Raw genomic sequence first — 72,089 nt, forward strand, 5'->3', positions numbered from 1 at the left:
CAATAAAACACTTGAAGAACTGCAATAATAAAAGGTTTAAAGAGCTGCAATAATAGGTTTTGCACACTGTAGTGGCTACTGATACTGAGAACATTTTAGAAGTTCATCTCTATCATCTAAACACTACACACCTCCACAATCTATTTATTACGTCTTAATAGGAATTCTATGCTAATATTTTATCCCTTTGCATCTGCTCTGTTTTACTATTTGGGTCATATCTCTTGTTAGAAACAATGTTTGACCCGTCTATTCTCAATATAAATAAAAAGCTTTTACCACATAAAAAAGGTCAATTTGTTCTGTTTGAAAGATGGAGTAATGGAACTAACTGTAAGATATGCAATGTAAAATTTATTCCCATTTCACCTTTATATGAGTAGAAATGAGAGGTACTCAACCAAAATATGCATAACAATTACGCTTTCTGTACTAGCCTTCAAATAAATACATATGTATTTATACAAATAATAGTGTAAATGTATGCTTTCTATAGAATGCAGAGAAAATATTTGATGTTTTTCTTCATGGCTTATTTTCATTATTAAGTATTTTACCATTTGATACACGAATTTGTACTTTGTTTTCAGGTAATTGCATATATCTAGTCTGCCAATGACAGCAATTTATCATTGCACAGAGTCAAAAATGAGATGTAATTTTATTGCTGCTAGTAGCTCAAAACAAGTACTTTGGTCTAATTTATTTATTTATTTATTTTTCTGAGACGGAGTCTCGCTTTGTCAACCAGCTGGAGTGTAGTGGAGTGATCTAGGCTCGCTGCAACCTCCGCCTCTCGGGTTCAAGCAATTCTCCTGCCTCAGACTCCCGAGGAGCTGGAATTACAGGGATGCACCACCACACCCAGCTAATTTTTGTGTTTTAGTAGAGACGGAGTTTCACCATGTTGGCCAGGCGGGTCTCGAATTACTGACCTCAAGTGATCTGCCCGCCTCAGCCTCCCAAAGTGTTGGGATTACAGGCGAGCGCCACCCTGCCCAGCCTGATAGATAATATTAAGGGAATATTTCTCAAGTTTAATTTCAGCTACACTACAGAAAATAGTCCCTTGGTTTTCTGGAACAGAATTGCATGTAATCCCTTTCCATACAGGATATTATCCATATCCTAATTTATATCCATATAAATTTAGGATTGGACTGGGTCACAAAATGAGAAGTAAAAAAAAAAAAACTTTTGAAATACTGGCAATTTATCTGCAGAAAAGGACACAAATACATGCGTTTTTTTTCTTTTGTATCCTGAATGCACTAAATCATAAAGTGTAGCTGCAACATTACCTGAAAATAAATTCTTGTGAATGATATTGTTATTTTTTATATTTTCCAGCTTGCATTACTAAAATTATCTATTTTTTAAACATTTAGACCTCAGATTATTGGTGTTAAACATGAAATGTCAGACTGAATATCTTATGAATGTATACTGTGTGAACATGAATTCCCTCTACAAATTAGTTTTTAATTCTTTTTTAAAGATCTAATATTTAATAATACACTAATTTACTTTCCTTAGCACTTAATTATAGAAGTACATGACTACTTATTTCCAAAAATTCTAAATACCCTGAGCAGCTTAAGATTGTGTCCTAAGTAAAGAATTTCCTCAAGTCTTCTTTATGTGCCTCAGCCAGATTGGGAAAGACTGAGAAGTAAATACACAGAAAGAATTATCTTCTTTTGCTTGTATTTCCTGATTTGAGTCATCCAGGGGTGAAAGAGACTGCCTTTTCTGCAACAGAAAATAACTCAGTAATGGCAAGTTGTGTAAAATAACTAGTATGAAGCATTGAACCAGTTTAACATACTGCCTAAAAATTTATTAAGTTAATAAAATCAAATTCAAATGCCAAACATTATCGGTGAAAGAAAATACATACAAATGACACATTATATTTGAGACTCTATGTGTCCCCAGTTCAATGACTGGTACCTTAGGAAACTGTTCCTTAAAACATACAGTAAGATTTTCAGTACTTGAGAATTTTAAATATCATTTCTTTATATTTAATAAATAGCTTAAAATTATAGCAAACTGGAATTCAGATTCTCATTTCTTCTTTATCAAATTGGCCTCAATTTTTTAAAAATATAGTTGCTGCTCACCAGCTCTAAACAATCAACAAAAAATGTAGAACAAAAAGAGGTGGAAGGGACTGACAAATTACAATTCGGTGGGAAAAGAGGAAGAGAATGAGAAAGCATTCGATATTCTTTGCCCCAAAACAATGGAGAACTGTACACAGGCACCATGGTAATTACGTACATCTTCCCTATGTCCCACTAGTACATACTAATAATTTAGTTTCTATTACTAGCCACTTACCTACACGAAGAAATTGATACATTTTGGAATTTATATGACTTAGCTACATGGCTTTTAAGAAGTATCCTACTATGGTTTGACAGTCCCCTCCAGAACTCATGTTGCAATTTAGCTGCCACTGTAACAGTATTAAGGAAAGGGACCTTTAACAGGTGAGTAGACCATGAGGGCTCCACCCTTACTGGGGACTTGTATTATAAGGGTGAGTTCAGCCACTCTTGTCCTCTCTTACCCTCTTGCCTTCACCATGTGATGACACAGCAAGAAGGCCCTCACAAGATGCCATGCCTTGATATTGGACTTCCCAGACTCCAGAACTGTGAGCCAATAAATTTCTGTTCATTATACATTACCCAGTCTGTGATATTCTGTTATAACAGCACAAAACAGAACATGTCCTTTGGTAAGTCCTGAAACTGCACTCTATTCCAGGTTTCCCCTAGCCAGTCTGTAACAGTCTATTTTATATTGCTATAAAGAAATGCCTGAAGCTGAGTACTTCATTAAGAAAAGAGGTTTATTTAGCTCACAGTTCTACAGATTGTAAAAGAAACAAGACACCAACATCTGCTTCTGGTTAGAGCCTCAGGAAGCTTTCAATCACAGGGAAGTTGAACTGGCAGCACTTATGTCACATGGTGAGTGTGAGCAAGAGAGGTGCCATGCTCTTTTAAACAGCAGCTCTTGTGTGAACTAATAGAGTGAGAACTCACACATTACCATGGGGACAGCACCAAACCATTCATGAGGGTTCCATCCCATGACTGAAACACCTCCACCAGGATCACATTTCAACACAAGATTTGGAGGGGACAAAGGTCCAAACTATATCACAGTCTCAACCCAGTTATTTCAATTGTCTATTTCTAATAAGTAAACAAGTCATCCAGTTTCCATGGTGTGATCACAGCTCATTGGAGCCTCAACTTCCTGGGTTCAAGTGATCTTTCTGCCTCAGTCACTTGAGTAGTTGAAACTACAGGCATGTGGAACCATGCCTGGCTAATTTTTGTATTTTTTGTAGATGAGGTTTCACCATGTTGCCCAAGTTGGTGGTCTTGAACTCCTGGGCTCTAGCAATCTTCCTGCCTCAGCATCCCAAAGTGTTGGGATTACAAGTGTGAGCCATCCTACCCAGCCTACAGCTACTCACCTTAATAAAACAAATATATTAGCTTAGGCAATGATTTTAATTTAATTCTGTATTTGCAACTGTAGACATGCAAAGGGGTTACCCATACACAATCATGTGAATGTCAGCCTACCTTATTATATAGTAAAAGGTTAATACAAAGAATTCTCCATAGAAAGTGAGAAACTGTGAGTAGAACATCTTAAGTCTTTGCATTTACATCAGTTTAAAGATCTAGGGACACAATTTTAAAGATGCGCTGTAAGATTAAGGTGAGGATGACGACAACTGCATTATTTCTCTCTTCCAAATGAGAGACAGTTGGTGACTTAGTCCTTTTGTGCTGCTATAACAAAATACCACAGGCTGAGGAATTTATAAAAACAACAGAAATTTATGCTGGGCATGGTGGCTTGTACCTGTAATCTCAGCTACTCAAAAGGCTGAGACAAAGGGATTGCTTGAGGCCAGGTGTTCGAGACCAGCTAAGACAACATAGCAAGACCCTGTCTCTAAAATAAATAAATAAGTATGCCTTACAGTTCTGGATGCTGGGGAAGTAAAGATGAAGGCATTAGTAGGTTTGGTGTCTGGTGAGGGTTGCTCTCTGCTTACAAGACGGCACCCTGTTGCCACATTCTCCGGAGGGAGGAATACTGAGTCTTCTTCACATGGTGGATGAGACTGGGGAGCAAAATGGATCTAAGCCGGTTCCTTCCAGCCCTTTTTATAAGGCACAAATCCATACATTAGTGCCTAAGTGCCTTTTATAAGGCACTAATCCATACATAAGTGCAAAGCCCTCATGACTTAATCATTTCCCAATACTTTAAACAATTTCTCTAGATTATTTTATAATGCCTAATACAATGTAAAAACTTTATATAAATAGTTATACTCTATTGTTTAGGGAATAATCACAAGAAAAAAAAGTCTACCATGTTCAGTACAGTTGCAACCATACATTTTATTTCTATATATTTGTGATTCACAATTGGTTGAACCCACAGATGCAGAACCCACAGACAGAGAGGGCCGATTTGTATAGAGAGGAAGGCAATTGGACCTAAGTGGTTAAGATATCAACTTAATTTAAAGCAAAGATCAAATGGTACAATTCAGATGTTTCTGTAGATAGTAAATATCCACTGTCAGATAATACTATAGGCACACACTGTTTTATTGTACTTCATTGTACTATACTTCATATACATTGCACTTTTTACAAATCGAAGGTTTGTAGCAATCCCACACCTAGCAAGTATATCAACTCCATTTTTCCCAACAGCCTATGCTCACTTCATGTATACTGTCACATTCTGGTAATTCTCCCAATATTCTGAACTTTTTCATAATTGTTATTTGTGTTATAGTGATCTCAATCAGTGATCTTTGATGTTACTATTGTTTTGGAGGCACCACGAACTATGCCCATATAATATAGCGAACTTAATGGATACATGTGTATGTTCTGACTGCTCCACACATCTGCTGTTTCCTTTTCTCTCTCCTCAGGCCTTCCTATTTCGTGAAACAACAACACTGGAATAAAACCAATTACTGGCCATAAAATGACCTCTAAGTGTTCAAGTGAAAGGAAGAGTTGTACGTCTCTCACTTTACAACAAAAGTTAGAAATGATTAAGCTTCCTGAGGACAGCATGTTGAAAGCTGAGGCAAACTAAAAGCTAGGCCTCTTGTGCCAAACAGCCAAATTGTGAATGCGAAGAAAAAGTTCTTAAAAGAAACTAAAAGTACTACTCCAGTGAACACAGGAGTAAGAAAGCAAAACAGCTTTACAGGAGATACGCAATAAGTTTAAGTGGTCTGGATAAAAGATCAAACCAGTTACAACATTCCCTTAAGCCAAAGCCTAATCCAGAGCGGGCCCTAACTCTCTTCAATTCTATGAAGGCTGAGAAAAACTGCAGTTTCTCTCCCAGTGGGAAGCTAGCAGAGGCTGGCTCATGAGGTTTAAGGAAATAAGCCATCTCCATAACATAAAAGTACAAAATGAAGCTGCAAGTTATCCAGAAGATCTAGATAAGGTGGATACACTAAACACCAAACAACAGATTTTTCAGTGTACACAAAATAGCCTTATATTCAAAGAAGATGCCATCTAGGATTTTCATAGCTGCAGAGCAGGAATCAATGCCTGGCTTCTAAACTTCAAAGGACAAGCTATCTTGTCAGGGGTACTGCAGCTGGTAATTTTAAGTTGAAGCCAATGCTCATTTACAATTCCAAAAATCCTAGGGTCCTTAAGAATTTTGCTACATCTACTCTGCCTGTGCTCTACAGATACAAAAACTATGCCTGGATGACAGCACATCTTTTAATATCATGGTTTACTAAAGATTTTAAGTTCACCGTTCAGTAAAAGATTTCTTTCGAAATGTTGCTGATCATTAACAATGCACCTGGTCACCCAAGAACTCCAATGGAGATGTACAAGGAGTTGAATTTTTTTAATGCCTGCTAACACATCTATTCCATAGCCCATGGATCAAGGAATAGTTTTGACTTTCAAGTCTTACTATATAAGCATATTTTTTGTAAGGCTATAGCTGTCATAGTGATTCCTGATGGATTTGGGCAAAGTAAACTGGAAATCTTCTGGAAAGGATTCACCATTTAAGATGTCATTAACTACACTGATGATTCATGAGAGGGGGTCAAAATATCAATATTAACAGGAGTGTGGGAGAAGTTGATTCCAACCCTCATGAATAATTTTGAGGTGTTTAAGACTTCATGGGAGGAAGTAACTGAAGATGTGGTAGAAATAGGAAGAGAACTAGAATTAGAAGTGGAACCTAAAGACGTGACTGAATTGCTGCAATCTCATGAAAAAACTTGAACAGATGAGGAGTTACTTCTTATGCATGAGTAAAAATGAGGTTTCTCAAGTAAAAGCTACTCATGGTGAAGATGCTATGAACACTGTTGAAATGATAACAAAGGACTTAGAATGTTACATAACCTTCTTAGTTGATAAGGCAGTAGCAGAGTTTGAGAGGACTTGATCCCAAATTTCAAAGTTTTACGGAGAATAAAATGCTATCAAGTAGCATCACATGCTACACAGAAATCTTTGGTGAAAGGAAGAGCTAATTAACACAGCAAACTTCACTGCTGTCTATTAGGAGAAACTGCCACCTTTAGCAACCACTACCCTGATCAGTCAGCGGCCAACAACACTTGAGGCCAGACCCTCCACCAGCTAAAAGATTATGACTCACTGCAGGCTCAGAGGGTCATTATTTTTTTTTGAGCAGTAAAGTACTCTTAAATTGAGATATGCACATTGGTTTTTTTAGGCACAATGCTATTGTATACTTATTAAACTACAGTAGCGTGTAAACATAACTTTTATATGCATTTGGAAACCAAAAACTTTGTGTGACTTATTTGACCGCAGTGGTCTGGATCTGAGGCCACAGTATCTGTGAGATATACCTGTACCTGAGGTAAAGAAATGGATAGAGTTTTACTTTGAGATGGAGTCTTGCTCTGCCACCCAGGCTGGAGTGCAATGGTGTGATCTCGGCTTACTGCAACCTCTGCCTCCCAGGTTCAAACAATTCTCCTGTCTCAGCCTCCCGAGTGCTGGGATTACAGGCACGTGCCACCAAGCCCGGCTGATTTTTGTATTTTTAGTAGAGGCGTGGTTTCACCATGTTGGCCAGGCTGGTCTCGAACTTCTGACCTCAGGTGATCCGCCCACCTCGGCCTCCCGAAGTGCTGGGATTACAGGCATGAGCCACTGCACCCAGCCGAAATGGACAGGTTGTTAAATGCCATGATGATCAGAACAGCTTGATGACTAAAAATAACATGTTACTGTTCCCATTCTTGTGGAAAAGGATTTGGGTTTTTCTTTTAGTGCTTTTAGATGTAATCTCATAAACTCTCAACAATATTCTAACAATCATAAAAAGACTGTGCTATAACCTGTAAAGGTAACTCCTGAAGTTGCAAAAATATTTTAAAAAATAATGAAGAAAGTATTCACATGACAAAGTTAATGTATACCAAGGCAGAGCCTCTCAACTTGTGTACAAGGAATGCTGAAAGAGTCCCCTCAGCTCATGAGAAAGAAAAGTGGGGCCTCAGTGCAACCAGAGTGCATAGGCTTGTGTTAAGTGGTTTCCAGATTACTCCAATGTGCCATATAAACACTGTTTCCTAAGTGTGTAAAGGAATGTAAGATTGGGAAACATCTAATTAGTGGAAATTGCTAATCAGAAAACCAGAAGAACTAGGTTCAACTCCTTGTCAACTCACTAGCTGAGTGATCTTAAATTACTTTAACCTCTTTGGGACACTTAGACTCCTCATTTACTAAATGAAAACTAGAGTATTTCAATGGTCTCTTCTAGTTCTAAAACCCGTAATTTCCCTTACGTTGACACTTCATAATATAAAGCAGTAGTCATTACTCATTTAATTAAAAACTCTAAATTCAGATATTCAATAAATACTTGTTATTTACTGAACCTAGTCTGCATGTGAGGATCTGGAAAACAAATATGGAAGACAAAATCCCTAAACAGATCTTATTGTGAATAATCTTTACATCCCTTTTAGGAGGTTAAATAGTAAAGTCTTCTGAATAGTGCCCAAATAAAGGAAATATTTTGCACAGATAATGGAAGCTTGCCTACGCATAATAAATATTTTTTACTTTAGCTATAATCAGAGCTTCTACCAATATATAAGAATTTTCTCCTCTATACCCTTCAACTGTTTTAAAAAGAAAAATTATGGTCATTTAAATTTACTCACAAATTACATTTGTAATTAAAATTGATTTCCAAAGTATAAATTTATAAAAATAGTTTAAAGACTCTCAAAAGGACTTCAACATCTTATATTCATATTACAGCAAGAAAATCAATGTGCTCCATATATTTTACCCATGATGAAACTTGTCCCATATCCATTACTATATACATAGTTTAATTGGGTGGGGTTGGGAGGGAGAGGCATGAATTCAAAATTTTAATTAAATATTACATAATTTAATGTTCCCCCAAGAATCTGAGCTGACATTTTCATATGAATACAATTTCACAAAGGGTACAAATATATATCAACTTACAATAGAAGGAATCATTTAGTATTTTACAGTTTTTCTAAAAATCTAGCTCCATAATCACTCTTTAAAAAAAACAAAAAAATCCTTACCACATAATATGAAAAGTCCACATTTCTCTGGAAATGCATCGTCACCTAATAGTAAGGTCCAAAATGAGAATTACTATCTCCAGAGGAGGGTGGAGGAGGCAGCGGTGGAGGGGGAGGGGGTGGGGGTAGGGAATATGGTAAGTTAAGTAATGGATGAGCTGCCATGTTTGGTGTAGCCCAACTCATGTGTGGGGGGGGGGGGGGGGGGGGGGGTGGAGAGCGGAGTGGAAAATTATGCACATCAAACATTGGAAGAGGAAAGGAGTATTGTGGCATAATGGGATTATCTTGTCTCTGAGAAGGAAATCCTGAAGTCTCCTGAGATACCATATGTTCTGAATTATAGAAATGCTGAGGTGGAGGCCTGCCATGGCAAGATCGAGGGTATCTGCCCCTGGAAAATCCTCGTGTGAATTCTCTGTTACGATATCCTTTTGCATGCTCTGAAGTAGAGTGAGCATTCCAATTCTGATGTACTTCAGCAAAATCTTCACCTTTGAGTGAGGGGAGGGAAAACAAAACAACAAAAGTAAGTTTAATATATCAAAAAGCACTGTTTGAAATTTCAATTATGAATTTTCTTTATTATTCGGTATATCTTATGGCAGTTAAAAAAGTGTAAAACATAAAATGGTAAATTTTAAATGAATTTGAAAAGGCAAAACCTAATGCCAAAGAAAGATAATCAAGCAAGTCAGAAAACACTTAAGACGATAACCATTCTACTCCAGCCAAACACCACAGAAGAAAATGTGTCACCATCTCTACACACTCTCAAAGGCTGAGTATGGATCCTAGACTTCTATCCTTGACAGGCAGTAATGAGGTACTCCAACCCTTCCACCACAGTAGCATCAGGAACAGGCTGAACAGGGTGCCAGTAACAAGCCTCCCCGCAGTGACAAGGAACATCACATGGGGAACCTGAACTTCCACCTCCACTGGCAGCAACACAGTGTTCTTCCCTCTTTTACACTGTGACAATGTCAGAGAAGACTGAGTAGAGTTAGGATTTTTGTCCCCATCCAGTGATAACGAGGCCATCCTCCACTGGTGTCAGTGCATGCCATATGGGGAGGAATGACAAAGTACTCCTGTCCCTACCAGGCATAAGAAAATACCTCGTGGGGTGTCAGAACTTCTACCCTCATCCAGCAGTAACAAGGCACCCCTTGGCCAAAGGTGTCAACAGAGGCTAAGAGGAATACCTAGACTTCAATCTACTCCATTCTTTTTGCTGCCAGAGAAGCATTTTTAAAAAGACAAAGAAACAATTACAACAAACCCAGCTAAATCAGAAGATTTACATAAGATCCATGGTCTTGTAATATAATACTCAATATCCCAAGTTTCAATAAAAGAAAATTGCTCATCACAAAAAGAACCAGGAAGATTTAAAATTCAATGAAACAAAAAATTAACCAAGGGTGTCACAAAGATGTTAGAATTATGAAAGGTATTAAAGCAGTCATAAAAATGCTTCAACAAGGTATTATGAACATTCTAAAAAATTAAAATTACAAAGTTTTAGCAAAAAATGGATATAAAATAAAGAATAAATTGAAATTTTAGAACTGAACATTACAATAACCAAAATAAAAAACTCAATGGAACAATATTGAAGGAGAAGAACAAAGGACGGAAACTACCCAACTTCAAGACGTATTATAAAATTTAAGTAATCACAGCAGTGTGGTACTGGTGAAACAACGGACAAATAAATCAATGGGACAAAACAGAAGGTACAAAAATAGATCCCCATAAACATAATAAACTGATATTTAACAAAGGAGCAAAGGCAATACAACAGAGCAAAAGTAGTGTTTTTAACAAATGGGGCTGGAAAACCTGGACATCCATAGGCAAAATAAATAAATAAATAAATCTAGACAATAATCTTACACCGTTCACAAGAATTAATTCAAAATGGATCACAGACCTCAATGTAAAATGCGGAATTATAAAATTCCTAAAAGATAACATAGAAGAAAATTTAGATGACCTTGGGTTGATAATGACTTTTCTTTAGAGATGGAGTCTCACTCTGCAGGCCTGGCTGGAGTGCAGTGGCACAATCTCAGCTCACTGCAACCTCCACCGCCCGGGTCCCGGCTCAAGCAATTATCCAGACTCAGCTTCCCAAGTAGGAATGCGCCACCATGCCCAGCTAATTTTTGTATTTTTAGTAGAGACGGGGTTTCACTATGTTGGCCAGGCTGGTCTTGAACTCCTGACCTCCTGATCTGCCCACCTTGGCCTCCCCACGTGCTGGGATTACAGGTATGAGCCACTGTGCTCGGCCAATGATGACTTTTTAGATAGGACATCAAAGGCATGATCCATGAAAGAAATGATCAATATGCTGAATTTCATTAACTTAAAAATTTCTGCTCCATGAAAGATACTGTCAGGAGAATGAAAGAAAAAAAGCTCAGAAGTTCAAGGTTACAGTGAGCTACGATTGTACCACTGCATTCTAGCCTGGGCAACAGAGTAAGAAGATCTCAAAAAACAGACAAAAAAAAAAAAAAAGAAAAAGAAAAAGAAAAAAAAAACCCCTCAGCAAGACATTTGTTGATGTAGATAAGATTCTAAAATTTACACTGAAAGGTAAAGGACCTAGAATACTGATTATAATTTTGAAAAAGAAAAATAAAGTAGGAGTTATCATTCTACGCAATTTCAAGACTAACCTCACATTCCATACAAAAATTAATTCAAAATGAATCACAAGTGTACAATTTAAACCAGAAGACTACAAAACTTTTAGGGAAAAAAACAGAAGAAAATCATTAGGATCTAAAGCCAAGCAGGAAGTTATCAGATTCCATAAACAAAATTGACAGTTTTCCTCAAAACTAAAAAACTTTGGTCTTGCAAAAGGCCCTCTTAAAAGAGGGAAAAGACTATAGACTAGACAAATCATGAACAAACCACATATCTGACAGAAAGCGAGCATCTAAAATACACATTTTTAAATTCTCGTAACTCAACAGTAAAAATTCAGAAATACAATTTAAAAGTGGCAAAAGATAATGAACTGACATATCACTGAAGATAGAGACAGTAAATGAGCACATGGAAAGATGTTCAATGCCATTAGCCATTAGGAAAATGCAAATTAAAACCACAATTATATTTGCACTACAAACCTAGCAAAATGGCCAAAATTAAAAAGAGTGATAACACCAAATGCGGGAGAAAATGCAAAGAAATTGTCACTCATCCATTGCTGATAAAAATGTAAAATGGGGGCCGGGCGCGGTGGCTCACACCTGTAATCCCAGCACTTTGGGAGGCCGAGGCGGGCAGATCACGAGGTCAGGAGATCAAGACCATCCTGGCGAACACGGTGAAACCCCGTCTCTACTAAAAATACAAAAAAAATTAGCCGGGCGTGGTGGCGGGCACCTGTAGTCCCAGCTTCTAGGGAGGCTGAGGCAGGAGAATGGCATGAACCCGGGAGGCAGCGGGGCTTGCAGTGAGCCAAGATCGCGCCACTGCACTCCAGCCTGGGCAACAGAGCGAGACTCTGTCTCAAAAAAAAAAAAAAAAAAAAAAAGTAAAATGGTACAACCATGCTGAAAAACAGTATGGCAATTTCTTAGGAAACTAAACATACAATGCAACTATTATACAACCAAGCTATTGTACTCTTGGACATTTCTTCCAGAAAAATAAAAATCTGTTTTCACAAAAAAACTGTACATAAATATTTATAGCTGCTTTATTCCTAATAACCCCAAAATGGAAACAACCTAGATGTCCTTCAGTGGATGAATGGTTAGGTAATCTGCTAAATTCATGCCATGAAACGTTACTCTGTAATGAAGAGGAACAAACTATTATTGATACATGCAGTAATGTGGGTGGATGCACAGATTTTTTTTTTTAATTTTTTTTATTATTATACTTTAAGTTCTAGGGTACACATGCACAACGTGCAGGTTTGTTACATATGTATACATGTGCCATGTTGGTGTGCTGTACCCATTAACTCCTCATTTACATTAGGTATATCTCCTAATGCTATCCCTCCCCTGGTCCCCTCCCCACAATAGGCCCCGGTGTGTGATGTTCCCCTTCCTGTGTCCAAGTGATCTCATTGTTCCATTCCCACTCATTGTTCTCACTATGAGTGAGAACATGCGGTGTTCGGTTTTCTGTTCTTGTGATAGTTTGCTGAGAATGATGGTTTCCAGCAGACGCACAGATATTATGCTCAGTGGCAAAAGCCTTTCCCTAAGCATACTATATTGTATAACTTCACTTATATAATTTTCTGGATATGACAAAATATATGAAAATGGAGAACAGATTAATGGTTGCCATGAGTGAACAAGGGGCTGAGAGGTAAGGACGTGGCTGTGACTATAAAAAGGCAACTGGGTAGCTCTCTGGTGATGGAAATGTTGTATAGCTTCATTGTATCCTGTCGATATCCTGGCTGGGATAGTGTTCCATATATAGTTATGCAAGATGTTGCAACTGGGGGAAATTGAATAAAGGGCATACAACACCTCTCCTATTATTTTTACAACTCTATGTGAATCTACGGTTATCTCAGAAAGTTTAACTTTTTAAAAAAGGTAAAGGGAATGCATGTTTATAAATAAGATACTGTGATTTAGGGGTTCATCAAGTACTTGATCATGGAAGCAAACAGGTATCTTAAGAAAAAAGTGCTGACAAGCACAAGTAACAAGGTTTAGTCTGTCTGTTACCCCAGGAAGCCATTTTTACTGCTTAAGTTCATAAAACTACCACACCTCCTGCTATGTAACGGCTCTAAATGTTAGCAGGATGCTAGGAGGTACACAGAGAAAACCCAGATGTTTCCCTTGGTTTTATTATTGATAAACTTATATAGATGCAAATGAAGATAAAAAAACGACTATATATAACGTATTCACTCACCTGGCTCATTAAATTCAGATTTGAGTTTTTTCCGGCCTTGAATCTGAGATTTTTTCCTCTGTTTGGCTTCTTTTTCTTTTTCATCATCACTGAAATCTAAGGCCTTGCAGAGAAAAGTATATAATAGGTTTATGTTACATGGATTTGCCAATTCAATAGTACATACTTGGAGGTGAAGAAAACAAGCCTATTATTAATCATTGACTAAAAAAAGTTGCCTTTTTGATACTTAATATTTTCTATATCTGAATTAGACATGGTAGAAAAATAAAGTATTTTTTGATAAATGCTTAATGACTCTTTAATTAACACAGGTCAGTAATCAACCTTCAGATATGAGTCTGACTTCCAATTTAGACTTAAGATTCATCATAGTATCAGATGCAAAAGGGTGCCAAAGGTAAGAGTATCAAGGACTAAGTAAATTATATACATTATCAGAGCCAATAAAAAATGGAAGACAATGTTCCATAATTCATTCATTCAAAATACACATCCAAGCACTGTTCTAAACATTTCACAGGTTCATTCTTTACAGGTTTACCATCTTATTTTTTAAATATAATTTTAAGTATATAGCAAGAGCTATAAATAAATGAGGGAAAATAAGGGTACACAAATCATGAGGAAGCTATTTAGATAGGACTATAGGCAAAGGCTTTTTTTTTTTTTTTTCCTGGCGCAGTGGCACGATCTCAGCTCACTGCAACCTCTGACTCCCAAGTTCAAGCGATTCTCCTGCCTCAGTCTCCTGAGTAGCTGGGGTTACAGACGCACGCCAACCTGACCAACATGGCAAAGGCTTTTATAAGCAGATACATGAATGATCCAACTCCTAAGAGGAAATTATTTAAAAATTAAAGGTGGTAAAACTCATATGCAACTAAGAATTAGGATTCATTCTTATAATCCACCGAGGAAACCAAGATTTATGAGCTATTTATCTTATGACTGCCATGGTATCTACAGTTCAGGCATTTTATTATTCTATTAACACCAGAAAACTTTTATTATGTTTCATACAAAAAATATATGAAAGCAGGCCCACTATGTATGGATGGATACACATTTAAAAAGAAGAAATAAAATGTATATGAAAGTCTTTGTATGTAATTTTCAGTATGGCTTCACTGGAATACATTCTAGATCAAATCCTCCATCAACAGGAATCCATACACTTCAGATTCTGAAATCTAATTTGAAAACATGAAATAATTGTATGCCTTCTAATGCACTATTTCTTATTACTGATCTTAAAGGGATAAGATTTTAAACTCAGGTTAAATCTGGTATCTGACAAACACTAGAAAGTATGGAGATCAGATAGAAGACTCCTTTTTCTGAGAAAACAGATTAAATGTACAATGAACGAGTGCTACGACTTAATGCTATGTTATTATAGTGCTGGAAAAAGAGAAAAAAGGACAAGGAAGACTTCTTGACATGGATAACCCAATAGAAATACCTGAATGAGTTAGCTATGAAAATAAAGAATTTTCAGGGAATGGAAACAACACACACAGACGCATGATAGAACATAGTATATACAAAAAAGAAAAATGGTTCTGAAAGGTAAAGTGAAAGCTGCTGCTTCTTACACAGCAAAACCAGAAAAGATAAAATTGGAGACGCTAATAAGGAACCTTATTGTGCCATTTTAAATAATTGAACATCATCTTAAGAGCAGGAGGGAGGAATTAAGGATTTTAATTGGGAATAGTTTATTTCACAGAGATTACTTTGGTAGTATTTTGCTATCACTCCTAAAATCAGAGAAATATTCACGTCTCTTATATGCAAATTAATTCATATTTCCATTCATTAAATACATTTATTCAACCATAAAGTATATGGTGGCATATTAAAAATGGCTATGAAGATGAATATGATACAACCCTAGGTAATTTTTAGTTTATTTACACAGTCCAACATTTCATAACACATAATTTCTCTTATTTTCCTTTATGCAAGCTTTCTATTTTCACATCACATGATGTTTCTCTTTTCTATTTTTAAGTTTAAACTTCACAAATTTCTAATTTTAATCTATGATCAACACCAGGCAATAATTCTATACTACAAAGTTTCATCAACAAATATTACATAATTAAATCCCAACATACTTAATGATCCAGTTCTAGCTACTTGGAAAAAAAGAACACCATGAACTAGGTGAGATGTAATTTGGCAATTAACCTAGTCAAACCAATTTTACGAATAACTCACATTGCTGTAATTGGTAACTTCAATGGTTAGGTCAGAAACAACAGGGATTCATTAGAATATCTGGATTCCGGTCGGGTGCGGTGGCTCATGCCTATAATCTCAGCACTTTGGGAGGCAGAGTGGGGTGGATTACTGGAGGTCAGGAGTTCAAGACTAGCCTGGACCAACATTGTGAAACCCCGTCTCTAATAAAAATACAAAATTAGCTGGGCGTGGTGGCATGTGCCTGTAATCCCAGCTACTCAGGAGGCTGAGGCAGGAGAATCGCTTAAACCCAGAGGCAGAGGTTACAGTGAGCCGAGATTGTGCCACTGCACTCCAGTCTGGGCAAAAAGAACAAAACTCCATCCCATACCCAAAAAAAGAAAAAAAGAAAATCTGGATTTTACAAGAAATATGTTTTGAGATATTTATGAATCTCTAAACATTTTAAAACATGTAATTCCAGTAATAAGATGCTCTAGATGCTCTAAACTTAATTCAGAACATTAAGTGAATATTCAGAGCCTTAATTGAAATCACATAAATACACAGACTTAGAAAACATAATTCCATTTTAATTCAGATACTAAGCAAGGATCATTCACTGGTTAAGCGATTAATACCTGTACAAAACCCTCTAAGTGGGTATAAACCTGATTCATACCTCAGTAAAATTAGAAACTAACAGAGATCATGATTTAGCATTGCTTTAAACATCTAAAATGACCAAGGTTAAATCTGTAAATATCAAAAATCTGTAATACTGGCTGGGCAAGGTGGCTCATTCCTGTAATCCCAGCACTCTGGGGGGCTGAGGCAGGAAGATCGCTTGAGGGCAGGAGGATCACTTGAGGCCAAGAGCTTGAGAGCAGCCTGGGCAACATAGTGAGACCCCCAAGTCTATATTCATTTAAAAAAAACAAACAAACTGTAATATTGAGAAAACTTCATAAGAACTGCCAAGAAAGTTTTAAAAACTCTCCTGTATGATTTTTACTTATAAAAATATTTATATACATTTTTATTTTATACTATATAAATACATGCTATTTTTAAGAAATGAATATATTCATTGTTGTAATTCAAAAAAAAAAAAAACCCTCAAGATAATCTGCTTAAACACTTTCATGGAATGTTAACCAAGTAATCCTATTAAATCATTAACTCATTTATATATTATTCCTAAATTTACTACACATTTCTAGGAAGACTAGATTATCAAGTCACCTTGGGGCATAAAACTATTGTTTTGCTGACGTAGATACAAAAAGAAAATCAAGGTCCCTTTTTAGAAAGGTAGTTATATCGTTAAAAAGTAGAGAGTTAGGTAGCTTCCAATGATCTGGTGCTTCCAATGATTTTGTACTTCCAAAAGAAGGGCAGCTTACTACTACTAAAAGCACCACGTCTTCATGTCCCATACGGTGGGTGTATTTACTAAACTGAATTAAATTTTTTAAAACTAACGACAGCCTGCCTTTATCACACATCAACAAAGTTAACAAAAATAGCAAATTACATTGTAAATAAGGTGATAATTATTAAAATACAACTAAATGTAACTGAAAAAAGTTTTTTTCCTAAATGACCAATCAAAACCTTTCATTGAAAGGTATAAAATAGTCATCTAGGAGGGTGAGAGAATACATGGGCTAGAACAGGAGAATGCAGTATGGCTGCTAGCCAGTATTAATGACTTCCCTAACAGCAAGAATGATAAAATTTATAAGACTAAGTCCTGCCCTACTTTATAAAATGTTGCATAAAAAAACTTATACTTACCTCTGGTGGTGGTTCCTGATCATTCTTCCACGATGCATCTGATCCCTTATCCCTGGGTGGGGTGGGGATGGGAGTCAAAAAAGTATTTATCACAATTCTGTTACGTGCTTATAACTTAAAACTACAGAAAATAATAAAGGACATGAGTTTAACCTTTAATTTTGCAATACACTTATGTGTCTTTTACCTTATTTCAAAAGATGTGGGAAGTTCCTAAGAAAAACACAAAAGTTGGGCAAATATAAATATTAGGATTAGGGAATTGGAATGAGAAGCCAAGGCTATGGTGTGCAGTGGAAAGCAGATGGACAGCGCTTTTGATTTTTGTTTTCATGATATTTGCAGTTTTCACAAAACTGAGTTTTAAAAAAACCCTTATTTCACGCCAACCGTAGATCGGAAGTTGTTCCACGTGCGAACTACACAAAACTGACTGAGCCATTCCCTTTTCAAAGATTTTACAGGTTTAATGGCAGAGATATCAATATGAATTATTTTCTCCTCAGTTTACCTGAGGAATGTCAGTAATCCTCTATGAGTAACCAAGGCTTATTCCAACACTGATTCTCAAAGCAGAGAGGGTCAAATAAAGGCTAACTACAAATAGTTTGAGGAAGAGGAAGAGGAGCTGCTTTAAAGATTCTGAAGGACAATATAACAACTGGCATGTGTGAAATGTGTAATTGCAGCTGAAAATCAACAACTTTTGGTGGAGAGTTTTATACTTTACAACCAACAGAAGTACAGAAATCTATTATGAGCAGTATAATTTGTGAAAGCTCATTTTTAATCTTTTAAATTTTGTTAATTTCATAGTTTCAAGTACTATTTTGTTATTCCATTATGTTAAAATATCACAAAGTAAAATATTACAAAGTATTAGGACTAGATGTCCTTATTGTTTTAAACTAGATCTCAAAAATAAGATTCCCAGGAATTAAGGCCATTAAAATCAATGTACAGATGTCAGTTTGCTGGCACAACATGAAAGTTGTTAAGTTTGCTTTAAATTTTTGATACAGAACTTTGACATTATATATGAGTATCAATGACTTTTCCATCACTTAAAAGAAAAAAAGCATTTCCTCAATTGTCATTTCACACATGCGCCTTAAATACAGCTCTGGTATTCCTTTCTGCATACGTGACATCTCATGATCTGGACTGCTGTTAGCCTGGAATCACAGGCATAAATGGGAAAAATTCCCCAACTACTGCATCTATTACAAAATATCAAAATCTACTAATGGAAAGATCAAGCAACATTTCAAAAAGCACTTTTAACAAGACAGTAAGTACATGAGAAACTAAGATCAAAATAACCTCATCAGAGAACAGTAAGCTTGAAAGGAGCTGAACTTCTCTACCTCAAAGACAAAGTCCTCTACCGAGTTCCCATGACAGACGCCAAAATGCAGTCTAGAATACAACAGTTTTCCTGGGGGAGGGAGGTTTCTGAAATATAGGTCTAATTTCCCAATTCATTGATTTACTACTACTTCTTAATAGAAGAACTGCAAATCAAAACCAAAGACTGAATCTATTATTTAAAATCTATTTAAAAACCATCTTCAGAAAACCTCTTCAAGTTTATCTGTTTTAAGCTAAAATACTCTATTTGTTAAAAAGCTGCATATGTGGCATATCCACAGCAGTATCTTTATATTCAAAACAGGATGAAATGCTAAATATTTAAAGCATTTTAGAACATATTAATATCTTGAAGGCTTTGTGTCTATTTAATTCCTCTTTCTTGTCAGTGTTATTTAGGAAAATAACCTTATGCAATCTGAAGAATAACTTAGGCAAAATATTCCTCCAGATCTTTATGTAGATTCTTAAACATGAGTTAAATCAATTATCAGGACTAAAATTTTCATCTCTCAAATAAATGAAATTTGGTGACTTGAGACTTTATTTAATATGTAAGTGGCATAAGTAATCTTATGCCATGCAACTGGGGCTGGTACCTTTGACATAATATCAAAGTTACTCAGTGACCAAAGCTCCTTTGTTTTCCTGCAAAAACAGCATCTATAAAAATCTATCGCCTAGGTTTTAAGTTTCCAATAAAAGAAGAGCTAGAACTAAAAGGAACTTCTTTGTCAAACTGAGTGCAAAGTCTTTCTGGATTTAACCTTCCCCCAATCTTTGGCAGTCTTTTCTTCCACTCCTAATCTGAAAATATTTTTAGTAGCTCATATTCATTACATCATTCGAAAGCATTCAAGTTATTTTTATTTAAAAAAATCTATTCTACTTAAATTCATATGCTATCTGATGATATAAAAAATTAAATAACATAATTATAACAAGTTCAACTGATACAAACAGCTCTACGACTAACAGCTGGCAACAGCTAACATTTGAAAAATATTCAACCAATGGGAGCAAAAATATAAAAAAATTGCTGGTCACATGCCACAGAAATCACTTAGCATTATTTGTAGAGAAAATGGAGAGCACTGGTTTGTTGGTTAGGTCAACTCCATACACCATGGCTTTCTACACAATTCTTCAGGGACACGTGTTAGTTGTCTCTCTACAAACTTACAATTTATAAGCAAAATAAAGAGATATACTCATTTTTTTTTCTCTTGAAAATTAAGTTTTATTGAAGAGCAAGGTCTCTAAATAGAATCCCAAGAGAATTTTACTTAACTGAAAAAAAAGTTATTAAGAAATGATAGTAATATTAGTACTAATACTAAAATAGCAAGTACATTAAACGAAGTATATAATGGAAAAAACACTGAACTAGAATCAGATAGTGTACAAGGCTCAAATGTGCTCGTAATGGCTGATTATTTCATTTTTTGCAAAAGATATGAGTTCTACGTACAAAATCTGAAAATAAATTGTAGGCTTCAAAGATATTGTTAGGAAGATAAATGAACTCTTTGCAAGGGAGACACAATATAACTATAAGAAACTACATCACTGAGAATTATTCTTGAAATGTAAGTTACGTAAGTGAAGAACAACATGGCAGTAAAGTACTTACTGTTTAAGTTTTTCTGTGAATATATATTGGGTGAAATCTTTCATTGATGGAGCAAAATACATAGTCTCCTTTATTTTAATACCTTTACTCTCAATGTGATCTGAAGAATTAAACCGTAACACATAAAATGGATGTGCAACAGGTCCAAATATCTCAAATATCTGTAATAGAAACACAAAGTCCTCTTTTAACATGTAAAATAACTATTTGAAAAGTCAGCAGTGTTTTCTTTTAAAAATCCCACTGATAATTGCTAGAACAAGGTAATTTTGTCAATGTTAGGGCAATAAAATAATTTTTATTTATATTTATGTCATTTTTACATACTCAGTCTTCATGTATTGATTAAAATGCACTCGCTCATTCCAGATTTCCCTTCTATGAATGTAAAAACAACAGTAACAAGTTTGTTCCTCACCAAATTCAAATCATTTTGGTGGTACCAACTAGATGCAAATTATGATTTTTTTAAATTATTGTTCATTTAAGTTGTAAGGTACAAAGAAAAGGATTATAACTGGTAACTTTTGAGAAATAACATGCATACATTTGGAATCATCAGATGGGAAATATAAAAGCAAGCTTCTAACTTCAATAGGTGTTAAATCGCTTTTGCTGTTTCCATAGTGTCAGGAATTTTGTAAAATTAAAGACTTTTTCTAATTTAACAAATAATAAAGTAGAAGTTATTTACGTTTAAAAAACACAAAGATGGTGCAGCCTTTAACATTTAACTAAAAGAACTGCTTTTAGCAGAACCACATATTTTACTTCTGAAAACGTTTTAAGAATAATGAAAGGAAACCTCTTGGTTTCAAACTGTATTTTCTTCTCAAAATACGTGAATTAAAAAATATATTTTCTGGCTGGGTGTGGTGTGGCTCACTCCTGTAATTCCAGCACTTTAGGAGGCGAGGCAGATGGATCACCTGAGGTCAGGGGTTCAAGACCAGCCTGGCCAACATAGTGAAACCCATCTCTACTAAAAATACAAAAATTAGCCGGATATGGTGGCAGGCACCTGTAATCCCAGCTACTCAGGGGGCTGACGGAAGAGAATCGCTTCAACCCAGGAGGCAGAGGCTGCAGTGAACCGCGATTGTGCCATCGCACTACAGCCTAGTGGACAAGAGCGAGATAATATATGTATATTATAGAGATAAGACCATGACCAATGCCAGTACAGATTTTTCCAGTCTTTTTTCTAATATGTTATTTTTTCTTTATGACCATACTGTAAGTTTTGTATACTGCCCCTTTTTAAAAACCTGAAGTTGTTCCATGTTATATTCTTTGTAAGTATAATTTTAGCAATTATAAAACACCTCTTTACAGAATCAGAACAACTTATTTAACTTCTTTCTTTTTGTAGGACATTTAGGCAGCTTACAATTTGTTCAACATAATACATGATGCCATGATAAAAATCTTATATATAAATCTCTATACTTCAGATTTCCTAAAAATTGATTTGTAAGGAGGGGAAGTATTGAAGCTGAAAGTACGATAATTAACACTAAGGCATAAAAGTTTTAATGGAAATTACTAAATAGCTTTCTAAATAGCTTGGACCAATTTATACCAATTGCCTTGAACATAGTTGTTTTATCACATCCTCAGTTCTTGATTTTTGATAGCAAATGCTCTGCACATTTTATGATCTTTAGTACAGCACTGAATCTTTTATTCGTTTTCACTAAGGCATAAAACGGCTCACCTATCAGGGCACCACCATTCTGAAGATACGTGTACTCTAAAAAGAAGTAGTGACATTAAAAACTATTAAAATGCCAATGTATTATGAAATAACACTAACAGCATCACAAATTTAAAGCTTTAAAAAAGTGTAAAAGCAAAAAACTTTAAGAAAATAGCAAGACATTTGCTTTGAAAAGGTTTAGATAAATCCAGTAGACCTCATCCAGTAAGAACTGTGAAGGACGGAAGAGGTGTACTCAGCACCACTCTTACTGGCCTATCTGACATATATTATTGTAGTCTTATTTTCACTTAAAATTGTTTTAAAAACAATTCACAAGTTTAATTCCCTCAAATACAGGCAAACCCAATTCTTCGTTTGGGCAGAGATTAAATGTCCCATCAACCAGGAAAAAACACTTCCTATAATAATGAATGTGAAGGCCATATTTAGAAAATTGTGAAACAAAATGAAATTTATTTATAATCTACTTCCTTTGTCTTATTTTATTTCTTCCCTATTGACCAATCCACCAATCCCCATCAACAATTATAAATAAAACATGAAATTCATACATTCTAAAAAAAAAAAAAAAAAAAAACCTTTTAAGTTTCCTGTGTATTCATTAATATAAGGTAAAATAATCAGTATGCAACCTGGTACATAGACTGTTTCCCAGGTATTTGTTTCCTAGATAGCATGAATTCATTTCCTAAGAGTGAAAAACGATTTCAATGGAAAAATTCCTTGCAAACTTCAGGTCTATGCAGTATGGTTTGAACTAAAATATAAGTGGCATTCAAAATTCTTGGACAAAATCAAAGCATAATATTTTAGTTGACTGTTCGTAGGTTCTGAAGTGTTTATGAGCCACAACTATAATGAAATCATTATAAAGTTTTAGGTAAAACAACATTACAGGCAGTAGATAACAGGAAGCCATACACTAGACAGTATGTGACATGAGCCAATACTAATAGGTATGTTACAGGAAAACTTGACCAAGTTCACATAAGCAATTTAGCTAATCCAGAGTAGAAAACAGGAATTTAATAATATTTTAAATCACCATTAGCCTCTGAGTGTAGAGTTTAGATTGACTAATACCTAAGAGCTAAACTGTAAAGAGTAACTTAAGACACAGCAAAGCTCAGGCCAGCCCACTTCTCCTCATACAGCTCCATATGAGGCACCCATATTCCTTCTCGGTCATTCCACCCAGCTTAGGGGATTTTGTAACTTCCGTACTACCTGATTCAAGATAAAAGCAAAGGAAGTAAAAGATTGTAAGGAGAGTATAAGAAATTGAATTTGGAAAAGTAGCAGCTGAGACCTCTACTATGAGGTGGGCAAGCAGCTTTCTTTGTATCTTTAAAAATGGTATATATTCTGTAGGTGTTCCTATAAAAATTTAATCCAACTGATGCTTTATACTTGCCCTGTCATTGAGAAGTGGTTTCTTAGGTATCCTTTCACTTGGCTCTAGCTGATAATACTCACCATTTTTTACTCAAAGGCATCATATTTTTGCTACAAGATCTCCAAGGATTCCTATCACACACAGAGGTTAATACACACCATAACAACAACGTGGTACAGCTATAATGTAGGGTCTGCTGGGAAAAGTAACTGACAAGCAGAGAAGATATAGAGTGCATGCAGCTCCCCAAATTCCATCCCAGCATAGGATGGGCTTAAATGTTCTATGTGCACCATGGCAAAAGTTTCAGTGGCGTAGAAGGCCTGTTTGAGCCAGCAGGCTGGGCGGGCACAGACAATACTGCAAAAGGGAGAATGAGCTGTACTCTCCTCCCCCTCTCCATACACACACCATGTCACAAACTTATAAGTTATCTAGAGGGGGCTAGGTAACTCCCAGTTTTTCTATTATCTAGGAGGGGACTAGGTAAATTCCAGTTTCTCTAAGTAACAATAACTACATCAAGGAATCTCCAGGACTAGGAACAATGCTGGCAGACTGTGCCTGTGAAAGGCCAAGATTTGCATGCTGCCACCTGGGAACAGCCTTTAAAGAATGTCTCTCCAGGTACGCCAGCTTTGGGCTAAACTGCCAAAGGAGAAAGGAAATGAGGAAATGAACCTTTACAACTATTCAACATTGTCTTTTATCAATCGCTTTGTGCTTTTTTCAATTCCCATTAACAAAAATGAAGAAAATACAGATAAATGGAGTATTCTAATCTATTAGGTAAACTGATCATTTCAATCACTGTGTGTATTACTGTATCACAAGTTACCTTGAAATATATCATGAGAACTGAGGGGGTGGGGAACAACACTCCATCAATATAAAAGAGTCCTCTAGAAAATCATCATATCCTAGCAAACAAGACAGTAATATAATCTTTTAAAAAGGAATCAGTAAAAATTTCCTACCCACTGATATATGAGAAGGAAACAGATTTCACTAGTTATCAAGAGACCTAGCAGTTATTAGGATTAAAGGGCAAAGGTAAGAATAAAAATCTGAGACTGTCCTCCCTTAATCAGTGGGGAAGGTAAAGGGAGGTGGAAGGGAAATGAACCTGGGTTGTAATCTCATCCATTTCAGCTTTGTGACTTTTTAGCAAGGTTTCTCAAGTTTTAAAATAAAGGTAATTCTACTTCCTTGCAGGGTTTTAGTGAACTTAAAATGATAACATAAATATCACTGTAGCTGATTACTATTGTGTTACTGAAGAGGGAAAAGATGTTCAATGGCTTGCTACTGAAGGTAAAACTAATTTAGTATTTAGATAAGACATGCTAACAATCTAAAAGGTACTCAGTTTCATATTGTGCTTCTTGGTTTGTTTAACAAATACTTTCTAATCTCTACTTCCACTACTATTTGGGGGAATCAGTATTTTTCAAAGACTTGTCACAAAGTCTTTCAAAAGCATTTATAAGGCATTCTATGTAAAATTAGAAATAGATTTAATTTTTGTCAACAGGCTTATGCCATATAACTAAAGTTAGAGGTACAAATGTTATATTTTAACTGACTCCTTTCAAAGTTAAATAACAGCTGAATATTAATATTATTAGTCACATTTACATGTCTAGAAATTCAAATGTAGTGGAAAATACAAAAAAATGCCGTTTAGAGGTTTTAATTTAGCAAAGTGTTGAGTATTTTCAGATTAAAATTGTCTTAAGTTAGCTACTAAGAAAAAAAGACAACTGTCATTAAAATCACAAATAGCTCCTTTCTTGTTTGTATTCAACTCAATACACATTTACTTGGCAAAAATAATTTCCAAAGAACTGTACTAGGTACAATGGGGGATATCAAGGTGAATAAAACTGTCCCTATTGCCAGGAAATAAATACTTACTTAGTATTTATATTCTTGATTTTAGAAAGTTATTATGTCTTCTGCCGACCAGTCAGAATTGCCTACTTGCTGGGTACAGTGCACAGTTTTCTATATTAAGGTGGACATGCAAGGTTGTTACATTAGAAAGATGTTAAAAGGGACCAAATCTTTTTTTTTTTTTTTTTTTTTTTTTTTAAGAGTTCTAGTTACTCCACTTTTTATTGCCAGTTAAATTTGTTATGTTAAGTGTGTAACAGTATCTCATTGTGGCTTTAATGTTCATGGCTTATTTGCCATTTTTACATTTATGATATGTTATCTGTTCAAATGTTTTGTCCACTTTTAAATTGCTTTGTAAATGTTGGGTTTTTAGACTTCTTTTTCTATTCTGGTTACAAGTCCATATCAGACATATCATTTGGGAAAACTTTCTCCCAGTGTGTGCTTTAAAAAAAAAAAAGAAGATAATACAAGGGACCAAATCTTATAGTAATTACTCGAGTGCACATATTTGTAATTCCCCAGGATGTAAGATACAGTGACAATTCACTGCTGTCAGTGAAATATTTTTCTATTTGGAAAAGATTCCACACTGAGCTTCCACCTGAGGAAGTCAAAGTCTGAAAAGGCTGAGAGCCACTATTCAAAGGAGCTCACAAGACAAAAATGCTTAAGAGCTACTATACTATGGGAAGTCTTCTTCACTCAGCTGGGTATATGGAGGGTAGGAAACGATGTGCCATACATTACGTAGACTCACTGCCTAGCAAGTTATCTGACAAACACTAGGAAAGAATTTTATACATGTGTATTTAATAACTCATGCGGCAAAGAGTAATAATCAGTAGTAAACCAATTTATAGACAGATACGAAGTACTGAAGGAAATCAAGAATGTACTGAAACTAGAGAGCTCTAGATTGTCCATCAATTAAAATAAATAAACTCTTCTGAGAACTGATGGGGAAAGTCAGAAAAAAACAATAAATAAATAGAATAACTTGTAAGATTTGAAATGTTTTACAAACCTTTCCTGCTGCTTGTCGATCACTTTTAAAAATTACAGTCTCCTCATTAACTGGAGGTAGGTTAGTCATAGATTCAATTATTACTGAAAAATAAAATAGATTACTTCAAGATTTACTTATAAGAGAATGTAGAATTTTAATGAAAATCTAAGCTTTAATTCCAATATAATTTAAAATAAAATTGAAGGTGGGATTATTACCTCATTAACCATTTCTCTTCAGTAAACAAAGTCTACTTATTACCAAATATCACTGGGAAATGTTTTATACCTATTTTTAATATAAAAAGCTACAACTCTAAGGGAAAAAAATTAAAATGCAAATCCTACAGAAAATCTGAATCATCCATTAAAGAGTCAACAAATTCAAGCTATGCACATATTCTCAAGTAATTTTTACTAAAAGTAGTGTAATCACATTTAGTTGTAAAACTGTTTTAAAAGAAATTAGTCTTCTTTCTTACTCTTAAAAATTCTTTTCTACGAAGCACTGTTTAGTTAATGGTATACGAAAATGTTAAATAAAAGGCTTCACAAAAGCATCTTCCTATGAAAAGAAGAAGTAAAAGTGCTAGAGCTCACAGTAATTTTTATCATTACACAAAATTTCCCTCCTCAAAAAGCAAAAGCATAATCTCCAAATCTCCAGTTCTTTTAAATGACACAAGTGTTAAAGAACTGATCTACCATAACAAAGAGAAAACACACACACACACAAACACACTCTCAATAAATTTTTAGAAAATCAGAGCCACAAGTAAGAACACTTTGTTATATTACATAGATAATACCATGTCCACTAAGGGAATAATCAGTCGTAAACCAATTTACAGACAGATATGAAGAACTGAAGGTACTTTGGGAGGCTGATGAGGAAGGATGGCTTGAGCCCAGAGTTTGAGACCAGCCTGGGCAACATAGCAAGACCTCATCTCTATTAAAAAAACAGTTAGTACTTCCGAATTCCAAATATACACATAAGCAACAGATCAAGGGGCAACATGTTTTGAGTTAAATCTGCAACAGTACTATGTACTGATTTTGACCCACTTACTCTTTATTCCCATTAGGTTGATAATTATTTTAGTCTATGTTAGTCAAAATAGTATTGTTAAAAATGCAAAAATGACATGCATTATTCCATGTATGTCATAGAGTTTACATTTTTTTTTTTGAGAATCAACATTATGACCTAAAATTTTTCTGTATACATCAAGTCTAATAAATGTTTAAATCATACTAATCAAGAAATTAGTAGCTTGTTTATCTATACATATTATTAAATACCATAAGATAACTCTAAAACTAGTAAATGTAATGATTCCAGAATCATGGAATTTTAATTATTATTTTTGAAAAGAAGGTTCATTTTAATCTACATTTTTATTAATAAACTAAAAAAGTACAAAATCATGTATTAATTTTTTAAAATATCAATATAGACACTGTTAGAAAAAAGTCAAAAGAAAAAGTCCGATTTCTATCACTGACTCACTATACAACTGGTCCTAAGAGCAACTGACTTGAATTTTTCTGTTTCCTTAGGTCCTATGGAGGCTGGTGGGCAATTTAGGTCCTCTTCACAGTTTCAAAATCCTATTACTTTGTCAGTACTGAGTTCTACTCTCTGGCATATCCTACTATGAGTTAACAGTACCTGCATTAACAAGAATCTGTTCTCTTATAACTCAGCAGCTTCATATTTCATGCCAATAACAGTATTAAATCACAAAACTTTCTCATGTGTTTTTAAGACAAAATCAAAGGTGCTCCCCCAGAGATATCCACACTCTAATACCCGAATCTGTAAATACATTACATTTTTAAGAACCTTTGCAGATGTGATTAAAGTTAAGGACCATGAGATAGGGGAGATTATCCCGGATTATGCAGGTAAACTCAATCTAAAAAGTCTTTAAAAGCAGAGAACCTGTCCACGTATGGTTAGAGTGAGGTGAGATAATGGAAGAAGGCTCAGAGACAGATGTTACATTACTGGCCTTCAGGATGAAGAAAGAGAGCCAAAAGTCAAGGAATGTGGGCAGGCTCTAGAACCCAGAAAGAGCGAGGAAATAAGATTCTTCCCTAGTACCTACAGAAAATAACTCAGCCCTGTTAACACTTTTGATTTTAAGCCCACTGAGACCCACATGAGAACTGTATGACAAAATTGTGCTGTTGTAAGTCACTAGGTCTGCAGTAATTTGGTATAGTAACATTAGAAAACTAATAAACCAAATCAAAGGAAATTCTGGAGGAAGTATGTCAGTAAAAGCAGACATTTAAATTTCTATAAAGAAACTGTATTTACATATAATTTTAGTATAGGAAAACTGAATTTTATCTCTTCAAACTTAATGACTATAAAGTGTTAATTACGTATGTCTAAAATTTACTAGTCATAAAAGTCACTGATTCAATTATTAGTGTGTGTTTGGATATAATTTTTATTAATAAAATTCTTAACATACCTAGTTGTTCGATAATACTTGAAACCATCCCAAGAGGCTTTAACTCAATATCTTCAGGCAGAATAATAGTGAGTTCTTCAACAGAAGGCAGTTCCTATAATTAAAAAACAAAACAAAACAAAACATTAAACTTCCTCCAGCTTCAACAACTTAAAAAAAATAAATTTTCCATTTAAAGTGCTACACGTCTCTGAAAATGTAACATTAAGTGCTTAGAGCATCTCTTTAATGTTATCCTTTTAGTGGTTGCAAAGACTTGTGATAGCACTTCTCTCCCTCCAACATTTTTCCACCTGAGTGACTCAACAGGTCTCAAGTATACACCCCAAATTCAGTTAGACTAAGAATAGACGTAAGTACTATTCTAGATTCTTTCAGTCACACTTGAACAAGAGACTACCTACTTCCTGTAAAAAAGGCTATTATCAGCCAGAGACATTCCATTTGAAAAGAAATAATTCTACTGGTAACTATAATTTCTCCACAGAAGTTCTTTTAGCTGTTTTGTTAAATTGGTTAATTAATTAGTTTGACTGTGATTAAATAGAACACAGAAGCAGCAATCTTTTCTGGGACTGTGTCAAAAAGAGTTGAATGGCCTCTTCAGGAAAAAGGAAATGACACCTATGAGTGAAATATTGAAGTCCTGAAAAAAGAATGCAGGCTTTAGCCTATAAAAACTATGAAGGTGTTGCCTGATACCTTCCCTATCCAGGTTTAAAAAGTAAGTTTCTTTACACCTAAAGATTTCTCTTTTCTTACCCAGCTGCAAACTGCATCTCAGTTGCTATGGAAACTAGATATTGAAGTACAGATGAATCTGAAGAGAAATCTAAGAATAAATCCGACCTTAGCCTTTAGATTAAAAACACAGCTTTCTGTTCTTGACCCTTGCCAAATGATATAACTCTCAGAAGGAAGCTTTTCCTCAAGATGGCTTGAAGTGCAAAGACCCTACCAATGGCATTTCAGGAGTTCAACTGGGAGAAGGATAACTTTTTGAGAAATGCTGGAAAAGATGTGAAAACCTACATAACACGTAGTATACTGCAGATGAATGCATCTTGAGTAATCATATTACCCTATGGAAACTTAAACTAGGTTGTTAAAATCATTCAACCAGAGTTGATAAGCAGACATGTAAAATACATTTTGTTTCTGGGATATGCTATTTTCTGATAAAGGATTACTTATGGATAGCAACACTACGGGTCTCAACCAACTGATGCAGAAGGAAGTCAGCAACGTGCCTTTGTATGGTTAGTCTGCCTGGTGTTAGAGGAAATTATTTTGTTTTATCCATCAGAATTCTTATGAGTACTTTTAAAGAGAGAATAACCACTTGCCCTTTCATCATATTAAACATGGAAAGCCTTATCTTGGGAAGACTATGGTTTGAAAGTGGTTCATGTGTATATCAGAATGGAGAAGGGAGTTTAGTTGTTAGAACAAACTGTGACATTAAATAGCCTTTTTACAGAAGTTCTTAGCTAAAGAAATCTCACACCTTGTTAAATATAAGACTGGATAACTATAATTTTGGGGGATTGCAGGGAAGAGGACTTTAATGGTATTTCAGAGGACAATTGTGAGAGGAGTTTCACAGTGACTCTGGTTCTGGGAGTTGCTCCTCTTGTAAGTGGCAAATGTCATTTGCTAATCCAGAAGTACAGTGATAAAATCTGTCCCATTGCCTGGCCATATTATAAGAAATTTCAGTACTTTTGGATTGGGATAAAGCCTACTGGTTAAATATTCTCAAATAAATAAGTGCTATTTAACCAGCATGAAAGGCCCCTGGTTTTGTATTTTCTATTATGAGGAATAAAGGCCCATGTAAAATAATATTTATGCTTTGATATAAATCTAAACTGATACTGTTTTGCTTTTGTTGTTTGTTTAAAGTATAAAAGTAAAACATGTTCCTATTTTTACAAAAGGAAAAACTCAAGCAGTATGGAAGGATACAAAGTAAAAAGCAAAAATCCCCCTACTTTATTCCTTTCAACCACCCAGTGCCAAGCCCCATAGATAGCGAATGTTAACATGTATCTTTCAAATACATTTACAATGCAGATATAAACTTGAATTCTAACTTCAAAATATTTTTTACTTAAATAAAATATCCATACTTTAATACAAGGTATCCTTTTTACCGATCATACCCTGTACATCTTTCTATACCAAACAAAAACACATATCTAATTTTATTTAAACACTTAGGATATTCCACTGTATCAGTGGCACTATAATACACTAGCCGCTTGACACAACATATATCTGCCCTTTTAAAACTTTTGCCACTACACACAGCGATACAACATTCTTTTACATATATCTTTGTGTAACCCCTGTGATAGATTATTTTGAGTGGTCCTGATAAGACTAAAACATATGCATATTTAAAATTTTGACAGTTACTGCTAAATTTCTTCTTAAAAAGTCACATCAATTCACATTTCCACAATGTATGAGAGATTTCCCCACACCCTTGCCATTACTAGTAAGTAAATTTTAAATCTTTGCCAGTCTTACGAATATAAAATAGTATCTTGCTTTAATCTGAATTTCTTCATAAGGAAGAGTGAACATCCTTGGATGTATCCTGGCCATTTTAATGTGTGTTATGAATTGTTTCTTGTATAACTTTACATATTTATGAGGGGCTTATCTTTTTATTAATTCATTAAAAAAAAAAAAAAAAAACCTTTGGATGTTCAAGGACATTTGTCTTTTATCAAATATGTAGCAAATATCTACTCCCTTACCCCACAGCATGTTTGGTAGCTAAAGAACTTAAACTATTTCAGTTGTTTAGTCAACCTTTGGCATTTTAATTTTTATGTAGTCAAGTATGTATATATATATTTGGCTTTTGAAACTTGTGTCACATTTAGAAAGGTCCTCTGTATCCCAAAATCACTTAAAATTCACTATTGTTTTCTTTATTACTCTAGTTTCATTTTTTTAATATTTGCATATTTGGTCCATTCACAATTTTATTCTTGTATAAAAGTGCAGCAGTGATTGGCTTTATCTTCATCCAAACTACTAGCCAGTTATCCTGACATGCTGTAGAATAATCCATCTTTTCTCTCACTGATTTGAAAAACAAACTTTAACATATACTAAGTACACTTACATATTTGGGTTTTTTACTGAATCTCCATTCAATTTCTCTGATCTAGTTCAGTGTCAGTACTAAACTATTTTAACAACTGTTTTCATAAAGCAATTCAGTATTTGAGATGATGAGCTGAGCTAACTCCTTTACCCACTCCATAAATATTTTTCCCCTTGGAATTTTTTTAACTGTTCTCACATGTTTATCTCGCTACATTTCAGAACTATTTCATATTAGTGTTATTGGTACTGATTGAGATCACACTTAGTTATAGTTGCCTTCATAAAGGGTCCTATATAAGTGCTTAGGCTCATTCCAAGCTATTTTATATATTACTCGCTATTATAAATTCCTATTTAACATATTTTATTACTATTACAAATAGACCCTTTATAGGGTATTGCTACATAAGAAAGCATCATGCTGAAATTTACTTTTAGTAATTTTCTTGTATATTTATTATACAACCATATTTTCAAAGAATAAGTTGTCCTTCTTTTCAATATTAGTACAACACAGCTATCATTTTTCAGATGATACTGGTTGACAATTCCAGAATCTCAAATATGAAACAATTGTGATGACAGTGGACATCGCTAACAGGAATGTTCCAAATCCTAAGCATAATGATGCATTTTTATCGGAATTTCTTTTTAATGGGTTAAGAAAGTATCCATCTATTCCAATTTTAATGAAATTTTTAAAATCAGAAATAAGTATTGAGTTTCATCAAATATTCTTTCGTCATTTTGAGATCATTATAATGTAATTTTCTATAAGTTGAGCAGTTCAGTCTACAGGGTCTGATGAAGTCCTGATGTTCTGCTCTCAAGAGTACCAGAAGACATCCAGTATGAGGAAGATAAGCGAAAATACATAAAGCCAGATTATTTGTAGTCAGTCAAGGACTCACAACTTTGGTCAAAAACAGAGTCTGGCAGGCCCTCTTAGTTCCTGTTGCTGTTCCATGTTTCCAACCTATATACTAGAAGAATGAAAAGTTTTGCCCACAAAGGTGAAGGTTCTCTGATTCTGTGTAGAACCAAACTTTGGGGAAAACAGACACAGACACTGTTATCTGAAATCACCACCATATTTCCAATACCAGTTCAGTGATCCTAGTACTCTGTAATATAGGAATGTACAGTTTCATGGGCATTCCTAAAAAGGCCAATGATGGCATTAAGTTGCCTCTTGATAGTAACAAATCTACCTATAAAAGTGATGCACATGAAATCTCACCCCAAATACTCCACAAAACATAAAAAGTATATAAAAACTAAATAGTATATACAAAATATGTAAGAGATAAGTGAAACCATCCTTGTACAATTCCAGGTTAAGAGCCTGTTATAGAGTCTGCCTTTGAAAGTCCAGTTAAATGAAGCAGTATATATTAATTTTGAGAAAGGCACATATTTGGAGGTCTGAATTAAGGGAAAACAGATCTATCTGTTTCTTTTAAATGAGCACGCTAAGTGAGGAGGACAGGCTGGGCACGGTGGCTCACGCCTGTAATCCCAGCACTTTGGGAGGCCGAGGCAGGCGGATCCTGAGGTCAGGAGTCAGAGACCAACCTGGTCAACATGGTGAAACCCCATCTCTACTAAAAATACAAAAATTAGTCGGGCATGGTGGCAGGTACCTGTAATACCAGCTACTCGGGAGGCTGAGGCAGGAGAATCACTTGAACCTGGGAGGTGGAGGTTGCAGTGAACTGAGATCGCATCACTGCACTCCAGCCTGGGTGACAGAGTGAAAGACTCTCAAAAAAAAAGAGAGAGAGGAGGACAAAGAGGAAAAAATAATCCAAACGCCACCAAGAAGGCACCCAAGAGATGTGCTTTCCATGAAAATGTCTGGCGGGTTCAGAGAGAACTTTAAAAGGTTCGAAGGGGATAGATTCCTGCAAGGTATAAAAAGCAATTTCCTTTGGCAGCCATATCAGACAAGGTAAAGTAAAGATTTTTGTCTTGATCTATGAATGCCAAATGTCACCATCTCTTTCTCAACTAGCAAATTTAATCTACTGTATCACTACCAAGCCTAGTCATTCTTTATCAACTATCCTGCTGCTTTGCTTTTTTCTAAACATATTGTCGTCCAACATTTCTGTATTTACTTAATGTCTATTTCTCTAACTACACAATAAATCCAACCATAACTAGGACCTTTTTAGTCCCAATCATAACGAGGACCCAGTCTTGTTCATTGCTATAGCACCCAAAAAGATGGTTAGCACATAGTAGGTATTTAGTATTAATATATATCTATTAAATGAACTAGCCTACCTCTTCAGTCCAAGCTTAACAAAAATCTCAAAAGTCAGTCTTAGTCTGAGCAGAAATCAGATAATGAAAATATAACCCGATATAGAATCCTCAAAGAACGAAAAAGGCTTGAACCTAATCTTCTCAAAAATAAAATTTAAAAGCCAGGCTTCCAAGGAAGCTTAACTGCCTAGGATTGATGCATAGGTACCTCTGGGTTGCAGCAGCAAACATTAGTACAATTATTAGATTAACATTTGGCTCCCTGATAACACAGCTGCTGCCCCTCCTATGATAATGAATAAATCTCCTCAGATACAAAATCTCCTTTAAGGAAATAAAAATCAATCACTTTGCTTTTCCACATTTCAGGGAAGTGTGTATATGTGTGACAGAGAAGAGAAACACAGACACACTCCAATAAAGGGGAAAATATGGCCAGAAAACATACTGTGGGACCATTCTGGCAGTGCACAAAAGGTATAAACAATCAGATGTAAAATGCATACAAGTAAACTGAAAAAATTGAAAGTAGAGGTGATAGGAGAGGCCTGGGATAGAAAGACCTTCTTCATCACCCATAAGCAACAACCAAAGGTACTAAAAATAAAAGACAAGGCGATTTACTGCAGATTAGAAAGATTAAAGTATCAGCCTGGATACCCCACAACCCTTGTTAGAAGAATGATGAGTAGATAGGAAAGACTTTTTATTTTATTTACACAATATTAGATAAAAATTTAAATTTAATTAAGATTAAATAAAATTTAAAACTCAGTCTTCAGTCACACTAGCCACAATTCAAGTAAGACAGCACAATATAGACATCCCCAACACTGTAGCTCTATTACACAGCACTGCTTTACATTCTCACATATCAAAAAAGCCCTCCATTACAAAACACATTCCCAGGTATTAATAATATCAATGTATTTCTGGCCATTAACACAGGTATAATTTTAAGACCACATTTTAACAACATGCAGCATACTACTAATGAAGTCTTAATGATAATCTGAATACTCTACTTGGGAAATGAAGATGTGTGATAAATCTATATTTAAATTTTATTGTTTCCCAAAATTAAAATGCAACTAAAAACCTGTTCTGGATGTACATTATCTGCGATTAGAAGTAATTATTTTATCATACAAATAAAATTATTATAAATGTTTACTAACAAAAAATCAAAGAACAGGAAAAAGTTTTTCTGGACCCATTTATTCAATACTTCTATACATAACAAAGAGTAGGAAAGGAAAGGAAGAAAACTATTTCATTCACATCATTAGCAAATGAAAAGCCTGCATGGAAATAAACATCCCCAAACATCACAGCATTTGGGAAATGAACTACTAAAATTCAACATACTAAAGAAGCTCGACCATTTATTTCCTACACACTACACAGTTCCAAGTCAAAGGCTTTACTGAGAGGCAATATAATCCAAGCAAAAGCAATTTTAAAAACCTTACATTAGATGATTCATTCATCCTTCACTTTGAGAAAATATGCTACATGATTATTATTCAGAAACTAAATAATGAGAAAGTCCAAATGACCAGATTCCAATGTTGCTATGCAGGTCTCCACAAATACTAAAAACACAGCAGTTTGGAATGTGTCTATTACTAGTTCAGAATCTGCTTCTCCCCACTAATATGACTTCAGACAAATCTCTTTCTGGTTTCATTTTTCTTACCTACAAATAGTAAGGAAACTGAACAAAAGTTCGAAACAGTTATACAAATGGTTAACAACAATTTAAATGTCCAACTGCATGGAATCAAAAAGATAACACATTAATACAGAAATTATAGACTAGATTCGAACAAAACAATTACTGTGCTTCTGTGATAACAGATATTCATAATGATGGCATTAAAGACATGCAAGATCCTAACCACACTTCTGGAATATCCATGAAAGAGCAATTATTGTCTATGTTGTAAGATTATTATATTTCAATTTTCTAACATCTGTATGGTCTACAAGGTTACTCCGTTAAGCAAAATATTAAAAAAGAGTACCACATAACATTAAAAATCCATCCTATTAAAAATGAAGTTATAGACATACCATTCAAAAAATGGGTGCCTAGAACTTCCAATGCAAAAATGGAAGGAGCTAATATGTCAAAAATGGCCCTCTGAGAAGGTAACATTTATAATTTACAACACTCTTGACCTTTCTAGCATTTGTGAAGGCTTATTGAGCAAAAAACAGTATCAGTAAATTGATGACTTTCTAAAGCAAAATTATATAAGGAAGCTTCAGTAGGATTTTCACTCACAAATATGGGAAAAGGACAGCAGAGGTTGGTGGGAGAAGGAATCAAACATTCCAAATGAAAACTAAACCTTTTTGGTGTCATTTTGGGGAGAACTGAGAAAAGCGAGGAAGGTGGAATGAAATTATCTAATCACTTTTCTCATATTACCCAACACAGGACATGCACGTGGCAGCCAATTACCTGATGCTATTAGGTGAGCCTTCACTTTTCAGATATGGTTGGAAAGTAGGATCCAATCACTGGAGTACTGAGAGCCATGACTGAATTTTTTTTCTCTATAGCTGGTAAAACATATTGGAAAAAAAATGGATTAGGTCTGTAAACTCTGTGTCAACTATGACCATACTTAACATGTAGTCTAATTCATTAACTTATTCAGGGGAAGTAATTTTACAAGTTTCCATGAAACTCAGCTATTTATCACCAGTAAGCATTAGTCCCCTCATTAATTACCCTATTATGTATGACACTAAACTTAAGACACAGACAAGTCAATTAAGAAATGAGGGTCAACATTTCTTTGCAGTGTCTTGAGATATTTCTTTTTTAAACAAATACATTATTATCCTGTTTTTCTCTAAAATTCCTGTTAAGAGAAACAAAATTCATAAGAATATCTTCAAAATTTAATTTGTTTAAATATAAAACTATAATCCATCTCAACAAGGAAAAAACCTCCAACGATGAATATAACTCTAAGCCTATCTTTTATGTTAATTGAGTCCATAGTTCATCAACTTTAAGACACTGATTTTATATATCACGAAGATAAAAGGACTGCCAAATAATTGTAAAATGCCACAGAGTATTAGCCCAAATTTTTCAGAAATCCTTATTATCTCCCCTTCCACTCAATCCTATCACTTCTTACGTGCAGTACACCATCATCTGACATTCAGCCATTAACTCCCTGGTGTTGTTTTACTTTCAGCTAAAGTGTGTATGCTCACTCTCTAGCTTCATTGTTCTTGAACAGACATTTGTCTTTATCTTCTAAAGCAATCAGTAGAATTCACTTACTAGAAACTACTGAGGAATGGGGGAATCTAAAAAATTGAAAGCTTCTTGTGTGATAATTATATATGTATATACACAGGACATAAATGGATACTCTACTGAATGAGACAGTATTTATTTAATGTTTATGGAATCATTCATGCCTCACATAAGCTTTACTGAAATATTCTGTAAAATATAAAACTTTAATTTAAAAAATCTATTAATTATTTTTGAAGAACACTATTGAATATTAATGAAAAATGATCTCCTTTAAGTATATAAACCATTGCTTAAATAACAAGCACTTTGGGAAGAATGTTAATAAGTGCTACCAAAGTGTATTCTAAAATAGAATTTAATAGTTCAAAATATACATATAGTAATAAAAGCCTAAGTTAAAAGAGGCCTGCATTCAGGACAAAACTTATAAACCAAGTTAGGTCTTGAAAACAATATATTAAATTGATAATTACTAAGTGTAGACCAAGATGCAATACAATTTCATATATGATGGGAGATCAAACAGGCATGAAATATTCTACTGCAACTTCTAACTGCTTGAGGTGGTCCAGATATTTCCATACACTCATGTTAGGACATTTTAGAATGTGTCCACACTGCCACAATCAGGAGAGTAGAGTGTACTCAACCTAACTACTAAATGTACTTATTTTATGAAATAAGCAGTCACCAAAGCATGACAGCTAAATTTCCCCCAAAATTGCCAAGAAGTATTAATTTTTTTTCTTGGTCATGCTACATTATATGCCTAAATACACATTATTATCCCTATTGAAGTATTATCCATTTCTTATCTCCATAAACATTGTGCTTATAATTTTAAAATGTTATGTGAAGATTTTCAGGTTTTCAGAAAACAATGGGCACTAATTTATAAAACTCATTTCTGTTTAAGACTTTAAAAATTATAATCCCAAATGTTTTTATGACCCTACATTTTTAATTACACTTGATACATTTGAATGAAGAGTTCAGGGCATAAACTGCTGAGAAAATTGTTTAAAAAGAACCTCAATTTTCCAATTCATCAAAACACTAAATATATCCTATGCGGCTCAATGTAGTTCCAAAGCTGTAATATGTATGCTGCTTACAGTGACTGTGTAGGTTATATATGAACCTTCTGAGCATTAAAGAATTATTTATGTTTAAAAGAATAATTTTATCTAGTTAAACTTATTATTTGCGACATTATGAAGTGAGCCACTTAAGACTCTCCTTTTTCACTGCCACTATAGTTCACTAATTCCTCTTTTACTCTCTTCCCCTCTTACCACACCCTCACATTAAAAAAAGAAAAACTGGGTTATAACCACATCTTGGGATGGCAAGGTTTGGTTATGACCTATTTTAAAACTTACATCTTTCTAAGGTTTAAGAACAATCATAAAGTTACTTCACTGTAGTTCTCATATACCTAAAGATCTGCATTGTACATAGTTAGATCACAGAGATCGAACAACCCACAATGGAAAGATTTAAAGGGATAGATCCAGAGAGGTGACATTCCTGCTTGAGGCACAGACTAAATGGAGGTAAAAATTAAGCTACGCATGCCTAAGTGACAACAGGAAACTGTTAGAAAACACTTTAGAAAGTGGTTGGATGTAAAATTGGGTTAAATTGGGCTAAATTGGGCATGTCTATGTCCAGATCCCTGAAGGTCCAGCACAAATTCTAAAATTGGTTTTAACTATTTGGCACATTTTAATTTGTGTATACCTTTTAGCAGAAAAGTTCATTAATTTTCTTCAGAATTTTGTTAGATAGTTAAATTAATAGCCCACATAGAGCTTGACGCTGCATCTAGCTAAGATACACAACCTCTGCTGCCTAAAAGTCTAAGTGACATATCAGGAGGCCTGAACAAAATGGCACATACCACACCAGCTAGTACTAGTTGTGGAGAGGAGACACTTCCCAGAAAGAATGGATTGTCATTTAAAAAAAAAAAAAAAAACTAAGTTAAATAACAGAATTGTCCCAAAAGTAAGCAAGGAAATACAACACTAATAGCCAGTTCATGGGACACTGAAAGCAAAAGACGTCATTTTTAGAGCCAGAGATACTGAAATCCATGTATAAGCTAGAATTAAAAAGATAAATCTGGCCAGGCACAGTGGCTCACGTCTGAAATCCCAGCACTTTGGGAGGCCAAGGTGGGTGGATCACCTGAGGTCAGGCGCTCAAGACAAGTCTGGCCAACATGGTGAAACCCTCTCTCTACTAAAAATACAAAAATTAGCCGGACGTGGTGGTAGGCGCTTGTAATTCCAGTTAATTGGGAGGCTGAGGCAGGAGAATCGCTTGAGCCCGGGAGGTGAAGGTTACAGTGAGTCGAGATCAGCCACTGGGCTCCAGCCTGGGTGACAAGAGCAAAACTCTGTCCGTCCTCCCATCCCCTTCCCCGACAAAAAAAATCTACAGATAAACAGAGGAAGCCAGTCAGTAACGAAAGAATAAAATGACAGATAACTGTGAGACTATTCAGAGGCATGTAAAAGAAACAGTGTGACTAGCCTTCATAGCTGCCTTCGTTCCCAGCTGCTTTCTAATAAACCTCCAGTTCTCCTGAGGTAATATGAGTCTCTGTTCTTCATAACAATGAGTCCAACATAAATCATACATGATAACCATTTCCAAGTATTTCCATTGCCCTCCATAGAGTATAACCCATTATTACTGTCTGTCCAGCATCCCCTTTTGGAATGGATATAAGCTCCCTTTCCTGTGAAAGATAAACCATTCCATGTGGTTTATATAGGGACTGATATTACACCCAACATCCCACCCTCCTCACAATACATACACATTCACACTCCCTTTCTGTCAACTAGCTCTTACAGACTCCCACCCTCTCGCACTAGCCCACGTGCTTTCAAGTGTTCATTTTCCTACACATGCTCTCCTCACTCTCTCCTACACACTCGCCTACACAAACAGGAGTGACTACGTGACTCACAGCCAAGCAATCTGAAAATCCATTCCACTAGCCTCGATGATCTGTTCAAGGCTGTGTAACAGAGCATAGGCCAGCAAAAGTCATCTCCATGACTTTCATGCAAGAGTCTGTCAGTGGTCAAAATGCCAGCCCTGAGAAAGAGGCAGACTCTTAAAACACACTACATACCTGTAACTATGCACTATCTTTTGTACTCAGGACAAAGCCATTCTTCTCCCCCAAACTTAAGATTTGAAACCCTGAAGAAGTCCTTATATCTTCTTTCAGACCTATAAGCCAGAGATTTAGTGCAGACTGGGAAACTCATCAATTCCTCTACCTATCTCTAGTAGCACAGTGGTCTGAAGGACTTCTAATAAGTTTTCCAAATAAAGACTACAATTCCCTCTTCCATCATTCTCAAAGATCCATTGAAATGGTCTCAGAAAGGAACAGACCAACCCATCATTCCAAGTTGGAAAATCTAACAACATTCAAATGGAATTTTGTCTTTTGAGGCAAACATACACTCACACAATTCAATAGCACTTTTAGCAATTAAATTTGTTTGTCTCCACTTTATTTACTGTCTGTGTCCCTCCATTAGACACTACAAGAGCAGAAACTGGATTGGTCTTGTTTACAGCACCTGGCAAATGGCAGGTGTGCTATAATAATTTCTTAAAGAATTAATAAACATAAAATGCCTCACACTCATTCTATAATCATAAATTACTTTGGCCTGAGAACTCATTATCTGTAAAGCACTCCACTGGGTACTATGGGAGTTACAAGGATCACATATGAACTCAGTCCTCAAAGAACTTGTTCCTAGACTCCCTGTGGCCACAAATCCTTTGTGATTTCCTGATGAAAACAGGGACATTCTGTTCAGAAAAAACACCTAAACAAATACGCTAAGACTTTGCATTAAATTTGAAGAAATTCCCAAGGTACGAATTCCAAATCTAGTAAGATAAGACAACGATATGTGTGCATTTACAGAAGTACTGTGGTCTTTTCTTTGTTGGTTATTATAGTCTAAAAGGAACTTAAGTAGACAGGTGATCAAGAGACAAGCAAAAACGACGAAACAAGTCTCCTACTTTCAGAAAATAGTTATGTTGGTAGCCTTTGTGTACAAAGACCACTAAGAAATATTAACGTATCTGTAGCACGAAAATATGAGCCACTGATGAAGCTGCATACAAATCCAAAGATTTTCAATGTATAAAGCATAAGCGAGATAAGAATTTCTTGTTATCAGTAGAGAAAAAGAGAAATAATTAAGACTGGTAGAATCCATTCATGAAAAAGGTTCCTGAATGCCTGTAGGCTTTATTTTTTCAAATCTTGCATTAAACTATCTCATCAATGTAAATGTTATATAAGAATTATGATTAGTGACCATTAAATATTTTTAAAGCATTAATAATTAAAAGTATATGCAGAGGTGGAAAAAAAAGTGGTAATATAGCCTACATTCTGAAATTCTGAGAAGACTCTCCTCCTGGGTTATAGGTTTCAATCAGACTAACATCATCCTCCTAAGGATGTTTACAGCGTAAGAGGAAATGACCTTGCAAGAGTTAACTTTGCAAACCAAACCTATCAAGTGCCAATAAACAACCATTCTACAATTAACAAGTTTTCTCCAACTGTAATAATAAAAACACTCCAAAAACTTCAATAGGAATCCTAACAAGCTCAACCCTTCGAATTTCACCTTCTACTTCTCTAAATGCAGTCAATTAAAAAGAAAATTTCAATTGCTATTGAGCAAAATTTTCTGACTTGCAGACCCTAAAAAAAAAAAACCACCAGAAAGCAAATCGACATAAGAAATATCTTTTTCTAGGAAATGTAAGAAATGTAAAGTTCAAAGCTGAAGTTGAGCCACAATCGGAAAAATTATCAAATGTCAGCAGAGTTAGAGGTAACCTAAGAAATTATACAGATCACTACTCTTTTATATAAGAAAGCCAAGGCATGCCAAAAGCATGCCAGTTAGGCTGAGAATGAACTTCAAATTTATGGAGCAGATACAGGCAAAATTAGATCAATATCGGTACCAGAATATGTTTTAAAACATGCCAACTAAACTTAATACATCTAAGTACTTACATTAAGAAGTAATTCATCTTTTGTTTTAAGAGGAAAATTCTTATTTTCCTTCTCAACTTGTAAGTCATCATCTCCATCTGACAGCACTGGAGGAAGTGATATACAAGAGGAAGAAGATGACGATGAGGAAGAGGAGGAGGAAGACGATGAGCTTGAACTATCTGAATCTGTTTCACTGTAGAGAAGAAAACAGTTAAAAAAAAAAGTCCAGTATTATTATGTATTAAAATAAGATTATTCAATTAAGAAATATCAACTTTAATACATGTTTATTATTGCTTATTCTAACAATATTAAAATAAGATTATTCAATTAAAACATATCAACTTTACTACATGTTTACTACTGCTGTTCTAATTCAAAAGCTAGCACTTCAAAGCTGATATGGTATTGGGAAAGTAGTCTTTAGTTTATATTTTCAAACCTCTGCTATAACCCAGTTCCTCTTATTACAATAGTCTCACATATCATACACGTGAGTATAAGCAAGCATGTGACAAATCACTAAAACAAGGGAATTCTGGGCATGGCACCTCTCTTAGACACCAATAACCAGATCGCTTAATTGCCAGATCGCTTGAGTTTCTTCTCAGTCTACAGACAACTTGGGAAATCCTCAGTTACTAAAGTATGTAGACCGTTCTACTTTCTGAAAACTCATTTGGTCCTTATCTTCCACAGAAATTATCGTTAACAGCAACCACTGTCTCAGTTTAAATTTTGTTTGTTGGCTCCTCACTTCAAGCCTTTTTATATATTATTTTTAAGGGTTCCATCCTCACTTTCTCTTCTTTCTGTACTACTTTCATGGATAATCCCGTACATGTTAATGATTTCAATCATCATCCATGTGACATTAACGCCTAAATTTTAGGCTATGACGTCTCTAAACTTCATGTCCAATCTCTGACGGCATATTGGCCACCTTTGTACGAACGGCCTATACACTCACACTCACAGCAAGTTAAAACAAGAAAAAGTGCATTATACTAACGAAACCTGCTTCTCCCCGTCAGTTTCCATTTGATTCCACTGCTGTTAACTGACAAAAAGTTGTAACCCTTTTGACTTCTTCAAATATTTGGTATCCTCTGCCATCACCCACAAAGAATCAGAAGCAGTATCCTGACACTAAGCTGGCCTATTATGAAGCCATATCCCTTCTGCTTTCAAAACGTATCCCCAAATTATCTACCATTTACTTTTCTTTGCTAGTACAATGAGCTCTGAAATCCCACAAGATGATTATACCTCAATCTTAGCACTGCCAAGAAATCCAACCTTGTCTACAGTTGTTACTTCCCCCTCCCAGTCCATTTCATACCCTCTCCTACCTTCATGCCTTCTTCACTCCCACTCTGCTGACGACTTCCCTAAAAACTAAACTACTCACCTCCTCAACACGTGTCTATCTTGTTAACCTGTTCAGTATCCCACTCACTCAACACACTCAACTATTTGTAGACAATGTTCAGTGTTGTTTAGTAACATCCCACATGCTGGAGTCCTCTCCAGCCCAGAGGTTTCATATTTAAAAGACAGAAGTGGGGGTAGGGGGGAAAAGCTCTCGCAAAACGTAAGAAGCATAAACTACTACTAAATAACACTGTTTAGCTACTTTCATAAACACGTGTTCCCTACAACGATTCTACAAATTAACGTAATCGTCAAGAGCCAGCTCTGAAACACACAAAATATTCCTTTTCCTGATCCTCAATGTATGTGGTTCAAAAAACAAAGCCTACATGTGATAGGAAAAAAAAAATCAGATCTGACACAAAACTCAATTATAACCACAAAAGTACAGCCTGAACTGAGTAGTTACGGAAACAACCTGAGATCCTCGGGTTTTCTAAAGTCTAACTAAAAATGATACGATCTATACATAGAACTCTTCAGGCTACCAAATTTAGGAAAGAAGTGAGTACTAAGTTCAGATTCACAACGCGACCTGCTGTGAGAGGCAGCGAATAAAGGGCAGTCGCAGCCAATACTTCAACACATGAGCCCTGAGCACCAGCAACCTGCCCACCCTCCAGGGCCCACACGGGCAACCTCTAGGCTCCTAGGCCTCGGCCACCCCGCCCGTCATACAAGACCTTTCCCCACAGCTCCGGGTCCCTTAGGCACCCGACCTGTCCGAGTCCGAATCCGAATCCGAGTCCGAGGTCTCCAAGGAGTTCGGGGCCCGCGCAGGCTCTTTGGCTCCTGGAGAGGTAACCCAGCCTCCGCAGGCCGGCGATTCAGCTGGCGGCGGCGGCGGCGGCTGCGGCTGCGACGCTGGGGTCCCCGCCGCTACTGCGTTCAGAACGGCCTGCAGAGGCTGCTCACCGGCAGTCTTAACCTCCACGGTCTGCCCAGTGTCCGGGGACCCCTCAAACGACTGTAGCGGCGGCTGTGTCCCTGGCGCAGGGGCAGAGCCCGGAGACGTCGCCGCCGGACCTTCGCCAACTCCGAAATCGGTGCCATTGAATTTCAGAGTTTCCAGCTGAGCGACGGCGGCCTCCACTACCTCCATCACACCGCGCCAGAAACCGAGTCGGCCTCAGGATTTGAGACCCCACACAAGCTTACGGCTCTCTCCAGAAATAATAAAACAACTTAGGCAACCGGAGCAACAGTCCGTGGCCCCAACTTCCCGCGTTTCTCAGGTAACTACACGCGGAGGAGCCAAAAGACACGCCCCCGCCGTTTACGCAGCAACGCTTTCCGAATAGCGTGTGACGTATGTGGCGCGACGGCGCGACGGCTCGACGGCCCTCCCCGGGAACCGGACACATGCGTCATACCTTTGAAAATCAGGACTAGGAGGTGCGGAGTGGTGACTGACGCCTGTAATCTCAGCACTTTGGGAGGCCGAGGCGGGCGGATCATAAGGTCAGGAGTTCACAGACCAACCTGGCCAATGTGGTCAAACCCCATCTCTACTAAAAATACAAAAATTAGCTGGGCATGGTGGCGCGTGCCTGTAATCCCAGCTACTTGGGAGGGTGAGGCAGGAGAATCGCTTGAACCCAGCGGGCGGAGGTTGCAGTGAGCCAAGACCGCGCCACTGCACTCCAGCCTGGCAACAGAGCGAGACTCCGTCTCAAAAAGAAAAAAAAAAAGGAAAGAAAAGAAAAGAAAAAATCAGGGCTGGGGAGGTTCTAAATCGACCGTTTTCACTGCCTCATGTGAACCATTCAAGGCCCGAATGTCGGATTTTCCTATTGCTACACGTGAACCAATTCTACTTGAAGCGCCAAAATAAAGCAGGGATTATACGACAGGGGAGATGCCTGAAGAGTGGTAGGTCCTGTACATGAGAAACTTGAGTCAGGAAGCCTTGAAGTTAAATGAAGTTTATCCATCAATAGATCCATCTGTCAATAGATAGGACATTAACCATTTTTTCAAAAAGGTAACTACAACTATTCCATTTTCCTTTCTCCAAGGTACCCTCAAAGAGAGCAGTAATGGTCAAAATTTTGCTGTGTTGTTCATGTTATGGTGATGTCTATATCATACCTGGCACTGTTTCGTGGTAGAGAGATGAGACTATGAGACTGAAATGTACTCACTTAATATTGGAAACCACTAGTCTAAATTGTGGAGAGAGCCAGCAGAGTTCTTAGGACTGAGGAAGAGATCAGAATTTTCTAGTTTCCTATTAGGTCTTCAATGTGATGCATCAGTCCCTGCCTAATAATAATAATCATTGGTACCATTTGTTAAACAGGCATATGTGCCAAGGACTGTGCTAAAGATTTTATAAATTATTCACTGAGAATTTAGTGTGCCATCTACAACAGTAGATCTTCATAGAAATGCAAGGCAAGTGTAATAAGAGTAAGGTTTTAAGAAGCTTACAATCTACTTGAAGTAGAGAAGGGCAATGCACAGGAGATAACTAGAAAAATATTTGAAATATGAAATAGAAAATCCAAGTGTAGCAGAAATGGGAAGTAGGATTGATAGGCTATATCATGGAAATCCTCCAAAGTGAAGAAGGATTTTAAACTTGGTATACTAACTTACTAGCATAATGATTAAGCAGAGCTCAGAGTTTTCAACTAAAAAGACCTGTGTTCAGGTCTCAGCTCTACCATTGTGTGATTGGTGTAACTGACTTTGGGCAGGTAACTTAAATCTTAATTTCCTTTTCTGTAAAACAGATAAAAATACGAACTACCATTTTGTGATTGGTGTAACTGTGACTTTGGGCAGTTAACCTAAATCCTAATTTACTTATCTGTAAAATGGAGATAAAAATACTCTCTCATTTAGTTCATGTGAGCATTAAGTAAGGTTTTGTATAAGGGAATGGCATGTCATACACTCAGTGTGCAAAAATACTTGGAAAATGGAACAACGCGTGAACTCATGAATAAAATATTTCGTTAACAATGATCTTGCAAAGACATGCAGTACAGATTTGAGAAGGGAAGACATTTGAGCCAGAATTTTCCCCAGCCAGCCGCTTTGTTGCATTTTTCCAGGAATTAGGTGATAAAAATCTGAACTAGGGTTACAGTCAATGAAATAGAGTAAAGGAAATCCCCAGTATCAGGGGAAGAATAATAGTACTCTAAAATTTCTGGTTAAGGAAATTAGAAGTTGGTATTACCAATAAAAATGGAGAAGTTGGCCAGGTGCAGGGCCTCATGCCTGTACTTCCAGCATTTTGGGAGGCTAAGGTGGGCAGATCACCTGAGGCCAGGAGTTTGAGACCAGTCTGGGCAACATTGCGAAACCCCATCTCTACTAAAAATACAAAAACTTAGCTGGGCGTGGTGGCGGGCACCTGTAATCCCAGCTACTTGGGAGGCTGAGGCAGGAGAATCGCTTAAACTCAGGAGGCAGAGGCTGCAGTGAGCTGAGATTGCGCTGTTGCACTCCAGCCTAGGCAACAAGAGGGAAACCCTCTCAAATAAATAAATAAACAAATAAATAAAATGGAGAAGTTGGAAAGAGATGTGGGTATGTGAAGTTGAGTCTGAAGAAAAACTAGACAATTAAAAATGTCAGTAGGCATTTAAAAATAAGAAACTGGAATTTGACAGAAATGTTAAGACCAGAAGCATAAGTTATGGGATAACTGAAATACTCATTTGTTCATTCAGTAATCATTTTCTTAACATTAGTATATGCTGTGCACTGCATTCAGGAATATAAACAGTCCCTACCCTTATGGAGTTAACAGTTCAGTAGAAAAGACAAGTTGAAAACAAGCAGAAGGTACTATAGTAGAGAAATGTACCATGTAAATGCAAGGATGTATGAAATAGGAAAACTAAAGACAGAGAAGATACTTGGAAAATTAAGGAAAATATACTATAAGAGATATATCATGGCTTTAAGATTAATTATAGCCATAAGGCTCACTCAGGTGCCTTGAGGGGCTGATACTAAATGTATTTATCAATGTAATACAAACTGGCCCTGGAGATTTCCAGTGATTTCCAGGAGACAAGGCCACTTCAGCACAGATGCAACTTTCATGAACCTTAAAGTTTACCCTTGTAAGAATAGCTTCGACTCCATTTATGAGAGAAACATCTGATAACTGACCAACTGAATACAGGTTTTAAAAAGGGGGAAGAAACCCCCAACACTGAGAACAGTCTCTAATTGCAGTCTCTCTTGATCATCTGAGCCCTGACTATCTGGTTTATGCCCCCAGACTCTTCCCACTATCTTTTAAGAGCGGTGCCAGAATAAACTACCAAAGCACGAGACAATCTCTAAGACCCATCTTTGACTTGAATAGAACTGAATGGGAGAAGTCACCTCTAGGAAAGCTGGTTAAACAGGACCACCCAACCACTGCCCCACTGACAATAACAGAAGGCTTTAAAATGCGTGTGATACTTGAGCTGGACTTTTAAAAGAGAACCATGAATTTGTTAATCTGAGAAAATAGGAGAGCTTCACAGGGGATAATAAATAAGATCATTGTAATTTCCTGCTTAAAACTCTAAATATTTGTAAGCACACTTAGAATAAAATTCAGACTCCCTGCTTTGGCTTTCAACACCCTACCTGATCTGGCCACTACTTACCTCTCCAGTTTCTATCTCCTACTGTCTTCCCCACCCTTGTGCCACATGATCACTGGTCTTGATCTCCCTTCAACTCACCAAGTTAATTCTTCACGTGTGACATTTTCACTTTTCTGTTCTCTCTTCTCTTCATATTAAGGTGGCCTTTTTACTCATTTTTGTTTCTACTCACTACACCTAAGAGAGAGCTTTCCAGATCACCCAATCTAAGTGTACCCCTCAATACCAATCACTTCCTAGCTTATTGCTTACTGGTTTTATTTAAATAGTATTTATCTTGACATGAAATTATATTTATTTACTTCTTTATTGTCTGTATTTTCATAAAATTAAGTCTCGGGTGCCCAGGATCTTTGTCTAATTCAGAGCTGTTTCTCTAAGTGCCTGGAAACATAATAAATCCTATAAGGATTTTTGAATGGATGAATGAAAGAAAGAAAGAAAGAATGAAGCCCAATGGGACAATCAAGAGTAAGGAATATGACTTAACAGATAATATCTGTTATTCTTTCAATTTAAATTAATCTGATGATATCTAAGAAAGGCTACTGTTTTTAAATAAAAATCTTTTGTTTGTGTGGTGGAAATATTTCTGTGTTTCAACATAATGATAGTGGTACCTATGCCTAGCTTTGAAGTAGGTCAGTGTTTCACAGATGGTAATTTTTCTAAGTGCTTGTTTCAGAATGTCCTGAATTTACCTACTTCCACAGCCTTCCTCTCAACTGCATTATTTTTGACAGCTGCTAAACTTAGCCTGAAGTCTTTAACCTAAGACTAAATCCAAAAAAACTCCTTGGAAGACTGTGTAGCTTACAGCATCACTATTAACAGTATGAGAGAATTTACCTTGAATTAAATTACAATTTAAATGGCATATTACATTTCAAAGGGAGCATGTAAAACTTACATTATTTCTATAAATGTCACTGATTGATCTTAGTCTATTTCGATGTTTAAAAAGACATGAATAGACACATTTACATTTCAAGAAACCTAAAATGCACTTGCTAGATAAAAATGATGAGATTTTTCTAATATATGTCACAAAATGATTAAAAGCAGGTTATGTGACTAATTTAAGTCAAGGTCATATGTTTGCATTGCAAACTAATGTAGTAGGGAAAAGAGAGGTATAAGTGCTATTTTAGCCCAAAATGGACTGACATTGTACTGGACTCATTTGAGAGTATGGACAGAAATTATAGACTAGAGACCAGGCACCTCTTGCCACTAGTCTCCTCTCACACTCAGCTTGTAAGAGAGTGACTTATCAGATAAGAGAGTGTCTTATCTGACTGGTGATCTTGGGAAAAGGAACTGAGTATACTTGTGATAAATACTATTTAAATAAAACCAGTAAGCAATAAGCTACGAAGTGATTGGTATTGAGGGGTACACTTAGATACTGTATACACAAAGTATACAGTATCTTTGTGTTATAGGTGATAGAATTTATTTAGGTATAGAGTTAGGGTGAGTCCCTCACAGAAAACTTTCCTTCTAACAAAAAGCAGCCCAGAAATAGCTCCCTTTTTAACCTCAAGCAGTTCAAAGAAATCACTTCCTTTCTAACAAAGCAGCCTGGAAGATCAGGCTGTAAAACAGATATAAGCAACTCAGGCACAGTGTGGGGAGTTTCCTGGGTAACCATCAAACTTCACATACATACGATGGGCCCCAGTAAAAACAGTGGGCCTTCATATCTCTTTCCCTTTCTTTAGGCATACTAAGATAGGGAAGCTAGAAGTATGCACAGGGGAGATACCTGCAGCTGCAAGAAGGTGCCTGGGAATAGGGGAACAGACACTCTTCCCTCCCTTTTAGCAAACACAGACAAACAGCACAGAGCAGCATAAACTAAGAGTGTACCTACATGATCAAAGAATGGGGTGGGGGCTGATAGAGACCCTGCTCCTCTATGCAGATAGCACACCTGGTCCTAACCAGTTCTTCCAACCCTAGGAAGATAAGATACACTCTCCTCACTAGCCCATTTATAAAACACTGACATTTTTTACTACAACTTGGCAACCCGTTTGGGATCCCTCTCTGTGACAGAGCTGTTCTTCTCTTTTGCCTAATAAACTCCTGCTCCAGTCTCACTCTCTGTGTGTATGCATCCATGCTCTTGATTTCCTTAGCTGTGAGACTAAGAACCTTGGTATTTACCCCAGACAATGAGGCCGTATTATACTTGGGGAGCCATCCGGGATTTGAAGGTAAATTTATTGGAAGGGTGAATATAGGAGCGGACTCTATACTTTGATTTCCCTGGCTTCTCAGCCTCAGTTTTTATCCTCTCAACTATCAAAACCCCACACATTTGACAGCTGATTAAGGAGCCACCAGGGCAAGTTGCTGGTCTTGAAGACTCCCAGGAGAGGCTTGTTGGGGAGGAGATAGTCATTCTCCCAGTGTCCTCTGGGTGCTGGGAATGTTGGCCCTGTTCCAAACCAGTTTCCTTTCATGGAGAACCTGGCCATCGTGTGGGGCTGGGAGAGGTCCTGGAGCAACTGAAAATTTCTGGTCAGGGCTATACCCTGGTACAATCTAAAGGCTTCTGGACTGACCCCAGCCCCCAACTGCCCAATCAGGTGTCGGCCACAGGATCTCCAAGCTTTCCTACTGCAAATCATATTTTCCTCCTTTCCTTTCTGCTGTCACCATGTCTCCCATTCCCTCTCTGTATGCAACGCAGCAGGAGTTTTTACAGCCCTGGAAAATAATTCAATTAGGCAGGCTTAGCAACCACCTTAGAAACCAGGAACGTAGATCAAGGGATTGCTGGTTTTGTGATTTTCTACAGACAGGAAGATTTTCCAGTTCTTCTCCGTTTTGTGTCCCTCTGCTGGAGACCAAACTTTATGCCCCCTCTGCAAGCGGGAGAACTCTGCTTTCAGTAGTGAGGGGAAAAATGTCCTCCAAAACCAAATTTTAATCTCAATACTCTCTCCATTAGCAGGAGGGCCACCATTTGACCCTTATGTTCTCTTAAGACACCTATTCTGCTTACAACTAGAATGGCATCTAAACAGAAAGGGGATTTTGTGTCTCAAAGTTAACTGGAACCACTACCTAAAAACAAATTCTCTAATCTGGTCCTTAACAGCAGATTATAAAGCTCAATCCAGTATACTCCCTCCATTAAGGGGCCATGCCCAAATGCAGTTGTTACATAGTCTCTCTCAAGACCCATCCATCAAGAAGTCGGGCAGACCACACAAGTCTAGGAGGTCAAAGGGTAATCACCAAGTAGAGGACTAAGGTCACATGGGATAGTAGCATGACTAGCCCCATTGCTTAGCTCCTCTGGTACCATGGTTTGAGGGTCATACCTGCAACCACGGGTGGCACATACAGTGCCAAGACCCAGGAACCAAGGAAGGAGAACAGTTGGGGTGATGCTCCCACTGTCTTTCCCCTCCACCCTGGGTCACACTGAAAAGAACAAGGAGACTAAGGGATGCCTCTTCTCTTGTCTCTTTTCTAAATGGGTAACAAGCCATCTTTGGCCTGCACCCTCTGGAGTACATTCTGAAGCACTGGAACTCCTTTGACCTTGAGACTTTGAAGAAAAAGTGGCTCATTTGATGGAAATCTTGGAAATAAACGGACCTGGCCGGCTGAAGGAGCCTTGGTTTTAATCTTATCCAACAATTAGATCTTGTTTGTAGATGGGAGGGCAAGTGGCCCAAGCTCCTCTATGTACAGGCTTTCTTTGCCCTGCGAGACAACTCAGACCTTTGCAAGCATTGCATAATCGACTAAGCCCTCTTGGTAGCCATATTGGGCAAGTCTGTAGCAAGTAGTTCCCCTAAGTCAAAAAAGCAAGTTTTTAAGGAGCCACTGGAGGCAACTTCTAAGTGCCCCACCAGTTCTTCCTGTCCCCCTTATCCCGGGTGCCCTGTGACTGTGCCATTGGCTCCTCTGGCTCCTCCAGCTCCCCCATCGCCAAAGCTCTCCACTGCCCCATCTGCACTTTGACCCCTACAAAAAAGTGCCAGATGGAAGGGGCACCAGTAGGGTGCAAGTTCCCTTCTCATTACAGGACGTTAGGCAAATAAAGGGAGACTTGGGCCAATTTTCTGATGAGCCTGATAGGTATATAGAGGCCTTCCAAAATTTAGCTCAAGTGTTTGACCTCACATGGAAGGATGTTATGCTGTTTCTAAGCCAAACCCTCACTGCAGCTGAGAAAGAGGCAGCGCTGCAGGCAGCAGAGAAGTTCGGAGATGAACAACATATCTCTTATAGTAGCCCAAAAAGGAAAAGGGGAGATATAGAAGGAGAGGAAATAACACAACAACCATTCCCAATATGAAGAGAGGCTATACCTCTTGACAATCCTGATTGGAATCCCTGTGACCCCATAGATTAATGGAAAAGGAAACACCTTTTAATGTGCATAGTAGAGGGCATTAGAAGAACTAGGGCCAAACCACTGAATTACTCTAAGTTGTCCACAATAGACCACAAGCCAGATGACAGTCCCTTAGCCCTCATGGAAAGGCTGAGAGAGGCACTAGTAAAACACACCTCTTTGTCCCCTGATTCAATTGAGGGACAACTCATTCTAAAGGACAAGTTTATTACCCAGGCAGCTCCTGATATTAGAAGAAAACTACAGAAGCTGCCATTACTGCTCAGAAGCCCTGGGTGATTCTGGAAATTGAAGGGAGGAGGGTGGACCTCCTCCTAGACACTGGAGCCAGTCTTTCTGTTCTCCTCTCCAATCTAGGCCTCCCCTCTTCCCATAGCACAACCATGGTGGGTGTTACAGGAAAGACTCTAACACGATTTTTTCTCTCAACCCCTTAGTTGTAGTTGGGGGAGCGTGTTATTTACACATGCTTTTTTGATCATGCCTGAAAGTCACAGTCCTTTATTAGGTAGAGACATTTTAGCCTGCATAGGGACCAGCATCCTCATGGCCCCAGGACAGACTTTTTGTCTTCCCCTAATGGAAGCCAATATTAATCCAGAAGTGTGTGCAACTCAAGAAAGAACAGGTCGAGCTAAAACTGCTAGGCCAGTTTAGATCCACCTTAAAAATTCCACTTCTTTTCCTAACCAGAGACAATATCCCCTAACCCCAGAGGCTAGGAAAGGGCTAGAAATCATAATAATAACATGAAAAGGCAAAGCCTGTAACAGTCCTTGAAATTCCCCGATACCAAGAGTGCAAAAACCCAATGGGGAATGGAGACTAGTTCAGGACCTCTGCCTCATTAATGAAGCCATACTCCCAATTCATCTGGTAATTCCTACTCCCTACACCTTGGTAACCCAAATACCTGAGGGAACAAAATGGTTTACAGTCCTAGATTTGAAGGATGCCTTTTTCTGCACACTGTTACATCCTGACTCTCAATACCTGTTTGCCTTTGAGGATCCCTCTGACCAAACTTCCCAGTGAACATGGATGGTGCTGCCTCAGGAATTTCAAGACAATCCTCACTTGTTTGGACAGACACTGTCAAAGGACCTCTCTGAGTTTTCCTGTCCTCAGGCCAGGGTCTTGTAATATGTAGATGACCTTCTGCTCTGTGCCCCAAGTGAGGAAGATTCCCAGGAAGTCACTGGAGCTCTCCTTAATTTCTTAGCTGACAGAGGATATAAGATTTCAAAATCTAAGGCCCAGCTTTGCCAGACTTTAGTAAAGTACCTGAGTTTAGTGCTGTCTGAGGAAACCAGGGCATTAGAGAAAGAAAGGGTTAAACCCATTTCTTCCTTCCCCCTCCCCAAGACCCTCAGGCAACTAAGGGGATTTTTAGGCATTACATGATATTGCAGACTACCGATACCTGGGTATGGTGAGATAGCCCGACCTCTATGTCAGCTCATGAAAGAAACTCAAGCAGCTAAAACTCACTTCCTGACCTTGGAAACTGAAGCCCCAAAGGGCTTTAACCAATTGAAGCAAGCTCTACTTAAGGCACCAGCCCTCAGCCTTCCCTGAGGAGGGCCCTCAATCTTTTACGTATCAGAGAGGAAGGGAATGGCCCTGGGAGATTTAACTCCAGCCCGGGACCACCAGCTCAATAGCCAGTGGACTACCTGAGTGAGGAGCTTGATTTGATAGCCAAGGGATGGCCAGCATGTCTTTGAGCAGACACAGCAGTGGCCCTACTGGTAGCAGAAGCCACCAAATTAACCCTGGGAAATGGCGTAACAGTTTACACCCCACATAATGTAGAAGGATTGCTGTCCTCTAGGGGAAGCCTTTGGGTAACAGACAGCCGGCTCCTTAAATATCAGGCTCTGCTGTTAGCAGGGTCAGCAGTTCAGCTAAGAACCTGCTGTCACCTAAATCCAGCCATTTTCCTCCCCAAGGAAACTGGGGAATCTGAACATGATGGTGAACAAATTATGGTACAGACCTATGCAGCCAGTGAAGATCTCACGGAGACTCCCCTAGAAAATCCAGACTGAACCCTCTTCATGGATGAGAGTTTCTTTGTGGAACAAGGAGAGAGTAGGCAGGATATGCAGTAGTCACTCTGAATAATGTTACTGAAAGTGCACCTCTCTCTCCAGGCAAAAGTGCTCAACTAGCTGAGCTGACAGCTCTTACAAGAGCACTTGAATTAAGCAAGGGAAATGTAACTAAGATTTACACTGATTCTAAGTATCCTTTCTTAGTTCTCCACGCTCATGCTGCCATCTGGAAGGACAGGCACTTTCTAACTGCTAATAGGTACCCTATAAAATACAATCAGGAAGTTAACAGGTTATTATCCTCGGTTTTCCTTTCTCTAGAGGTAGCAGTGATGCATTGTAAAGGCCATTAGCAGGAAACTGATGAAACAGCTGAAGGAAACAAGTTAGCTGATCAGGCAGCCAAGTCAGCAGCAAGAAAGCTTCAGGGCATCAACACTCTTAAAGCCCCCTAGTCTGGGAAGGCTCCATAACAGCAATTAAGCCTCAGTACTCCTCTGAAGAGACAGAGTGGGCCACTTCTCAGAGGTACATTTTCCAGCCTTCAGGATGGCGACAGCGAGAGAATGGCAAACTCCACTCGTCACCTCCTAGACAATGGAAAGTCCTTAAAATTCTTCACCAAACTTTTCACTTGGTAAAGGATAAAACTTATCACTGTGCCCAGAGATTGCTTTCAGGAGATAATGAGAGGTGACAACGTGCTAGCAGCCCTCGCTTGCTCTCAGCGCCTCCTCAGCCTTGGCGTCCACTCTGGAGGCGCTTCAGGAGCCCTTCAGCCCGCCACTGCACTGTGGTAGCCTCTCTCTGGGTTGGCCGAGACCTGGAGCTGGCTCCCTCTGCTTGCTTGCAGGGAGGTGTACAGGGAGAGGTGCGGACGAGAACTGGGGCTGCCTGCGGGCTCGCTGGCGAGTGTGAATTCCAGGTGGGTGCGGGCTGGCGGCGGGGCGGGGGGAGGGGGGGACCTGCACTTGGAGTGGCCAGCCAGCATCGCCAGCCCCAGGCAGTGAGGGGCTTAGCACCCAGGCCAGCAGCTGCGGAGGGTGCGCTGGGTCCCCCAGCACTGCCGGCGGCCTGTGCTGTGCTCGAGTTCTCCCTGGCCTCAGCTGCCTCCCCGCAGGGCAGGGCTCAGGACCTGCGAGAACACCCCTTGCCCTGCTCAGCAGCGCCCAGTCCCATCCACTGCCCAAGTGCTGAGAAATGCCCGCGTGCAGTGCAGGACTGATGGGCAGCTCCATCTGCAGCCCTGGGGCGGGATCTACTAGGTGAAGCCAGCTGGGCTCCTGAGTCCAGTGGGGACTTGGAGAACTTTTATGTCTAGCTGGAGGATTGTATATGCACCAATCAGCACTCTGTGTCTAGCTCAGGGTTTGTGGATGCACCAATCAGCACTCTGTATCTAGCTAATCTGGCCGGGACTTGGAGAACTTTTATGTCTGGCTAGAGGATTCTATATGCACCAATTAGCACTCTGTGTCTAGCTCGGGGTTTGTGGATGCACCAATCAGCACTCTGTCAAAACGGACCAATCAGCTTGCTGTGAAGTGGACCAATCAGCAGGATTTGGGTGGAGTCAGATAAGGGAATAAAAGCAGGCTGCGGCAGGCAGCAGTGACAAGCTGCTCAGGTCCACTTCCATATTGTGGAAGCTTTGTTCTTTCTCTGTTTGTAATCTTGCTGCTCACTCTGGCTCTGCCCTGCCTTTGAGAGCTGTAACACTCACCGCGAAGGTCTGCAGCTTCACTCCACTCCTGAAGTCGGCGAGACCACAAACCCACCAGAAGGAAGAAACTCCGGACACATCTGAACATCTGAAGGAATAAACTCCGGACGCACCATTTTTAAGAACTGTAACACTCACTGCGAGCATCCACGGCTTCATTTTTGAAGTCGGCGAGACCAAGAACCCACCAATTCCGGACACGGTAACTTAACTAAAAACAGTCAAATAGTGTGGCTTAAAAATAATTCCATTAAGAAACGGTTCCTCCCTCCTGAAACCCAAAGAATAGAAAAGTATCCAGGACAGGACTCGTAAACAGACTTCACCCATATGCCAAAGGCAAAGGGCATCCGATACCTCCTGGTGTGGGTAAATTCTTTCACTAATTGGGTAGAAGCATTTCCATGCTGTACAGAAAAAACCTCTGAGGTAATAAAAGGTCTAGTTAATGAAATAACTGCCTGCTTTGGCCTACCTAAGCATCTCCAAACTGACAACGGCCCCTCATTTAAAACAACTGTCACCCAGAGGGGCCAAAGGCTCTAGGCATACAGTATCATCTCCATTGTGCTTGGATGCTCCAGTCCTCAGGGAAGGTAGAGAAAAAAACATTATCAAAAGATAACTCAGAAAACTGTCCCAGGAAACTCCCCTTCCTTGAGTCACTCTTCTTCCCATAACTTTACTACGGGTAAGAAATATCCCTTCAAAGTTAGGCTTGAGCCCTTTTGAAATGCTGTATGGACGGCCTTTCCTTACAAATGACTTCCTTTTAGACCAAGAAACCTCTAAACTGGTTAAGCATGTAACCTCCCTAGCTCACTTCCAACAGGAATTAATCAACTAGTGCAAGTGGCCCAGCACCAGGAAACAGGACCACCTTTTTTTAACCCAGGAGATTCAGTACTGGTGAAGGCTCATTCCTCTCTCTCTCCATCTTTAAGCCCAAGTTGGGAGGGACCTTACACTGTTCTTGTCTCCACCCCCTTGGCAGTAAAAGTTACAGGAATCGACTCCTGGATACATCACAATCGAGTCAAGGTTTGGAGAACTGAAGGAGAAGTCCCTGACAGCTCAGAACACCCTCAATATCACTGTGAAGAAACAGAGAATCTCAAGCTGAGAATCATGAAAGATAAGTAAATGAGTGACGACTACTCATTCTTAGTCCCACCTTCATCCTACCAGATACTCTCAGTTATTTCCACCTTTCCCTTTGAGATTTGCCACCAGATATTAGAACTCCTCTTTGACGCATACTAGCAGGGGCATTTCGACTATCTGTGGGGGTTACATTTGTAGCTTCATAGCCTCACAGGGAAATTCTATATCCTGGTGAATAAAATTGTAAATAATTTACTGCATTACAATTGCAGAAACTGCTATGCTCACTCCACTGTTTGCAGTGGGACTATATACTGTGGCACCTGCACAGTGGAATTCTGGACAAATAATTCTAGTTGCTCTAATATTGTGCCTGATTATCACCTTTGTAGCAGGGCTAATAATTACAGGAAAAAGACAAATATGAGGGCCTTGTTGCTCAAACTTTTCTTCCTCCTCTTAATAGTGCAGGTTAATCTCCTGAACCTGATAGCCCAACAGATCTAGCGCCTAGCCTTGGCAGTCAGTCTAACTTCATGTTATATCTGTACTTCAGATTCGCCATCAGTTGAAGTATTACCACTATTATTAGAAGATTTAACCAACGTTAACACTGAAGTTACCCTAGTAGTCACTCAGTCCGAGGCAACTTATCCTGATGAGCAAGTAAAAAATGTATGCCTCCCAATCATATCACAGACCTGAATTTTACAGAAACTGCACCTCTTGTAAGAGTCTTTTGCACTGTACTTCCGAGGCACACAATACCCATTTGTTTCACGTCCTTGAGAACAAACGGAACTTACCTGGGAACCTCGTCCAACTGCTCATATGAAGTCTTTCTTAGTTGGACAACTCGGGAAAGGTAATACAGCTCTTCAAAAAAGAGAGGCAAATGATATCTTAAAGTAAGAAAGCAACACCAGTTCCTTCTCCTTAAATACCCAAATTCAAGGTGACCTCAGTTTACTGTAACACCAACACTTCCTGCATTTCTACGGGTTGGTACTCAGTGTTAATCGATAACTCACCTTTACCCTTAGTGCAAACGTTAGCCTGGGGAATACAAAGACTTATTAAAATTCCACCCCAATCATGTGTTCATCTCCAACATTCGGGCAGAATTTGCCTCAATATGGGAGGACCTCACTGAAAACTACCTAAGTGCATGGGACACCCCCAACCTCCCCCGAAATTAGAGCTGGCCTTCTGGGGATATCAAGTGTCCTTAGATCCCAAACAGGAACTATACTTCATATGAAGAAACGTGGGATATGTGAGCTTGCCAACTCAATGGAGGGAGCCTGTGGTGTTGCAGCAATACTTCCAAAAGTATCCTATGCCAATGCCTCTACACAATTCCCATTCCTTATAAAACATATCCACGCTGTAGCAAAAAGGGCAGCTCGTGTAATTCTACTCCTTTTAGCACCATTGTAACTGGTGCCAAGTCAATGGAGGGAGCCTGTGGTGTTGCAGCAATACTTCCAAAAGTATCCTATGCCAATGCCTCTACACAATTCCCATTCCTTATAAAACATACCCACGCTGTAGCAAAAAGGGCAGCTCATGTAATTCTACTCCCTTTAGCACCATTGTAACTGGACTCCTGGGAACCACCCTCAGGTCCATCTGTCTACATTTAACCTCTCAGCAAACCCAGGCGCTAGCTGAAATTATGGCCACCACTCAGAAACAACAACGGCAAATAGACTCACTCACAGGTGTCACCTTGCAAAATTGAAGAGGACTGGACCTCCTAGTGGCAAGTCAGGGAGGAAAGTGTTTTTCTTAAGAAAGAGTATTGCTTCTATATTAATGCTTCTGGTAAAGTACAGCAACATCTAGCAGAGGCAACCAATATTATCACCCACTTGCAGCAGTACAACCCGTCTAAATGGCTCACAGGTATCAGACAAACTCTGCTGTCAAGGTTATGTCCTATAGTGCCCCCACTGATAATGGTAGTCTTCATACTCATATTCGGACCCTATCTTCTTTTTTTTTTTTTTTTTTTTTTGAGATGGAGTCTCGCGCTGTGTCACCCAGGCTGGAGTGCAGTGGCGATCTCGGCTCACTGCAAGCTCCGCCTCCCAGGTTCACGCCATTCTCCTGCCTCAGCCTCCGAGTAGCTGGGACTACAGGCGCCCGCCACCACGCCCGGCTAGTTTTTTTGTATTTTTAGTAGAGACGGGGTTTCACCATGTTAGCCAGGATGGTCTCGATCTCCTGACCTCGTGATCCACCCGCCTCGGCCTCCCAAAGTGCTGGGATTACAGGCTTGAGCCACCGCGCCCGGCCTCGGACCCTATCTTCTAAACCTCCTTGTAAAGTTTATCTCTTCTTGCCTAGAAACCATCAAGTTTCAGATGGTGCTGCAAATGGAGCCAAAAATGAAACCACCCTTCTACAGGGAACACTTAGATCCACCCGGAAGGAACCCTGGCTGCTGTTCCCATACAATGCCCCTCTCCAGCAGGAAATAGCCAGAAGAAGTCGTCACCCAATTCCCCCTAACAGCAGTTAGGGATTTCATTCCTGAGGGGAGGGAATATGTTACAGGAGATAGAAAGAAATGATTTAGGTAGATAGAGAGGGTAGAGAGAGTTCCCAGCAGAAAACTTTCCTTCTAACAAAAAGCAGGTCAGAAATAGCTCCCTTTCTAACCTCAAGTAGTTCAAAGAAATCACTCCTCTTCTAACAAAGAACAGCCTAGAAGATCAGGCTGTAAAACACAGATAAGCAGTTCGGGCACAGAGCGGGGTTTTCTGGGTAATCACCAAAATTCACATATGTACAATGGGCCCCAGTAAAACAAGTGGGCCCTAATAAGCACATTTGTTTACTACAACTTGGCAACCCATTCAGGACCTCTCTCTGTGACAGATAGCTGTTCTTTCCTTTTGCCTGTTAAACTCCCACTCCAATCTCAGCATGTGTGTGCATCCACTTCCTTGATTTCCTCAGCTGTGAGGCCAAGAACGTTGGTATTTATTCCCAGACAACAAAGCCATTTTATTTGAGTTCTCCTTAAGCTCTACCTATCAGCAGAGAGGATGCACTTTGAGTTATTTTCCATTATGCAATAATAATGATAAATCCAAACATACAAATAGAATTTACTGTGTCCCTGGGACTGTTCTAAGCACCATATACATAAATTTACTTCTTTCCACAAACCCTTGAGGTAGATATAATTATTCCCATTTTACAGATAAAGAAACTGAGACTCAAAGAGATTTAGTGAATTCCCTGAGGTCAAACAGTTGATAAATGTTTCCAAATGCTCCTTCAGGGGAGGGCTGAAGATTCTAGCTAACATAGTGACTGGGTGGTCAAGTCTGTCTCGTTTTAAAAGTCCATTTTGCTGTAGATCTAAAACTATTGATATGTTGTCTAATCGGTTTTATCACTCATTAAAGCAATATTGTTATTTTCCAAATAATTGTCTCTTGACTCTTATGTCTAAATTGCTCTATACTCGGAAGTACAGAGCCACAATAAGCCAGGCTTATTGACCACCCAAGTCTAACATTTAGAGGCCAGAGCTCAGGAAGAACAACACACATAGAAAATGAGTTTTCAGTGCTGGGTAGCAACACCTCACCCCTCCAGAAACAAAAGACCCACACAAATGTTACACTTTCCGAAGAGGACATTTTAAACCAGTTATGTCCTATTGAAATATCTGCAGTGATAGACATGTTCTACATCTGTGCTGTCTAATGCAGCAGCCACTAGCCACGTTTAGCTACTGAGCACATAAAATGTTGTTAAGGCAATTGAGAAGCTAATTTTTACTTCAATTCAATGTTAATTAATTTAAATGTGAATGTTCCTCCTGAAGGGGCCTGAAGATACCAGCTAATACAGTGACTGGATGAACAAGTCTGTCTAGACCCAAAAGTTCATTTTGCTGCAGTGCTACTATATTGAACAGTGCCATTTTGTACCTTCATCATATTTCTCAAACTACTTTTGATAATCCTTTTACTCTCATCAAATACACATTAGATTAGAATTCCCTCATCTTTTTTCCTAGAGATTGATAAACCTCATTCATACCCATTTTTACTACCATCACTTTGATCTCAAAAACCAAGGGATCTTTTCTAGTCTAAATCTAATTTTTCAGCTGTGCTATGGATTTCATGTTTTTGTGCCTTCTCAGAGACCTTCCTCATATTTTTTTCTCTCTCTCATCTCTGTGTTAGAGAAGATTTTAGCCAAAGGATAGAGACAGGAAAATGTTGGGCTAATTTGTCTTTTTGGGGGCTGGAAATAGTGTGATTTCTACATTTAACATACTGTTCTCAGGTATGTTAAGATGCATATATATGGGATGTTATCTAATACTATGGGCTTTTGTTAAAAAACAAGTATGTGGGATGTTATCTAATACTGTGGGCTCTTGAGAGGTAGAGTCATAGACTTTATCTTAAAATGACCCGAAAACTCCATGTACGTTATTGCTGATCCTTAAACATTATGATCTATCCATTGTTTTAGATCATCCTCTGTTCCCACTGGTAGAATCTGTTTTTATGGCAGATATTTTAAGGAGCCTCTAGCCACATCGAGTCTGAATTAAATGGTCAGCCAGTTGGTGTCAGTCTTTCAGGAGTCTTCAATGCTCTTTTAGGGCAGATATATATTTCCACTGCCCACAATTACTAGAGCAAAAACCAGATACATCATATGAACCAGATCCTTGAAGAATATGTCCACGAAAACAAATCCTCCAGGGAGGATTACAGAGTTACTTCTTTCTCTGGGGCCAGAATTTATATATGACCAACACCCCATGGGCATGGTTGTAGCAGGATATTAAATGGACACTTTTGAACAAAGCAACAGAATATATGAGGTGCTACGGTGAAGGAAGTTCTAGACCATATGCAGAATTCCATAGAAAACAGCCAAAACTCATTTATAAAAACCTCAAACTCCCATACTCACATCAGGGTTATGAAAAAGTAGAAGAATGGAGAGTCAGAGGATTTTGTGAAGAAGTTCTTGGGAGACAATTTGGTGGATTGTGGTGACCCTCACACCTACCCTCAATCCCCCTTACCTCTTTCTCTGCCCTCTCCCCTGCACACAGGAAAGACTGAAAACTGCAGAATAACAAGCTGGAAAAGCAGGAAACAACAGGGCAAAGGAAAAGGAAGACCACATTCCCCTTCCCTCCGTCAGTAGCCAGCTAGATGAAGGCTTCCACTGATGGAGGTGAAATGATTCTATGTTGAAGTCAAATTTCGAGCTGAGATTATTATCTAGGGCATATTACATGTCTGGCTTAAGACTTTGTTTGCCACTTTAAAAGGTCAGAGAACTGCCCAGGCACAGTGGCTCATGCCTGTAATCTTAACACTTAGAGAGACCGAGATGGGAGGATCAAGTGAGCCCAGGAGTTTGAGGCCATCCTGGTCAACATTGTGAGACCCCTTCTTTATAAAGGAAAAAAATATTTTTAAATAGAAAAAAAGAAAAGAAAATTAAAGTGATAAAACTTAAAAATAAAATAAGATAAAAGATGTGAAGATTTTTCTTTTAGAAGAGTAACGAGACAGATGGTGTCATGAAAGCTGGGTTTCATCCAAACACTGTCAGATGTTTCCATTAAGGCAAGTGCCCTTCAGAGTTAGCTGTGGACAGTTCTGTGGTCTACGATTACTATGTCTGTGGTCTCAGTACAATCATGGATAGCTCTGCCTTTCATTCTCAAGAGTATGTCATGTTGGACAATAAATTTTATAGTCAGTCTCTTTTGGGCATATGTCTTGTGGAAGTCGGTGAATTTACAAAATGGCAGATTCATTGGAAACCCAATGGCCAAATCACCAATTTATCTTTTCCTTTTAATATTTCACTGGCTTTAATTCTATTTTCAAAACAGCATTATGTTTTGCTTGCCAAAGTAAGTAAGAGGAATTAAATTTCTACAGACAGGGGTAGGATTACTCCCACTGGGCTGATTTAATAGGACAGCAGAAGACCAAAGTAAAGCTGTTTTTTAGATTATATGGTATGAATCCTCCATATTCAAAGTACCAGTTATATAGTCATAGTCCCCAGGCTTTCCCAGACACCTTCCTGTCAGACCTTGCCAAGTTCCCTGCTGCAGCATACTCTAGGCAAAAACCCAGCATCTAATAAAGCCTCACAGAAAAACATGCCTCTCTGAGAGCAGAAGATAATTCAGGCGAAGGCACAAAGTGCTACACAGTAGAAGACAACGTTCATGATCTACACCAAATGTGTGATATTATTGATCTCATCACTTTCTTGCCTAAATTCACCTACTTTGTATGTTAACCTTGTTTTTCTTCACTGTTATCCTGTTTTGGATACCAGCTCCTATGTTCTGTAATGGACACACAACTTCAGTGCCTGGCTAGATTATGGGCTTGAGAAGCATGACAAGGGCCTGCTTCCCTCCTCAGACACACTCAAGATCAGTCACATTATGGTGGAGAGAGCAAGGGCAAGAGAGCGATTGTGTCCTTCCTGGCAAGCCAGTCTCCTGGAGGCTCTGGGCTGTAGGTTAAAAGGGGTCTGTGAGATGTGTTAAACTGCTAGATTCAAATAATCTTTACAGCCATCTTTGTTTAACTCTTTATTCTTCTGGTAACCTCTTTGTAATAATTTTCCAATCCAATCTCATCAGATTTTGCATTCATTATGTATCTATTTACACTTTTGGCCCTATGAAATGTTGTTTTTTCATCCCACCTATGGATCTCAGAACTACCTTGGCTAATACTGCTTCAGAATCTCTACTTACTCTCAAATAACCTATAACCCAGAGGTGCATTCCCATGATCAGGGCTGTCACACACTTTTCTCACCTATGCCTCAAAGACAAGATCTGAGCTGAGTCAGGGAGGCACAGCAGGCAGAGAGACGTAAGAGAAGACAGCTTCAAGAAATGTGAGCATTTTCAGAACTGCTGTAACATAGGGTGGATGCAAAGGTAATGCATTCAATACATTTTCCTCACTTGAATTTTGTTTATTTTCAGTTCTGTCTGAAGCCAGGATTTATGTTCCCCTTTTTCTAAATTGTAGCTTACAGGCCAGCTTTCAGTGGCCTTTCTATTTGTTGGCTATAATTCAATCTTGAAGTTACTAAAATTGATTTTCCTTTTCCAAGAAAAATATATTCTTTTTAATAAAGCAATATGAAAGTTAAACAAAGGTCAGCCAGTAATTGAATGGCTTTCTGAAATAACCAGTTAGAATGTAATGGCTGGCATCATTTCCAATTTGTGAAAGAAGCAATGAAAACTGATGTTTTGTGGTTTGTTTGCTGGATGAGAGAAAATTATGTTTACACTGCTTTGTTAAGAGTAATGATTGAGGGAAAGCACTTATAGGAAGTACTTTATTTTCCTCTAGATTCCAATTTCAAAGATATCAAGGTCATTCCTAGTTCAATTCTCTGAATTAAATGATGATGGTAATCAGTGGATTATTTATTGCTTGTATCATTGGAGATGTAATACTTGACTGCTGGAGTGAGGAAGACGCTTTGGCCTCATTGGCCTGGAGTCTTTTTGTCAAAGACAATCTGGTGCTCTGATGGAATTAAACAAGAGCATTTCAGTATTTCTCAGGGATCACATGATCAACTCACTTTCCAGCAACAACAACAAAACTGAATTTGTTGAATGAATCTTGTCTACAGATAAAAATGGTGGTCCTGCTACCTCTATCCATTCTTTACCTGAGTTGGTGAATTTAAAACCATACTAGAACCTTCCTTCCTTCCTTCCTTCCTTCCTTCTCTTTCTTTCTTTCTTTCTTCCTTCCTTTCTTCCTTTCTTTCTTTCTTTCTTTCTTTCTTTCTTTCTTTCTTTCTTTCTTTCTTTCTTTCTTTCTCTCTCTCTCTCTCTCTCTCTCTCTCTCTCTCTCTCTGTCTCTGTCTCTGTCTCTGTCTCTTTCTTTCTTTCTTTTTATGAATTTTCACTCTTGTTGCCCAGACTGGAGTGCAATGGTGCAATCTTGGCTCACCGCAACCTCCGCCTCCCAGGTTAAAGCAATTCTCCTGCCTCAGCCTCCTGAGTAGCCGGGATTACAGGCATGTACCACCATGCCCAGCTAATTTTGCATTTTTAATAGAGACAGGGTTTCTCTATGTTGATCAGGCTGGTTGTGAACTCCCGACCTCAGGTGATCCGCCCACCTCTGCCTCCGAAAGTGCTGTGACTACAGGCATGAGCCACCGCACCCGGCCTAGACTATTGTAAGCAGAGGATTAGATTATTTTTATCATGCAGTACAGCTGTCAAAAGAAACAGAGATGGAAACAGAGATGTTCAGCTCAGCTGTCTTGTTGCCTGCTTGCTTTGCTGGTATCACTGTCAAACCTCAGTTTCTTTGGAGTAATCTTTTAAAGCTATTTGTACATATTGTGAGACCTATTTTAGTTAAAACCTGGTTGTCAAAGCCTTAAATCCACTTGAGTCACCCTTAAACTTTAGTGTGTTGAAATATACTTCTGTGCCCTCTGTGCTGTGGAACCATCATTCTTCCCTCTAAAATACCTCTCTTATTGTAGGAAAGCCTTAATCAACCTCATGGCAGAATTAGGGTACAGAGTCAATCCATGTATTTATTGTTAGTAAATCTTCCCTCCTCCAAAAAAAATCCTAATTAAAATATAAATATAAATATAAATGGAAATTCTGAAATTTCGTCTTACTCAGTGGCTTGTCACTGAGTGGATGTGTTTATTTGGATGAACATACCCAAAGTGTTTGTGTTCTCTGAGCTTTCTGCTTTGTATCTACAATTTGCTATCGGTACTTTTGGGAAGTTCTTGACCATTATTACTTCAGCTATTTTTTCTGTTCTATTCTTTCTTCTTCATTTGATATTCCAATTACATATATGTTGTACCTTTTGAAATTATTCCACAATTCTCGAATACTCTATTCCTTTTTTGTGTGGTATTCTTTTTTCATTCTTTCTTCACTTTGCATTTTATTTGTGGAAATTTCTATCAATAGCTCTTCCATTTATCTTTCTTCTACTATCTAGTCTACTGATAAGGCTATCAAATACTTTTCATTTCTGTTACGGTGTTTTTTATTTCTAGCATATCTTTTATATTCTTTCTTAGAGCTTCCATCTTTCTTTTTACATTACCCATCTGTTCTTGCACATTGCCTACCTTTTCCCACTAGAGCATTTAATATATTAATCATAGTATTTTAAATTCCCTGTCTCATACTTTGAACAGCTTTGTAATCTTCTTTGTAATCTCTAAATCTAGTCTGAGGCTTGCTTTGTTTTTTCAGACTTTTTTTCTTGACTTTTAGCATGCTTTGTAATTTGTTGCTGCTGTTGTTAAAAACCAGATAGACCTAAAGAAGACCTATTTTCCTGCCTTACTGTTTGACACATTATCTGATACATAGTAAGACAGGTAAATAGGTCTTCAGGGTGAAGTTTTGTGTTAATTTGACTAGGAATTTGGCTGTGTTTAATGTCTTCTGTAGCTGTAAGTGCTAGAGCCTTCACATTAGTCTCGTATCCTCTTTTTTGTTTCCCACGTTGGCTTTGGGGCTCTGTAAGGGTACTACCAAAATGGCCTCATTGTCTGGGGTAAATACCAAGGTTCCTGGTCTCATGGCCAAGAAAATCAAGGATGCGGATGCACACATACAGTGAGATTGGAGCAGTCATTTCATAGGCAAAAGGAAAGAACAGCTCTCTGTCACAGAGAAGGGTCCTGAATGGGTTGCCAAGTTCTAAAAATGTCAGGGTTTTTATAAATGGGCTTGTGAGGAGGAGGTGTCTTATCTTCCTAGGGCCGAAGAACTGGTTAGGGCCAGATGTGCTATCTGCATAGAGTAGAGTCTCTATCAGCCCCCACTCCATTCTTTGATCATTTAGGCAGACTCTTAGTTTATGCTGCTCTGCACCGCTTATCTGCATGTGCTAAAAAGTGAGGGAGAGTTTCTGTGCGTATTCCCAGGCACCTTCTTGCAGCTGCAGTTATCTATCCCTTGCATGCTTCCACCTTTCCTATCTTAGTGTGTCTACAGAAAGGGAAAGGGATGTGCTTATGAAGGCCCACTGTTTTTACTGGGGCCCATCATATGTATAGTGAAGTTTGGTGATTACCCAGGAGACACCCCACTCTGTGTCTGAATTGCTTATCTGTGTTTTACAGCCTGATCTTCCAGGCTGCTCTTTGTTAGAAAAGAAGTGATTTCTCAAGGTCAAGAGATCAAGACCATCCTGGCCTTTATTTCACATGATGAAAGCCTGTCTCTACTAAAAATACAAAAATTAGCTGGGCATAGTGGCACATGCCTGTAATCCCAGCTACTCAGGAGGCTGAGGCAGGAGAATCGCTTGAACCCGGTAGACAAAGATTGCAGTGAGCTGAGATTGTGCCACTGCACTCCAGGCTGGAGACAGAGCAAGACTCCATTAAAAAAGAGAGAGAGAGAGAGAGAGAAGTGGTTTCTTTGAACTGCGTGTGGTTAGAAAGGGAGCAATTTGTGAGCTGCTTTTTGTTAGAAGGGAGCTTTTCTGCCTGAGACTCTCTTCACCCTAATTATCTACCTAAATTATTTCTTTCTATCTCATATCCTATATCATATTTCCTCCCTCAGGAATGGAATCCCTAACTGCTGTTAGGGGGAGTTGGGTGACGACTTCTGGCTACTTCCTGCTGGAGAGGGGCGTTGTGTTGGAACGGCAGCCAGGGCTACTCCTGGGGTTGATCTAAGGGTCCCTGGTAAAAAGGCATCTTCATTTTGGGCTCCATTTGTGGCACCATGTCAGGCTTGATGGTTTCTAGCTGAGAAGAAATAAACTATACAAGGAGGTTTAGAAGATAGGGTTTGAATATGAGTATGAAGACTACCATTATCAGTGGGGGCACTATAGGCCATAACCATTACAGCAGAGTTTGTTTGATACCAGTGAGCCATTTAGATGTGTTGTACTGTTGTGTTGTAAGTGGGTGATAATATTGGTTGCCTCAACTAGATGTTGCTGTACTTTACCAGAAGCATTAATATAAAAGGAACATTTTTCTTTGAGAAAACATACATTTTCCTTTGAACTTGTTACTAGGGAATAATTTTAGGTTTAGGTCATTTTTTATAATTTCTCATATGATTGGGAGAAATACATTATTGGGTGGATAAAATAATTTTAGTGTTAATCTTGGCAATCCCTTTTCTTTAATTATTAAATTCTTTTATGACTTCCACAGACCGTTTTACAACATCCTTAAACTTTCTGACTTGTCTTAAGCATTCTTCCTTTAAACAAGCAGTCTTTTCCTTTTAGGACAAGAATTTGCCATAAGAGATCCTTCCTTATATAAAATCTCTTTCTTTATAACCTTCTTTTCATACCTAGACTACATCATGTTAACAATTTTCAATAGCAAGGACTTCATGTCTAAAACACCAAAAGCAACAGCAACAAAAGCCAAAATTGACAAATGGGATCTAATTAAACTAAAGAGCTTCTGCACAGCAAAAGAAACTACCATCAGAGTGAACAGGCAACCTACAGAATGGGAGAAACTTTTTGCAATCTACTCATCTGACAAAGGGCTAATATCCGGAACCTACAAAGAACTCAAACAAATTTATAAGAAAAAAACAACCCCATCAAAAAGTGGGCAAAGGATATGAACAGACATTTCTCAAAAGAAGACATTCATACAGCCAACAGACACACAAAAAAATGCTCATCATCACTGGCCATCAGAGAAATGCAAATCAAAACCACAGTGAGATACCATCTCACACCGGTTAGAATGGCAATCATTAAAAAGTCAGGAAACAACAGGTGCTGGAGAGGATGTGGAGAAATAGGAATACTTTTACACTGTTGGTGGGATTGTAAACTAGTTCAACCATTGTGGAAAACAGTATGGCGATTCCTCAAGGATCTAGAACTAGAAATACCATATGACCCAGCCATCCCATTACTGGGTATATACCCAAAGGATTATAAATCATGCTGCTATAAAGACACATGCACACGTATGTTTATTGCGGCACTATTCACAATAGCAAAGACTTGGAATCAACCCAAATGTCCATCAGTGACAGACTGGATTAAGAAAATGTGGCACATATACAGCATGGAATACTATGCAGCCATAAAAAAGGATGAGTTTGTGTCCTTTGTAGGGACATGGATGCAGCTGGAAACCATCATTCTCAGCAAACTATCACAAGAACAGAAAACCAAACACCGCATGTTCTCACTCATAGGTGGGAATTGAACAATGAGATCACTTGGACTCGGGAAGGGGAACAACACACACCAGTGCCTATTATGGGGAGGGGGGAAGGGGGAGGGATGGCGTTGGGAGTTATACCTGATGTAAATAACGAGTTGATGGGTGCTGACAAGTTGATGGGTGCAGCACACCAACATGGCACAAGTATACATATGTAACAAACCTGCACATTGTGCACATGTACCCTAGAACTTAAAGTATAATAAAAAAAAAAAGAAGAAGTCATATCAAGGTTAGTGATAGTAACGTTTCCCTTTTTGTCTATAACTATTGCCCCTGCTATAAGGATAATAATTAAATAAAAAAACCTTGACTAAATCTTTCCTGCAATTATTAATCCTGTAATAAAGATGACAATTAGACAAAATATTATAGCCATTAGAGTTTGACAACCAGAATTCCATATTGTGGATGCCACAGTGTATAGTTCTATTGCAAATAGTAGAGTGAGTATAACAATTCTTGCAAGAGTGGCGTGATAGAAAATTCCCTCTGGGGTCCTATGAAGTTATAAATGCAATTCTATGAGTAATTAAAATTTCCTTGCAAATGTCTGTTACAAAGAAGTTCTAATATTTGGTGGCGAATTTTGAGACGGAAGGTAGAAACAACAAAAAGGACTTAGTGAAGTAAAGATGGGTCTGAGTAAGGTGAGTAGCCCTCAGTTACTTGTCTTGTATGATTTTCAGCTTAATATCTTCTATTTCTTCACATTGATATTCAGGGTGTTCTCTGGGCTGTCAGGGGTTGCTCCCTCAGATTTTCAGGCTTTTACTTCAGTGTGATGTATTCAGAAGTTGATACCTGTAACTTTTATTGCCAAGTGGGAGAGAGCATTGAAAGAACAGTGTAGGGCCCTTCCCAGCTTGGGCTCAGGGAAGGAGAGTGAGGAAGAGAGAGTTTTTACTAAAATCAAATCTCCTGGGTTAAAAAACAGGTGGTTCTATTTCTTGGTGTTGGGCCTTTGCTAGTTGTGTTAATTCCTGTTGGAAATGAGTTAGAGAGGTTACATGCTTAATTAATTTAGAAGTTTCTGATCTAGTAGGAAGTCATTTGTAAGGAAAGGCCGTCCATACAGCATCTCGAAAGGGCTCAGGCTTCACTTTGAAGGGTTAATTTTTTTCCATAGTAAGGCCATAGTAGTAAGGGAAGAAGAGTGACCCAAGCAAGGTGAGTTTCCTGGGAGTTTTCTGAGGTGTATTTTGGTAATGTCATTTGTTTTCTATACCTTCCCTGAGGACTGGGACCTCCAAGCACAATGGAGATGATACTGTATGCCTAGTGCCTTTGAGACTCCCTGGATGACAGCTACTTTGAATGAGGGGCCATTGTCACTTTGGAGATACTTGGGTGGACCAAAGCCAGGGGTTATTTCATTAACTAGCACTTTTATTACCTCACAGGATTTTTCTGTACAGCATTGAAATGCTTCTCTCCAGTTAGTGAAATAACCTACTCACACCAGGAGGTATTGAATGCCTTTTGTCTTTGGCATGTGGGTGAAGTCTATTTGCCAGTCTTCCCCTGAATAGCTTTCCATTCTTTGGATTTGAGGAGGAAAGACCTGTTTGTTGAAGGAATTATTTTTAAGACAGCCTTTTCAAGCATTAACAACCTATTTGACTT

At 38.0% G+C, this 72,089-nt stretch overlaps 1 protein-coding gene across 2 annotated transcripts; it reads right to left on the bottom strand.

Annotated features, from left to right (window-relative positions):
* Window positions 1-6,307: 6,307 nt before the first annotated feature.
* Window positions 6,308-45,778, bottom strand: NAF1 (nuclear assembly factor 1 ribonucleoprotein). Of its 2 annotated transcripts, none has more exons than XM_025386767.1 (8): window positions 45,005-45,778; window positions 42,870-43,044; window positions 29,098-29,191; window positions 26,628-26,710; window positions 20,583-20,743; window positions 17,579-17,630; window positions 13,589-13,691; window positions 6,308-6,946 (listed from the first exon to the last, which is right to left on the bottom strand). In XM_025386767.1, exons 1-8 carry the CDS (start codon window positions 45,385-45,387, stop codon window positions 6,810-6,812), a joined length of 1,188 nt encoding a protein of 395 aa, XP_025242552.1. In that variant the 5' UTR covers window positions 45,388-45,778; the 3' UTR covers window positions 6,308-6,809. The 2 variants fall into 2 exon arrangements, with proteins under 2 accessions (XP_025242552.1, XP_025242551.1); XM_025386766.1 differs by lacking the exon at window positions 6,308-6,946 and adding an exon at window positions 8,484-9,165.
* Window positions 45,779-72,089: the final 26,311 nt, after the last annotated feature.

The sequence above is a fragment of the Theropithecus gelada genome, chromosome 5 (assembly GCF_003255815.1).
Source record: "Theropithecus gelada isolate Dixy chromosome 5, Tgel_1.0, whole genome shotgun sequence".
In the NCBI taxonomy this organism is placed as follows: Eukaryota; Metazoa; Chordata; class Mammalia; order Primates; family Cercopithecidae; genus Theropithecus; species Theropithecus gelada.

Bases quoted from the DNA above. Each gene is read 5' to 3' on its own strand.
- NAF1 (XM_025386766.1), bottom strand. From the start codon at position 45,387: ATGGAGGTAGTGGAGGCCGCCGTCGCTCAGCTGGAAACTCTGAAATTC. The intron at 29,192-42,869 runs GTAAGTACTTAG...TTTTAATTATAG, and splicing joins AAGATGAATTACTTCTTAAT to GAACTGCCTTCTGTTGAAGA. The intron at 26,711-29,097 runs GTATGTTAAGAA...TTTATTTTTCAG, and splicing joins AAGTATTATCGAACAACTAG to TAATAATTGAATCTATGACT.